Source organism: Nicotiana tabacum, chromosome 14 (genome assembly GCF_000715075.1).
Source record: "Nicotiana tabacum cultivar K326 chromosome 14, ASM71507v2, whole genome shotgun sequence".
In the NCBI taxonomy this organism is placed as follows: Eukaryota; Viridiplantae; Streptophyta; class Magnoliopsida; order Solanales; family Solanaceae; genus Nicotiana; species Nicotiana tabacum.
In genome coordinates, this window is record NC_134093.1 from 8,791,275 (window position 1) to 8,863,363 (window position 72,089).

The 72,089-nt window shown below is 38.6% G+C and overlaps 2 long non-coding RNA genes across 3 annotated transcripts; both read right to left on the minus strand.

Annotated features, from left to right (window-relative positions):
• Positions 1-33,385: 33,385 nt before the first annotated feature.
• LOC107809432 (uncharacterized) lies at positions 33,386-34,451 on the minus strand. Its single transcript, XR_012698868.1, has 3 exons — positions 34,245-34,451; positions 33,860-34,012; positions 33,386-33,720 (listed from the first exon to the last, which is right to left on the minus strand). It is a non-coding gene; the product is annotated as an uncharacterized LOC107809432 (long non-coding RNA).
• Positions 34,452-35,706: 1,255 nt separating this feature from the next.
• On the minus strand, positions 35,707-59,287 carry LOC142168675 (uncharacterized). Of its 2 annotated transcripts, XR_012698518.1 has the most exons (4): positions 58,238-59,222; positions 55,194-55,826; positions 37,203-37,336; positions 35,707-36,399 (listed from the first exon to the last, which is right to left on the minus strand). It is a non-coding gene; the product is annotated as an uncharacterized LOC142168675 (long non-coding RNA). The 2 variants fall into 2 exon arrangements; XR_012698517.1 differs by having other exon boundaries at positions 37,203-55,826; positions 58,238-59,287.
• Positions 59,288-72,089: the final 12,802 nt, after the last annotated feature.

Sequence of the window (72,089 nt, forward strand, 5' to 3'; positions counted from 1 at the left end):
GTATTTTCATTCAGACAGCTTTGTAATTATTTTAGACCCTTGTATGCACTATTCTAGTAGCTCGTGCACTTGTGACACCGGGTCCAGGGATTTTAGCAAATGTTTGGCGGTTTTAGCTTTGGCATTCTTACTTTGAATTATCTCAGTATCTCAGTTCTTTCTCATTATTTTATCTTAAAATGTTAAAAATGGATACTTGTTCTAACATTGGTTTGCCTAGCAAGTGAAATGTTAGGCATCATCACGGTCCCGACGGTGGGAAATCCTGGTCGTGACAAGTTGGTATCAGAGCACTAGTTTGCATAGGTCTCATGAGTCACGAGCAAACTTATTAGAATCTGGAGGATTTGTACGGAGACATCTCCACTTATCTTCTAGAGGCTATGGACTTAGGAACAATTTCATTTCTATTCTTCTCTACCGTGCGATTTCATTCTACCATTAATGATTGAACTCTTCTATTCTTGATCTCTCGCAGATGGAGAGAACAGGCACTGCATCTTCAGCTGGACAGTAGCCGGAGCCCCCAGCATCAGCTCTTACGAGGGGCAAAGGTCGAGGCCGAGGTCGCGCCAGAGGCCTAGGCAGGGGCAGAGCTTAGCCCAGATCTGGAGCAGCAGCACCAGCGGTGGAGCCTCAGGTGGAGTTTGATGAGAAGGTTCCAGCCCAGACTATGCCCATCAAACCAGCTCATGTCCCGGAGGGGTTCATCGCCACCCTAGTGCTTTAGGACGCTTTGGTCCGTTTGGTGGGACTTATGGAGAGTATGGCCCATACCGGTACATTTCCTATGGCACCAGCCATCTCTCAGGCTGGGGAAGGAGCACAGACTCCCGCTACTTACATTCCAGAGCAGATGGCTCCCCAGTATCAGACTTGAGTACCCCGCCAATTGGCGTAGTTCAGCCAGTTGTTGTGGCATAGGCCGGCGATGGATATGCTATGTCTTTTGAGGGCTTATTGAGATTGGAAAAGTTTACGAAGATCTTCCGATATCACTTCAGTGGTGCACCTTCTGAAGACCCACATGATTATATTGACCGCTACTATGGGGTGCTGCGGAACATGGGTATAGTTGAGACCAATGGGGTTGATTTTGTTGTGTTTCAAATAACTGGCTCCGCCAAGAGGTGGTGGAGAGATTATATGTTGACTAGACCAGCCGGGTCTCCTGCTCTTACTTAGGACCAGTTCTCTCAGCTATTTATTGACAAGTTCCTTCCTATCACACTTGAGGGAGAGTTACCGGAGGCAGTTTTAGCGTCTCAAGCAGGGCAGTATGTTAGTCACTCAGTATGAGACCCGTTTTGTGGATCTGGCCGGTCATGTTATTCTTCTTCTTCCTACTGAGAGAGAGAGAGATAGGGTGAGAGGGTTTATTAAGGGACTCGCTCACCCTATCAAGCTTCAGATGGCGAAGGATACTGGCAGTGAGATATCTTTTCAGATGGCTGCTAATGTCACCAGGCGGATCAAGGATGTTATTTCATAGGAGAGAGGTCATGGGTCTGATAAGAGGGCTCGTCATTCCGGTGGATTTAGTGGTGCCTCATCTGGAGGAAGGAGTACTTTTGGTAGGGGCCTTCCTCCCAGGCCATATCAGTCAGCGCTTCAGGAATCCCACAGTGCTTCAGTGCACCACTAACTCCTATCAGTACACCTCATATTCAGAGTTATCATCGTGGTTATCCGGCCCATTCGGGTCAGTCTCAATTTCAGCAGCCATAACACCATGATGGATGTTATGAGTGTGGTAGTTTTGGGAATATCAAGAAGACCTCTCCGGGAGTATTGGACGGCATGCCACAACAGAGTTCTCGTGCTATGATTCTGGTACCAGTTGCACCACCGCCCGCTCAGCCATCTAGAGGCATGTGTCAGGCAACCAGAGGTGGAGGTCAGGCCATTAGAGATGGAGGTCAGGCCACTAGAAATGGAGGTCAGGCTGCTAGAGATGGAGGCCAGCCAGCTAGAGGCCATCCTAGGGATGTAGTTCAGAGTGGTGGGGCCTAGCCCCGATGTTATGCTTTCCCAGCCAAGCCTGAGGCTGAGTCATAGAGATGCTTCAGTTCTATTTGATCCGGGCTCTACTTATTCCTACATGTTATCCTATTTTGCTTCATATCTGGTTGTGCCTCGTGATTCTTTGAGTGCTACTGTATATGTGTCCACACCTATGGGAGATACTATTATTGTAGATCATGCCTATCATTTGTGTGTGGTTACTATTGGGAGTCTGGAGAATAGCATAGATCTTCTACTTCTGGATATAGTTGATTTTGATGTCATTTTGGGTATGGAGTGGCTTTCACCTTATCATGCTATATTGAATTGTCATGCCAAGACGGTGACCTTAGCCTTGCCGGGGTTGCCTCGATTAGAGTGGAGAGGGACTCCTATTCATTCTACCAGCAGGGTTATCTATTATGTGAAGGCTCGGGATATGGTTGAGAAGGGGTGTCTAGCTTATTTGGCTTATGTCCGCGATTCTAGTGCGGAGGTTCCTTCTTTGGATTCAGTACCAGTTGTTCGTGAGTTTCTAGAGGTGTTTCCTGCAGATCTGTCGGGGATGCCTCCTGACAGAGATATTGACTTCTGTATTGATTTGGTTCTGGGCACTCAGCCTATTTCTATTCTTCCATACTATATGGCCCCAACAGAGTTGAAATAATTAAAGGTGCAACTGCAAGATTTGCTTGATAAGGGCTTCATTAGACCTAGTGTCTCGCCCTAGGGTGCGCATGTGTTGTTCGTGAAGAAGAAGGATGGATCGATGAGGATGTGCATAGATTATCAGCAGTTGAACAAAGTCACCATCAAGAACAAGTATCTATTGCCGAAGATTGATGACATATTTGATCCGCTACAGGGTGACAAGGTGTTTTCGAAGATTGATTTGAGATCTGGCTACCATCAGTTGAAGATTATGGCATCCGCTGTCCCTAAGACATATTTTTGTACTCGATATGAGCATTATGAGTTTCGAGTGATGTCATTTGGGCTGACAAATGCTCCAACAACATTTATGGATTTGATGAACCAGGTGTTCAAGCCCTATTTAGATTCTTTTGTGATTTTGTTTATTGATGATATCTTCATTTACTCCCGCAGTCGAGAGGAGCACGATCAACATCTTCGGATTATACTTCAGACTCTGAGAGACAGCCAATATATGCCATGTTTTCAAAGTGAGAGTTTTGGTTGGACTAAGTCACTTTCTTGGGGCACGTAGTATCGGCAAGGGGCATTAAGGTGGATCCTAAGATGATTGAGGCAGTTCAGAACTGGCCTAGACCCACTTCACCCATGGAGATCTGGAGTTTCTTGGATTTCGCGGGTTATTACCGTTGGTTTGTGAAGGGGTTCTCCTCTATAGCATCCCCGTTGACCAGGTTAACCCAGAAGGGTGACCCATTCAGATGGTCAGACGAGTGTGAGGCGAGCTGTCAGAAGCTCAAGACTACTTTGACTACGGCCCCGGTATTGGTGTTGCCCACAGGTTCAGGATATTATACGGTATATTGTGATACATTTCGTAGTGGACTTGGTGCGGTATTGATGTAGTATAGAAAGGTAATTACATATGTTTCACGGCAGTTGAAGGTTCACGAGAAGAATTACCTTGTTCATGACTTAGAGCGGGTAACCATCGTTCATGCACTAAAGATTTGGAGGCACTATCTTTACAGCGTGTCTTGTGAGGTATTCACGAATCACCGGAGCTTGCAGTATTTGTTCAAACAAAAGGAGCTCAATTTGAGGTAGAGGAGGCGGTTGAAGCTATTGAAAGTCTATGATATCACCATTTTGTATCATCCCGAGAAGGCCAATGTGGTGGATGATGCCTTGAGTAGGAAGTTAGTGAGTATGGGCAGCCTTGCGTACTTTCTAGTCGGTGATAGACCACTTGCATTAGATGTTCAGGCTTTGGCCAATCAGTTCGTGAGGTTTTATGTTTCTAAGCCCTATCATGTTCTAGCTTGTGCAATCGCTCGGTCTTCCTTGTTTGAGTGCATCAGTGAGCGACAGTATGATGACCCTTATTTGTTTGTCCTTAGGGACACAGTATGGCATGGTGATGCCAAGCAGGTTACTGTTGGAGATGATGGAGTTTTGAGGATGCAGGGTCATGTTTGTGTGCCTAATGTAGATAGACTTTGTGAGTTGGTTCTTGAGGACGTCCATTGTTCCCGGCATTCTATTCACCCAGGTGCCACCAAGATGTATCAGGACTTGCGTCAATATTATTGGTGGAAGAGGATGAAGAAGGATATAGTGGCATATGTAGCTCGATGTCTAAATTGTCAGCAAGTAAAGTATGAGCATCAAAGACCTGGTGGTTTGCTTTAGAAGATGGATATTCCTAAGTGGAAGTGGGAGCGTATCACTATGGATTTTGTTATTGGACTCCCACAGACTCAGAGGAAGTTCGACGCGGTATGGTTCATTGTGGATAGGTTGACCAAGTCAGCGCATTTCATTCCTGTAGTAGTTACTTATATTTCAGAGATAGGTTGACACAGCTCAGTCTAGGCAAAAGAGTTGTGCCGACCGTAAGGTTTGTGACTCTACATTCATGGTCGGAGAGATGGTATTGCTCCGGGTTTCACCCATGAAGGGTGTGATGAGGTTCAGAAATAAGGGCAAGTTAAGCCCTTGGTATATAGGACTTTTGAGATTCTTGGGAGAGTGGGAGATGTGGCTTACAGGTTTGCATTGCCACCTAGTTTATCAGCAGTCCATCCAGTGTTCTATGTGTCCAAGTTCCGGAAGTATCACGGCGATCCGTCCCACGTGTTAGATTTTACCTCAGTCCAGTTGGACAAGGATTTGACTTATGAGAAGGAGTCGGTGGCTATTCTAGCCCCATAGGTTCGTCAGTTGAGGTCAAAGAGTTATCATTCAGTTCGAGTGCAATGCAGAGGCCAGCCGGTCAAGGCAACTACTTGGGAGTCCGAGTCAGACATGCAGAGTAGATATCCACACCTTTTCACCAACCTAGGTACTTATCTATGTTCGTTCGAGGATGAACGATTATTTTAGAGGTGGAGAATGTGATGACCCGATAGGTCATCTTATATTTTAGAACCTAATTTTGTGTTACGAGCCTCATTACCTCATTTTAGCCTTCCTCGATTTGCGTGTACAGTCCGAGTGTTTTCCGAAAAGCTTTTATTTTAAAACTAATAAAAATAAGAATTTTACCTTAAAAATTTATTTGAGTTGACTTCGGTCAATATTTTGAGGAAACGGATCCGGATCTATATTCTGACGGTGTCGATGGGTCCGTATCGTAATTTGGGACCTGGGCGTATGTCCGGAATCGAATTCGGAGGTTCCTAGCTCGAGTTATTAATTTTTGTCGGAAATTGAAAGTGTAAAGGTTTAATGATTTTTAAGAATTGACCGATGTTTGATTTTGTTGATACCTGGTCCATATTTTGGTTCCATAGCCCGGTATATGTCCATTATTATATTTATGACTTGTCTGTCAAATTTGGTGAGAAACAGAGCTGGTTTGACGTGATTCGGATGTCCGATTGTTTAAATAGCAATTCTAAAGTTAAAATTCATCTGATTATGGTGTCCGATTCATAGTTCTAGGTGTTATTTTGGCGATTTGATCGCGCGAGCAAGTCCGTATGATATTTTTAGACTTGTGTGCATGTTTGGTTTGAAGCCCCGAGGGCTCGGGTGAGTTTTAGATAGGCTACAAAGTGAGTTTGGACTTAGAAACATAGCTAATGAATTTGGTTTTTGGTGTCTGCTGCAGATCACGCATTTGCGAGATCTGGCTCGCATTTGCAAGGCTCGCATTTGCGAAGAAACTATCGCATTTGCGAGCATGGGCATGGCTTGGGGGTACTCACATTTGCGAGGTAAAAGTTCGCATTTACGAACTTGCAATTTCCGCTTTAGAGAAGGCAGAGTCGCATTTTCGACTCAGCATTGTTTGATGATCTTCGCATTTGCGAATAAAAGTCCGTATTTGCGAGGGCATCAGGGTTCACATTTACGACCTTTTTATCACAAATGCGATTACTGGGATTCTGAGAGGAGTTAGAAATTGCGACCTCTTTCTCGCAATTACGAACAAGTTATCGCTATTGCAACACCTGCAACTGTGTAAAAGTTGAGTTAGACGAGATTTTTGTTCATTCTTCAAACTTTCAAAACAAGAAACCCTAGAAGCGTTTTTTTCAAGAACTCTCTTTCCACAATTCATTGGTAAGTGATTCTAACTTTTTTTTTTTAATCTTTCATTACATTTCATAAGATTTCAAACTAAAATCTAGTGTTTTCATGGTGAAAATTGGCAGTTTGTGTAGAATTAGGGATTTTTGTAAAATTGGGATTTAGACCTCAAATTGAGGTTGGATTTCAAAAAACAATTATATAATCGGGCTCCGGGGTGAATGGGTAATCGGGTTTTAGTCCGAATTTTGGATTTGGACCAAGCGGGACCGGGTCGATTTTTGACTTTTTGGGAGAAAGTTTGGGAATTATAAATTTATGTATTGTAATTGATTCCTTTAGCAATATTTGATATTATTGAGTCAATTGTGGTTACATGCGAGTGGTTTGAAGGTGGATTCTAGGGAGAAGGCCCCGATATAGCTCTGAATTGACTGCAGAGTGAGGTAAGTATCGTGGTTAACCTTGACTTGAGGGAATTAGGAACCCTCAGACTATGTGCTATGTGAATTTCATGTGAGCGGTGTATATGCGAGGTGACGAGTGCTTATATGCCGTCGACTTACTTGTTTTCCCTGATTTCCCATTGTTCTTTAATTATCTCATTTCCTGTCTTAAATGTTATATGCCCTAAATGCTTTCCATGATTATTTGTTACCTGTTAATCGATGTATTCTCCTGTTAATGATGTTAGGTCTTTTCATAGTTTCATGATTCCCTGCTATTTTCTTAAACTGACTAACTTGCACATTCAAATTGTCAATTACTGGACTGGTCTCGCTGTGTAGTATTACTTATGTAGATTCCTATATTGTACAAGGTTTCCTTTTGGGTTCAGTTTGGTATTTATTGATCGTAAAGGTCTTCGTGGTTTTAAGTGTTAATTTGACTGTGCACATTGAGTATTTGGTAGTGATATGGTAGGATCGGGTTTCACTTCTACTTCTTCCTATTGTAGATTTTGATGTCATCTTGGGTATCGATTGGTTGTCACTCTATCATGCTATATTGGATTATCATGCCAAGACAGTGACCCTATCCATGCCGGGGTTACCTCGGTTAGAGTAGAAAGGAACTCCTGGTCATTCTACCAACAGGGTTATTTATTATATGAAAGCTCGGCGTATGGTCAAGAAAGGGTGTCTAGCTTATTTGGCTTATATTCGCTATCCCAGTGCGGATATTCCTTCTATGGACTCAGTACCAATTGTGCGTGAATTTTCAGATGTATTTCTTGCAGATCTGTCGGGAATGCCACCTGATAGAGATATTGACTTCTGTATTGATTTGGCTCCGGGCACTCAGCCCATTTCTATTCGACCATACTGTATTGCCCCGCCGGAGTTGAAAGAATTGAAGGAGCAGTTACAAGACTTACTTGATCAAGGATTCATTAGACCCAGTGTTTTGTCCTAGGATGCACCAGTACTATTTGTAAAGAAGAAAGATGGCTTTATGCGGATGTGTATAGATTACCGGCAGTTGAACAAGGCCACTATCAAGAACAATTATCAACTACCAAGAATTGATGACTTATTTGATTAGCTTCAGGGTGCCAGGGTGTTCTCAAAGATCAACTTGAGGTCTGGTTACCATCAGTTGAAGATTAGGGCATCTGATTTCCCTAAGACAACTTTTTAGACTCGGTATGGGCATTATGAATTCCTAGTGATGTCATTTGGGTTGACAAATGCCCTAGCAGCATTTATGGATTTGATGAATCGGGTGTTCAAACCGTATCTGGATTCTTTTGTGGTTTTATTCATTATTAATATCTTGATTTACTCCAGCAGTCAAGAGGAGCATGGGCAACATCTTCGGAGTATGTTTCAGACTTTGAAGAATAATCAGTTATATGCCAAATTTTCAAAATGTGAATTTTGGTTAGACTAAGTTGCCTTTTGGGGCATGTTGTAACAACAGAAGGCATAAAGGTAGATCCTAAGAAGATTGAGGCTGTTCAAAATTGGCTTAGACCTACTTCAGTTACAGAGATCTATAGTTTCCTAGGTTTGGCAGGTTATTATCGTTGGTTCGTGGAAGGGTTTTCATCTATAACAAGCCCATTGACCAGACTGACTCAGAAAGGTGCCACATTCAGATGGTAAGATGAGTGCGATTTGAGCTTTCAGAAGCTCAAGACCGCTTTGACTACAACGCCAGTGTTGTCATTACCCACTGGTTCAGGATTTTATACGGTATATTGTGACGCATCTCACATTGGGCTTGGTGTAGTATTAATGCAAGATGGCAGGGTGATTGCATAGGTGGCACTCCAATTGAAAGATTACGAGAAGAATTATCCTGTTCTTGACTTTGAATTGGCAACCATTGTTCATACGCTGAAGATTTGGAGGCATTACCTCTATGATGTCTCGTGTAAGGTATTTACTAATCATCGTAGCCTTCAATATCTGTTCAAATAAAAAGATCTTAATTTGAGGCAGAGAAAATGGTTGAAGTTGTTGAAAGACTATGATATCACTATTTTGTATCACCCAGGAAAGGCCAATGTGGTGGTCGATACTTTGAGTAGAAAGGCTGTAAGTATAGGCAGTCTTGCATATATTCCGGTTGGTGAGAGGCCGTTAGCTGCAGATGTTCAAACTTTGGCTAATCAGTTCGTGAGGTTAGATATTTCAGAACCCAGCCGAGTTCTAGCTTGTACAGTCGCTCGGTCTTCCTTATACGAGCGCATCAGAGAGCTACAATATGATGATCCTCATTTTCTTGTCCTTATAGACACGGTGCAACACAGTGATGCGAAACAGGTCGCTGTGAGGGAAGATGGAGTTCTGCAAATGCAGTGTCGTATTTGTGTGCCTAATGTTGACGGGCTTCGTGAATTAATTCTTGAAGAGGCACACAGTTCCAAGTATTCTATTCATCTAGGTGCCACCAAAATGTATCAAGATTTACGACAACATTATTGGTGGAGGAGAATGAAGAAATATAGTTGCATATGTATCTCGGTGTTTAATAGTCAGCAAGTCAAGTACGAGCATCAGAGACCTAGTGGTTTGCTTTAGATTTTAGAAATTCCTAAGTGGAAGTGGGAGCATATCACTTTGGATTTTGTTGTTGGGCTCCCACGGACTCAGAGAAAATTTGACGTCGTTTGGATCATTGTGGACAGGTTGACCAACTCAGCACATTTCATTCCAGTGGCAGTTATCTATTCTTCAGAGAGGTTAGCTAAAATTTACATTCATGAGATTATCCGTCTTTATGGTGTCCCCGTGTCCATTATTTCAGATCCAGGTACGTAGTTTACCTCACACTTATGGAGGGTTGTACATCGTGAGTTAGGCACGCGGGTTGAGTTGAGTACAACATTTCATCCACAGATAGACGGGCAGTCAGAGCGCTTGTGTTATAGACTTTGAAGGTTCTTGGGATCTGTTCTTGCCACTTGCAGAGTTTACTTATAATAATAGCTACTAATCGTTCAGATGGCTCCATATGAGGAATTATATGAAATGCGATGTCGTTTGCCAGTTGGCTGGTTTGAACCAGGAGAGGCTCGGTTGTTGGGTACCGATTTGGTTCAAGATTCCTTGGATAAGGTCAAGGTTATTCAGTATCGACTTCGCACAGCTCAGTCTAGGCAAAAGAGTTATGCCGACGGTAAAGTTCATGATATTTAATTCATGGTTGGAGAAATAATATTGCTCTGGGTTTCACGTATGAAAGGTGTAATGAGGTTCTGAAAGACGGGCAAGTTGAGCCCTAGGTATATCGGACCCTTTGGAATTCTTGAAAGGGTGGGTGAAGTAGCCTACAGACTTGCACTAGCACCTGGTTTATCAGCAGTTCATCTGGTGTTCCATATGTCTATGCTCCGAAAATAGCATGGTGATCCGTCCCATATTTTAGATTTCAGCTCAGTCCAATTGGACAAATATTTGACTTACGAGGAGGAGCAGGTGGCTATTCTAGCCCGGCAGGTCCGACAATTGAGGTCTAAGAGTTATCCTTTAGTTCGGGTACAATGGAGAGGTCAATCAATTGAGACAGCTACCTGGGAGTCTGAGTTGGACATATAGAGTAAATATCCACACCTTTTCACCAGCTCAGGTACTTTTCTAATTCTGTTCGAGAACGAACGTTTGTTTTAGAGGTGGAGAATGTGATGACCCAAAACGTCATCTTTAATTTTAATAATTAATTCTATGTTCTAAGACCTCGAAAATTACTATTCATCGTTCATTGACTTGCGGGAGCAGTCCGTATAATATTTCGGAAAGTTTTTTTTTGTTGTGAAAAATGGATTAAAATGTCAAATAGATCTTTAAACCTCAATTAACTTGACTTTGGTCAACATTGTTAGTAAACGAACCCGGATAGGTGTTTTGACAGTGCAGGTAGGTCCGTATCATAATTTGGGACTTGGGCGTATGCCCGGAATCGAATTCCGAGGTCCTTAGCCCGAGATACGGAATTTTGATAAAATATTAAAAGTTTGAAAGTTTAATGATTTTAAGAATTGACCGATGTTTGGTCTTGTTGATACCGGGTCCAAATTATGGTTCCGGAGCCCGGTACAGGTTCACTATAATATTTATGACTTGTCTGTCAAATTTTGGTGAGAAACGGAGTTGATTTGACGTGATTCGAACGTGCAGTTATGAAAATATAAGTTTTAAAGCTTTCTTGTGAATTTCATTTGATTTGGTGTTCAATTCATAGTTTTAGGTGTTATTTTGGCGATTTGATCACGCGAGCAAGTTCGTATGATGTTTTATGACTTGTGTGCATGTTTGGTTTGAAGCTCCGAGGGCTCGGGTGAGTTTCGGATAGGCTACAAGATGTTTTGGACTTAGGAAAAAATCCGGTTTCTGCAGTTTCAGTGCCTTCTAGTTTACTTCTTTGATTTCGCGAAGGCACTCTGGCGAACGCGTAGTAGAAACTGGGCTGGCTGAATTTTTCTTCTTCGTGAACGCGAAGGCTAGGTCGCAAACGCGGAGCGATGGGAACTTTACCCTTCGCGAATGCGACCAGCTCAACGCGAACGTGTAGGCTTGTGACTTGGAGAAAGAGGAATTGAATAATACTCTTATTGAACGCTGTACAGGGCTCGCGAACGTGTAGGCTGGTGGCGAAAGTCTTCGCGAACACGAAGGATATCTCGCGAACGTGAAGGCTAATCGAGCTGCTACGCATCGCGAACGCGACTGGCCTTTCACCAATGCAACAGGCCCTTCGCGAACAAGACTGGCCCTTCACGAACGCGACAGGCCCTTCGCGAATGCGAAGAAGACCCGACGCCTGTGACTTAAAACAGAACCAAAAACGAGATTTTTCTCATTTTTCACAAACCCTCAATTAGAACTCGGTTTAGGGGCGATTTCAAAGGAGCTTTTCACGATTTCGAACTGGGTAAGTGTTCTTTATCATATAGTGATTATATTTCATAAATCCATGTCTATATTCATAATTTATTTTGTATTTAGATGGAAGAAATTGGAATTCTTGTAAAACTTTCTAAAAACGAAAATTTTAGATTTGAAGGTACGTTTGACATTGGAATTTGATAATTTTGTATGGTTGGACTCATCTCGGAATAGGTGTTCGGATTTCGTAAGTTTTTCCGAGATTTGAGAATTGGGCCCCACGGTCGATTTTTAAAATAAATTTTGAATTTTAATCCGGAAAATTAGTAAATTTATATGGAATTAATTCCTACGATTCGTATTGAATATATTGAATTATTTATGATGAGATTTGAGGATTTCGAACACTAATTCGCGAGGCAAGGGTGTATTGGAAACTTGAAATTTGGTTGCGAAGCGAGGTAAGTGTCGTGGTTAACCTTGACAAGAGGGAATAAAACCCCTGAATAATTTGCTATGTGAATTTCATGTGCAACAATGTATAGGCAAGGTGACGAGTGCCTATACTTTGTCAATTTAATTGGTTGCTTAATTATTTAAACATATTAAATTATTTTAAGACACGAATTAATTGTTATAATAATTGTTTCTTTCCTATATTTTGTCAAATATAAATTCTTGAATTTCTGCAATAATTATTACATGCTTATTTTATTTATGTGTCTTAATTGCTACTTGACATTTAACAAATTAAATATTAAACTGCCTATTTTCTCCTTGATTTCCACAATAAATTGCTACTTGTCATTGTTTATTTCATAAATAAATCATAATTATTATATGCTTCTTGTACTATAATTTTATATTAATTGTTGTATTTATTGTGAAAATTTCTTTTATAAAAATTGGTAAATGAATATATTTGAGGAGCGGGTTGCACGCCGCAACGGAAATAAAAATGAATATATTAGAGGAGCGGGTTGCACGCCGCAACAAAATTTATTGAAATGAATATATTGGAGGAGCGGGTTGCACTCCGCAACAGAATTGAATATGAATATATTGTGGGATCGGGTTGCATGCCGCAATAGACTTGTTGAATGTCTATATTGGGGGATCAGATTGCACGCCGCAACATAATTGATTGAAATGAATATATTTGAGCAGCGGGTTTTACGCCGCAACGGAAATTGATGGAAATAATAATTGGTTATGACTGCTGAATTGACTTCAACTGTTAAAATGAGTTACCTGATTTATTTCTATTATTGTTGTTATTACTATTATTGCGTACAGGTTAATGTAAGTTACTTGCCTTAGCCTTGTCACTACTTCGTCGAGGTTAGGCTCGCCACTTACCAGTACATGGGGTCGGTTGTACTGGTACTACAGTTTGCACTTCTTGTGCAGATTTCAAAGATGGTCCCATCGGCGTATCATAGACTTGCTCGGATTTCAGCTACTCAAAGGAGACTTGAGGTATAACTGCACAGCGTCCGCAGTTCTAAAGTCCACGTCTACCTTATTTTAGCTGTATGTTTGCTCTAAGACAACTTTATTTTATTCAGACATTTATTTGTATCATTCTAGAAGCTTGTGCACTTGTGACACCAATTCTGGGATGGTATTTAGACATCGCTATTTTTATGGATTATTCATTACAATTTAGAATTTACTTCCGCATTTGTTTCTTTGTTATTAATCAATTTGAAATTGTTTTAAAATGGATAATATTATTCTAACGTTGGCTTGCCTAGCCAGTGAAATGTTAGGCGCCATCACGGTCACAAAGGTGAGAATTTCGGGTCGTGACAGGTTCAAAAGCTGAGATCAAAGAACATAGCTTCAGTGAAAGTGCATTGGAGAGGCTAGCCAGTCAGAGAAGCGACTTGGGATATTGAGCGGGAGATGCGGAGAAAATATCCACACCTATTTGATACTCCAGAAATGATTCTAAACCCATTCGAGGACGAACATTTGTTTAAAAGGGGAGAATGTAATGACCCGTGCGGTCGTTTTAAGTATTACATCCTTTTTCCCCCATTTACTACTCAATTTATGCTTTACAGTTGTTATATTACTTGTCGAGGGTAATTGGTTTGGGCCCGATGAGGTTTTGAAATGAATTTAGACACGTAATCTCATAATTGAAAACTTAAGTCGGAAAAGTTGACCAGATATTGACTTATGTGTAAACGGCACCGAATTTGATTTTTGACGGTTCCATTAGCTCCGTCCAGTGATTTTGGACTTAGGAGCATGTCCAGATTGTGATTTGGAGGTCCGTAGTGGAATTAGGCTTGAAATGGAGAAAGTAGAAATTTTGGGAAGTTTGACCAGGGAGTTGACTTTTTGATATCGAGGTCGGAATACGATTCTAGAAATTGGAATAGGTCCGTTATGTCATTTATGACTTGTGTGCAAATTTTGAGGTTAATGAGACGTGATTTGATAGGTTCCGGCATCGTTTGTAAAAATTGGAAGTTTTAAAGTTCATTAGGCTTGAATATATGTTCGATTTGTGTTTATGATGTTGTTTGAGGTGATTTGAGGAATCAACTAAGTTTGTATAATATTTTGGGACTCTATGGTATTTTTGGTTGAAGTCCCGGGGCCCTCGGGTGAGTTTCGGGTGGTTAAAAGATCAAGAATTGAAGTTGAGAGACTGTTGATTTTTGGCTGGTCTGGTTTCCTCCATTGCGTTCGCTAGAGGTGTCTCGCATTCGCGAATATAAAGAACTAAGAGGCTGGTAATATTTTTTCTTCGCATTCGCGAAGAGGAAGGGGCTTTCTCGAAGGGTTACACAGGTTGTGCATCGCGAACGTGAGAAGTGTTATGCGTTCGCGAAGAAAGGTCAGTAAAGGTACGTGTTCGCGAGTGGTTGAATGCGTTCGCGTAGAAAGCAATTGAGGCAGTAGAACTTTGTGCTTCGCGAACGTGAGGGAAGTGTCGCATTCATGAAGAAGGAATCTATGTGGATCGAAATTTTTGCTTCGCGAACGCGAGGCAGTGGCCGTATTCGCGAAGGAGAAATCACTCGGCTGAATGTTTAAGATCTGAAAATGGGACTTCGTTCCATTTTCCTTTTTGTCGAATTGGAGCTCGGGAAGAGAGGAATTTTGGGAGATTTTCAAGAAAAATAACGGGGTAAGTGTTCTTAACTCAATATTGGTCAAATTAATAGGTGAATTAAGTTGGAAAATTTAGAAAACCCTCTTGGTTTAATTTGAAGATTTAAGGGTCAAATTGATGTCGGAATTTGGTAACATTTGTATGGTTAGACTCGTGGTTGAATGGGCTTTCGGGTTTTGAAACTTTTTTTGGGTTCCAAGACATGGGTCCACGGGCAATATTTGGGTGAAATTTCAGATTTTGTTGGAAAATTAGTATTGTATATGGAATTAATTCCTAAAATTTATTTTGACTGAATCGAATTATTTGTGGCTAGATTCGAGGCGTATGGAGGCCAATTCGCGAGGCAAAGGCATAGCAGAATAAAGATTTGCACGGTTTGAGGTAAGTAACAGTTCTAAATTTGGTCCTAAGGGTATAAAACCCCGGATATTTATGATATGTAATTGGTCTTGAGGTGACGCACATGCTAGGTGACGGGCGTGTGGGCGTGCACCATTGGAATTATGACTTGGTCAATTACATGGAACTGTGTAGTTGAATAATTTATTGATTTCCGTACATTTTCCACGTACTAGAGAAATTAATCTATAAATCATGGTTAAACTATGTGTTGACAATGTTGGGACTCACAGAGGTCATGTACATGTTGAATTATCTGCTAAATTGCTGTTTCATACTCACTCACAATTATTATTGTATATTACATCTTAGTCTCTCTTATTCATTATTGATGCATCATATTATTGTTGTTGGGCTGCTTATCGTGATTTCTGAGAGCCCAAGAGACTGGATAGGTTGATGATTGAGTGAGGCCGAGGGCCTAATTGTGAGGATATTTATGGGATCGAGCTGCATGCCGCAACATGTTTCATTGATTATGTCATGATTGGCTTGTTATAGCGCTTAGGCTGAAAGAACCCCTCAGAAGTCCGTACACACACCCCCGGTGAGCGCAGGTATCTATTGAGTGCGAGTGTAACGATCCGACCGGTCTTTTTGAGCCCTAGCATGTCGTTCAGCAGTTTGAGGCCATGAGTAGCTTCACTTTAGGTATTATGACTTGTACGCGTGGTCTGAATTGACATTTTGGAAGTTCAGAGTTGATTTGGAAAGAAAATTCTCATTTTGGAAGCTTTAAGTTGAAAGAATTGACTAAGGTTGGATTTTTGAGTAAACGACCTCGGAATCGGGATTTGAAGTTTCCATTAGATTCATATGATGATTTCGGACTTGGGCGTATGTACGGATCGGGTTTTGGATGACCCGGGAGCATTTCGGCGCCTATTGTGGAAGTTGGAATTTTGGAAGAATTCCATAAATTTGGGTTGAAGTGCATTTCAATGTTATATATGTCCGTTTAGAATTCCGAGTCTGAGAATAGCTCTGTATGGTGATTCCGGTATTAGGAGCCCGTCCGGAAGTAGATTTAGAGGTTCGTAGGTCATGTTGGAGTCATTTGGCGAAGGTTGGAAATTTGGATAATTTTGAGAAGTTTGATCGGGATTTTGATATCGGGGTCGGATTCCGATTACGAAAGTTGGAGTAGGTCCGTAATGTCAATTATGCCTTGTGTGCAAAATTTTAGGTCAATCGGACGTGATTTGATAGGTTTCGGCATCGAATGTAGAAGTTTGAAATTCTAAAGTTCATTAAGCTTGGAATGGGGTGCGATTCATGAATTCGACGTTGTTTGATGTGATTTGAAGGCTCGTTCGTAATGTGTTTTGGGACATCTTGGTATGTTTGGTTGAGATCCCGAGGACCTCGGGTGGAGTCCGGTAGGTTAACAGATCGATTTTTGGGACTTAAGAATTTCTGAAGCTTAATGCTTCTGGTGTAATCGCACCTGCGTGACTTTGGCCGCAAGTGCGAGATCGCGGGTGCGACACATTGCTCGCAGAAGAAAGAAGGGACTGGTGTTGGGGGAGCCGCAGAAGCGGACTGGAGAAGTGCACCTGCGACTGCGCAGGCGCGAGGAAGCTACCGCTGGTGCGTAAATTGTGCAGATGCGCAGAGCAGGTCGCACCTGTGATGCTGGCAGAAGCGAAGAAGCTTCCGCAGGTGCGAGGTCTTGGCTGGACAGTAAGGGCTGCAAGAGCATAATTCGGACTGCGGGTACGAAGGACAGGGCTGGGCAGTGTGTTCTTTAAAAACGAGGGCTTGTCTCATTTTCACTTCATTTCCTCCATGGGAGCTGGTCTTGGGGCGATTTCGGAGCTCCATCTTCATCATCTATGTCAAGGTAAGTTATTACCACCTGTTGCAAGTTAAATACATTATTTATATATGGATTTGGACATTGCAATTAGTAGAAATTGTGGGGTTTTGGTAGAACACCTAAAATTTGGTATTTTTGGAATTTAACCACGAATTTGGGTAAGGAATTGAGAAAAATATATATATTTGAGTTCGTGGTGCTATGGGTAGTGTTTGTCTTCGAGAATTTTTGGAATATGGGCACGTGGACCCGAGGGTTGCTATATCGATTTTTCGAGCGGAGTTAGAAATTGTTGTGAGTATTAGAGTATATATTTATGGGTTTGCACAATTATTGACTAGTTTGGAGCGTTGGACATCAATTTGAATTATTGGAAAGGCTTGGGAGCCAGCTATGGAACTTCAGAGCAAGGTAAATCTCCTTTCTAAGCTTGTAAGATGGAATTAACCCCATAGGTGAATTAAATCAATACGTGCTTCTAATTGTGGGGGCTACGTACGCACGAGGTGATGAGAGTTTGTGCGTAGCTACTATTATGCTTAAGTTCGGGTAGTCTAGGACCCAAAATCATGCTTTACTTGCAATATTTGAAATCTTGTTATCAATTTAAAATGCTTAAATTATACCGAACTTTGTAATAAAATTCTAAAATGCTAGACATTGTTTTCTTGACTTTTAAAAGAGAAATTGCCTTTTTCCTTGGATAATTACCCCTTGATGAGTTCTTGATTGTTTATTCGAATGTGTTATCTTATATGGAACGGTACGAATGCTTCTGTTGATTAAATAGATGCATCTATGGTTCGCGCCATTCGACCCTCTGGCAGTGTACAATTTAAATATTATGTTGGACCGGACCGTACGATCTCGGCATTATTTGCGCATGCTTGTATTGCTTGCCTTGGAATTTATAAATAATGATATTGCCTTCCTGGTCTGAGATAAATTGATAAATGATGAAAAAGGAATTTGGAAATCTCCTATTAACAAAAAGAATTATTTGCCTGCTTTAGGTTACCGAGTTTACAGTTGCCTTATAAAAATTCATAAATTATCATATTATCGGTACATTATTGTTGGCCATAGTAAGTGTCCGAGTCGACCCCTCATCACTATTTCTTTGAGGTTAGGCGGGATACATACTGGGTACACGTTGAATTTCGTACTCATACTATACTTGTTGCACATATTTGTGCATGTGCATATATGTCTAGCAACCTTGCGGGCACAGAGGTGTGGTAAATGCGGAGACTTAGGTGAGCTGCATTTCCATCTACGATCCGCAGCCAGCAGAGTCCCCTTCGGAGTTATTTATATATTTTCCTGTCAAATTTGGACTTAGCTGTGAAGCTCATCGCTATTGTAACGATTCAGCTGGTCGTTTTGAGTATTTTAGCCCTCTTCCCCCATTTACTTCTCAATTTATGCTTTACAGTTGTTATGTAACTTGTCGGGGTATTTGGTTCCGGTTCGGTAAGGTTTAGGAATGAATTAGAACACTTAGTTCCAAGATTTAAAGTTTAAGTTGAAAAGGTTGACCGGATGTTGACTTATGTGTAAATGACCCCGGAATAGAGTTTTGATGATTCCAATAGCTCCGTATGGTGATTTTGGACTTAGGAACGTGTCCGAAAAATTATTTGAAAGTCCGTAGTTAAATTAGGCTTGAACTGGCTAAAAAATAGAAATTTAAGTTGGAAGTTTGACCGGGGAGTTAACTTTTTGATATCGGGGTCGGAATACGATTTTGCAAATTTGAATAGTTTCGTTATGTCATTTATGACTTGTGTGCAAATTTTGAGGTCAATCAGACTTGATTTGCTAGGTTTCGGCATCGAATGTAGAATATCTGAAGGTGTTTATTCAAGAATAAGTGATATCACATTAAGCAAATGATCTCCAAATTCAGTTTTTATTGAAGTATTAGATCCGTATCGAAATTTTGGAGCCATAGGAAAAGGAATCGGCGAATTTGGATACCGTATGAGAGAGTTATGCCCATTTTCGTGTCGGAAAATATATTCCGTCGTCGTCAGCGTCCAGAGTAGCATGGGGCGCTATCCCTCGCGTTGGGACTACTGGAGTTACTGGAAAGGGCGTCATAGGCAGCACTCCACGCTACATGTGGCGCCACAGACGTAAAAAACCCCATAAATCAGGGAGTTTTCTATTTTTACTCATTTTTGAGTTTCGGGAGCTCGGTTTAGGCGATATTTGGTCGATTTTCACGGAAAAATATTGGGATAAGTGTTACTTATCCTATATTGATTATATTTCATGATTCCATACTCATTTACATCATGAATTCATGAATTTATGGAAGAAAAATTAAATTTTTATAAAATCTTCCAAAAATATAAAATGAAGATTTGAAGGTCAATCCGATGTCAGAATTCGATACTTTTTGTATGGTTGAACTCGTATTGGAATGGTCACTCATATTTTGTAACTTTTGTCAGGTTCCGAGATGTGGGCCCTACTGCTGATTTTTGAGTTAATTTCAGATTTTATTGTAAAATTTAGTATTTTCATATGTAATTGATTCATATACCTCGAGTTGATTGTATCGAATTATTTTGACTAAGATTGGAGGCGTTCGGAGGCCGAATCACAAGGAAAAGGCTTATTTGAATAAAGAATTGCTCGGATTCAGGTAAGTAACAGTTCTAAATTTGGTCCTCAGGGTATGAAACCCCGGATTATGTGTTATATAATATGTTTTGAGGTGACGCACATGCTAGGTGACGGGCGTGTGGGCGTGCACCGTAGAAATTGTGACTTGGTCAAATTCCATGGAACTGTGTAAACGAATAATTTGTTGTTATCTGTACAGTATCCATGTAGTAGAGAAATTGAACTATAAATCATGTTTAGATTATGTGTTGACATTGTAGGGACCCACAGAGGTCATGTACATATTGAATTATTTATTAAATTGTTGTTTTGTACTCAGTTACAGTTTACTTGTTATTTTATCTCGATTTCTATTGTTCATTATTGATGCATCATATCATTATTGTTTGGACTGATTTTTGATGATTATTGAAAGCCCGAGAGACCGGAGAGATTTATGACTGAGTGAGGTCGAGGGCCTGATTGTGAGATATAATACTATAGAATGTGAGTTGTCCGTGCGGATCCAGATATTATTTTATAGCACGTGAGTTGTTTGTGCAGCACGTGAGTTGTCTGTACAGATCCAGATATTATATTATAACATGTGAGTTATCCGTGCGGATCTTGATATTATATTATAGTACGCGAGTTATCCGGGCACCATATTATGCTCTCTTTTTTGCTAGTACTATATGCCCCGTAAGGCCCTAACCTTTTTTTTTACAACATATTTGAACCATAATTATGTGAGTCACAACTTTCATAACTTTAATTTCATGAAAAGAGAATAAAGGTGATTTGGGATTCAGGGTGTTTGAATTGACTTTTAAGTTGTTCAAATTAGCGTTTAAACTCTTTTTAACTTATTTGAATGTTTGGCAAAAATAAAAAATAATTAAAATAAGCTTAAAATAAGTCAAAAGTCATAAGTTGAGCAACCTCAACTTATTATTTTTGGGCTTAACAACTATTTTAATTTGACAAATAATTTTATCATTTTGTCCATTATATTTGTTTTCTAATTCATTTGGTTTGGGAAATCATATACTTGAGGCTGCATGATTGCTTAATTCGAGTAAAATGCTTGAGGTGTGCATGAGTGAGACTTGCACCAACGATAGGTGTCTATCTCGTTGTAAGGATAATTAAGATGTATATTTAATAATCACAATTATTTTTAGTGCGTATCTATGTATTTAGATTAAAATTATCTCTTCTAATCAATATAAAATAGAAAGTGAATTGAAGTATAAATTATTTTGTATTAGAATCAATTAGAATTAAAATTTTTGGTAGTATTAGCTTCTTTATAGCGTTAACAACATTAAGAATATTTCAGTCATTTTAACAAAAAAATATTTATCACAACTATTTGAAATTCTTCTTTAATTAAGAGAAGTACTAAAGTCATTAGGTCATCCACGGTGAAAATATATTTTGATTAATTATATATGGTTGATAAATAAATAATTTAAACATTTGATATAAACATTATGCAAACGGTAAAGTTTTTTCCAACCTTAAGCTTTCTTCCAACAATACCAATTTTTAGTTTTGAATTAAAAAAAAGTCTTGAAATTCCAATTAATTTCATTCTCCTATCCCTTTGCAATTATTTTTCCTTTTCTACGTAAAATTACTGAGATGAAATAAACAAACTGCGAAAACAAATTGCTGGACAACGAATACAACTCCTCCTTTTTGGAACGAATACAACGAATACAAATTGCCACGTTTTGGAAAGATAATGTCAATTTTACCCTTGTGATTATGTCAACAGAAGTTTGTTTTTTGACGGAGGTAGTTGTTTGCCAATAAAATGATATAATTAAATTTATTACGTGATTTATAAACAAGCGAACTGATTTGATCCAGAAGTATGTCAGGGTATTAAGCTCTTCCATGTACAAAAATATGGTATTAAATAAAAATAATAAAGGAGAGAGCCGATTATTCATCGAGTTTTGAACCTTACGGCACATGTCCCGGGAATTTCTTAGTTTAAAAAAATCAGACATAAAAAAATTTATTTTATGATATATGGATCAATCAAATATGATAAAAAAGATTAACTAATTTAGAGAATATGAGTTGAAATTAGAAAGTAAAATCGAGAGAAAAATAAAAAAGACTATACATAAGGAAGAAAAATAAAACTGATAAGAATGTATCTGTCCAATACATACCGAGCACCATGTCACAATCACTCACCTTCGACAACTTCATATCGAATGTGAATTCCAAATTTTGCACCTCCCAAGTAAATTGTTTGCTGAATTCGTCATACCATACATGCTGACCATTGCTGAAATCGTCATACCATATAAAATCAGCTGCGGCTGTCACGATCCAAAAATCTACTATAGATCGTGATGGCGTCTAACGTCGCCGTCGAGAAAATTAATGATAATTTTCTAATTTAATTACTCATTTCTATTACTTTTGAAATCATAATTTTCCATTAATTAAATGGTATGAAATAAAATTTATAGGGTGAAACAATGATAGTTGCGTGAACTACCATACTAACATCCAGTAGGAACCCCCAAAATCCGGTGTCACAAGTACATGAGTATCAACTAGGAAATATGATAAAAATACAACCACTGTCTGGAATACAAACTAGACAGGAGAATGTAAATAACCTTGATGGAGACTCTGTATGCTGTGGATTCGTAACATGAAATGTAGCTCACCGTAAGTTCCCGCAATAGCCGCGCCTCTACGCCCAAAAGACCACTAGACACATATGTACTTGCACAAAATATGCAGCAAGTGTAGTATGAGTGCGTAAATCAACGAATACCTAGTAAGTATCAAGTCTAACCTCGAAGAAGTAGTGACGAGAGGTCGACATCGACACTTACTAAAGGTCCAATAAAATAACATAATAAAAGTGAGAGCGGATATGAAGCATACGGAATAATGGGATAACTCTGTAAGTTACAAAATTTTCCAAATATTTCTTTTAAAGCACAAATTTCTAAATCTTGTATTCTACCATATCAACTCAGAAGAATGTCAAGTGTCATTATCAAATAAATAAGGAATACCAAATAAAATGTTGGGCATCAGTGGGAGGATTTGCTCGTGAATATTCGGGCTACTAACGATGTAACACACGATTCTGCCGAGGTCGTTCGGCCCGATCCAAAATAATGTGTACATTGCCGAGGGACGAGCGGCACGATCTATAGATGCATCTATATTGTCGAGGTGTTTAGCCCGCTCCACAAAAAAGGTGGACACTTTATGAACCTCTGGAATTAGAAGCTATCACAAGGCTAACACATAAGGATGTACAATTTCTATTAACGGTCTAGTAATTCGCACAAAAATTTAAGTATGTGAAATTTCGGTCTTTTACTATTTCCTCTAATAATTTTCAATATGATTCAAGTACTTCAATTAACAAAGGATGTAAACATTACAAGTAATTCATGATTTGGGTCCTAAACTACCCGGACATAGCATAATTAGTAGCTACGCACGGACTCTCGCCACCTCGTACGTAGCCCCCACAATTAGCAGAAAATATTAATTTAAATCACCTATGAGGTAAATTCCCTCTTAGAAGGTTAGACAAGAGACTTATCTCACTCCGAAGTTCCATAGCCGGCTCCAATGCCACTCTAACACTTCAAACCGATGCTTTTCGATCCAAAACTATGCAAACAATGTGCAAATCAATCAATATGTGTTCTAATACCCATAACTAATTGTGATGACCCAAAAATGTCATCTTTAATTTAAACGTTCATTTATGTGTTATATGAAGATGTTGAGAGCTTACCTGCTATGAGTTATGTTTCACCTGAATAGTTGATGTTAATGGCGTTCCTTTTCTAGTAATATATTGCTTATGATGCCACTGTCAGTATTGTTTTCATGTTGTGTTACGTTGATTGGACTATGTATGTATTGTTAGGATTGGTTTCTGGGATTCTCTGGCAGGTGGATAGGCCCAGTTACAAAGAAAACTCTCGCGAAATTTTTGAAAATTTTGGGAGTTAGTAAAAGTTCGGTAGAGGCCTAAATCTAAGTCAAGTTGGAAAATTTTATAATAGACTAAAGTTTTATATGGGTATGCACAAGATCAAACTTTGATAAAGCATATATACCTATATATAAGGAATTATGTGATGTTCTACCTATCAAATGAACGTCCTTCGAGTATAGTTTCTAACGCTTTAAGCCGTTCGTCATTTGGACACTCCTACAAGAGGTTATGACCAAATTACCAAAGGCTGCAAATATGCGATTTTGCGACCAATTCTGCGATCGCAAAATAGTTATGCGATCGCAAAACTGCTTTTGTGACCGCAAACTGGTCGCAGAATGGACCAGAACAGCCCAGTTCTGGGCACCGATTTTTGCAACCATTGTGTGACCCGCATACCCATTCTGCGGTTCATTATGCGACCGCAGACCCGATTTCGGAGGGTTAATTTTTCTATTTTCATAACGCAATCCCATTTTGATAAATATGGCTTTGGGGCTTATTTTGGGGGAATTATCTGATGATTTTAGAGAGAAGTTAGAGTGTTTTAGAGAGAAGAAGAAGCTCAAGTGCTTTGTTCATCAAAAATCTTGTTCAAGCTTTGAAATCCAACAAGGAATTATCACAAGATCTTCACCCAAGAGGTAAGGTTCTAACCCCTATTCTTCAATTTCGAGTTTCGGTAAAGATGGGTGATTGTGAGTGTGATTCTTGCATGTGAGAGTATTAGTTATGCATGCTTGTACCAATAAGGTTATGGGAAGATTGTTGAGATCAAATGGGTAAAGATTGGATTGAAAATGGTAGAAATGTTCAAACAAAACTTTAATTGAGGATTTGAAAGCCAATCTGATGTCGAAATTCGATAATTTTTGTATAGTTGAACTCGTATCGGAATGGGTGTTCGAGACGTGGGTCCCACTATTGATTTTTAAAATGAATTTCAGATTTCTATCCGGAAAATTTATAAATTCATATGGAATTAATTCCTACGATTTGTATTGAGTATATTCATGTCCAATTTCATGGTCAAAATCCAAAAATACCATTTTCTAGATTGTTTCTTCAAAATTCTAAATTTCTACTAATTTCCATGTTTAAATCCATATATAAACCAAGTATTTAGCTTGCAATAGGTGGGAATCACTTACCTTGCATTAGAAGGTGAAATTACTTCCTTGAAGAGCTCCAAATATTGCCTAAGCCGTGTGGAAAATGGGTGGAATGAACCCAAACCCCGTTTAAAACCAGTCTGACTGGCACAGTCGCCCCTTCTTTGTGAACGCGACACTGTCCTCGCGTTCGCGAAGCTCAACAAACTCAGGATCCAAAATCTTCTTTGCGAACGCGAGCCTGGCCTCGTGAACGTGATGCTTTACCAGGCTGCCAATCGCGAACGCATCCTCCCTACCGCGAACACGAAGACCAAACTCTCCTAGTCCGTCTTTTCCTTCCGCGAACACGATACCCCAATCGCGAAGGCATAGCTTTGTCCCTCGAACCTTCGCAAACACGTTCTGTTAGTCGCGAACGCGAAGCACAAATGGCCCAGTCCAATTTCCTTCATTGCGAACACGTTAGCCCCTTCGCGTTCGCGAAGAACAACATCAGCACTAGTAACAACAACTTGGCCAAACTTGGTCCTAAACTACCCCGAAACACATCCGTGGCCCATGGGACCCCGTCCAATCACACTAACAAGTCCTAATACATAACATGAACCTGCTTGAGGCCTCAAATAACATCAAACAACATCAAAACTATGAATCGCACCCCAATTCAAGCTTTATGAACTTTAGAACTTCAAACTTCTACATTCGATGCCGAAACCTATCAAATCAAATCCGATTGACCTCAAATTTTGCACACAAGTCATAATTGACATTACAGACCTACTCCCACTACCGAAAATGGAATCCGACCCCAATATCAAAAGTCCACTCCCCGTCAAACTTTCCAAAACCTTCAAATTTCTAACTTTCGCCAAATGGCCCCGGAACAACCTACAGACCTCTAAATCCACATCCGGACGCACCCCTAAGACTAGAATCACTATACGGAACTATTCCCAGGCTCAGAATCCCAAACGGACGTCGATAACATAAATATTCACTCCAACCCAAACTTAAGAAATTATTAAACCTTCAAAATGCCAACCTGCCATAATAGGCGCCGAAATACTCCCGGGCTACCCGATACTTGACTCAAACATACGCCCAAGTCCGAAATCATCATACGAACCTATTGAAATCTTAAATTCCTGATTCTAAGGTCGCTTACTAAAAATCAAACCTTAGTAAATTCTTCCAACTTAAAGCTTCTGAATTTAGAATTTTCTCCCCAAATTAACTCCAAACCTCCCGAAATTCGATTCCGACCACACGTACAAGTCATAATACCTGAAGTGAAGCTACTCCAGGCCTCAAACAACCAAATGACGAGCTAGAGCTCAAAACGACCGTTTGGGTCATTACAACGGAGTGCAACCCTATCCCATCATATCAATATCAATCATCCCTTATTTCATCCGTTGCGGCATGCAACCCGATCCATAAATAAAATCAATAAGTGCAATCAATTTAACAACTCAAATCACAAGAATCTCTACAATTAAAGAAATATGAAAGTAAATCCGTAAAGGAACCTCATATCAAATCACGGAATGCTACAATTAATACAAGCAACGAGGCAAGCCAAATACATGACAATTAAAATGTACAAGTACGACAATTAAGGCAAGTAGCAATTAATTATGGAAGCATGGAAGAAACGAACATTTTAATATGAGAGAAATAATTGATAGGTAGCAAGTTAAGGGATAGGAAGCAATTAAAGCATGTAACAGTTAAGACATGAAACAAAATAATCAACGAAATACGGAAAAGCATGAAATTATGTAATTTGACTGCATATATACACTCGTCACCTAGCATATACGCTGCTACACAACATATAGCTTAAGGGTTCCTAATTTCCCCAAATCAAAGTTAGACCCAACACTTACCTCGCTACGCAAGCAATCAAAGCTCAACCGGGGCCTTTTATCTAAAATCCGCCTCCAAATGATTCGAATCTAACAAACATCGACTCAATAACATCAAACAATGCTAGGGAAAGTAATTACAATACATAAAGTTAAGATCTTTACAGTTCTCCAAAAATGTCAACCTCTGGCTCGCTTGGTCAAAATCCGAGATTCGGACCAAAACCAAATTACCCATTCACCCCCGAGCCCGATTATGTAATTAGTTTCGAAATCATTCGTAGCCTATCTGAAACTCTCCCGAGCTCCTCGGGCTCCAAACCAAACATGCACACAAGTATAATAACATCATACGAACTCGCTCGCGTGATCAAAATATCAAAATAACACGTAAAACCACGAATCAGACACCAAAATAAAGGAAGTTTTCAAACAAACTTAAGAACTTTCAATTTTTCAACTCGACGTCCGAATCACGTCAAATAAATTCTGTTTTGCACCAAATTTTGCAGACAAGTTATAAATACTGAAACGAACTTATACCAAGTTCCGGAACTGATATCTGAACTGGTAGAAACAAAGTCAACTCATGGTTAAACTTAAGAATTCTTTAAACCTTTAAACTTCTAGTTTTCAACAAATTACGTTAGATCAAGTTAGGGACTTTCTAATTCAATTTCGGGCATATGCCCAAGTCCCAAATCACGATACGGACCCACCGGGACCATCAAAATACTGATCTGGGTCCGTTTACGCTTATATAAGTTTTAAGACATAATTTCACATTTTCATAAATTTTCTCATAAAAACTTTCCGGGAATAGGACACTAGCTGCGCACACAAACCGAGAAAGGCTAAACGGAGTTATTCGAGGTCTCGAATAACAGAAATGAAGGGTAAAACAATAAATGACCTATCGGGTCATCACATCAGAGTAGCATGACTGTTATTTAGTATGGGATCAGGTTTGTGGATTGTCACACCACATAGGTATCGTGATCCCTAGTAGACCCGAGAATAGTACTAAAGAATAATAATTTTAAATGGATTATGACAGTATATTCTTTGGATCCAAACAAGTGTGGCTCAATGGAATTAGTGGCCTAAGACCAATTGCATAAGAGATTTTATACTTTTTTTAAATTAGAATTCACATATGTATACACACATGCAAAAAATTAGTGTTATCATTTTTTTCATACTTATTGTTTAGAGTATAACATTTCTAAATGCCATAAAACCTTAATTTTATATAGTAATATTATTAATTATGTTAGTAAGGGATAATTAAAAAAATAAGATATTAGGTATGTATTACAATATATTACCTTGATATTGTTCTAAAAAATATATTTACTAATATAAAGATTTAAGTAGTTTAATTTAAAGTTCTAATATGTTTTTATGTTAAAGAGAGACAATCTTTATTTATTTCTTACATAAACATTGTACTTATTTATTTTTTCGTAAACTTTAATATTGTCTAAAGTAAAATAAAATCATAAACCCACTATGTAATTTTTTTGGGGCCTAAAGATTTTGAGGGGCCTAAATCAAGGCTTTACTAGCGTACCCCTTGAGTCACCCATCCACCTCTGATATTGTCACGACTCAATTTTACCTATAAGTCGTAATGGCGCCCAACATCACCGCTAGACAAGCCAACTAGTGAATTAGATATATTATTCCTCTATTAATAAATTTCCAAGCAATTAAGCTTTTCTTATTTGCAAGATTTAAGAAAATAAAAGGATTAAATAAATAAAACCAAAGTGATAATTCAAGACCACAACTTTACTAATGTATGTGCCAAGACCTGGTGTCACAAGTGTATGAGAATCTATTAGATTATTCAAAATTTTAAATACTGACTGAACATAAAATAGACAGAATACAAATACAAAGAGAGATACTAGGTGCTACGGAACGGCTCAGGGAAAATAGCTCACCACTAGGCCTCGGGATATCGGGGATGCACAACGGTAGGACCGCCTGATGCACCTGTCTCAGATCCAGCACAACAAGTGCAGCAAGTGTAGCATGAGTACGTAGACAACGTGTACCCAGTAAGTATCAAATCTAATCTCGAAGAAGTAGTGACGAGAGGTCGACTTCGACCCTTACTATGGGTCAATAATATTCAGATAAAATCTTAAATAAATACTAGATGTGTAAATAAGTTCAATTTTCTCAACAAGCAGGAGCAATTAATTCTTTCGGAATTATATAATATCCAAATAAGTCATTCCTTTTAAAGGCTGTAATCTTACAAGCCACAACAAAATATCAAGACAACAAGTATTATTGTTCGACACGATTTATGCCAAGGTCGTACGGCCCGATCCGGAGTAACGTGTATACTGCTGAGGGATGTGCGACACGATCCATAGATGCATTTATCTACTATCGAGGCATTCGACCCGCTCCACAAGAAGAGAAGGATACTTTATAAGCATTTGACTTAACGTGATTAAGGATTTATATACAAAGTAATACGAATTTCATTAACTACCTCTCACAATTTCTCTAACATGTTCTAATATTATTTAAGCATTTTAATTTAACAGGTATAGTGCAAAAATTCCAAATAGTTCATGCATTGGGTTCTAAAACTACCCAGACATAAGCATAACTAGTAGTTACGCACTGTCACGACCCAAAATCTCACCTGTCGTGATGGCGCTATCTCAATACTAGGAAAGCCGACAATCTCAATAAACCACCATATCTTTTAAGTTTGAAAACATAATATTTAAATTCAACAGAAGAAATCTTACAAATACAGATATAAACACTCCCAAAACCCGGTGTCACTAAGTACATGAGCATCTAATATGAATACAAAGTGTAACTGATAAAACACTGTCTGAAAGTATATAATAGTACAATAACTAAAAGAAATAAAGTCAAGGTCAGCGGACTCCAAGCACCTTGATAGTCTCCAACTGACAACATTCTGAGATCTAACAGTCGTCGTGTCCGAAAGAACCTGGATCTGCACACGAGGTGCAGAGTGTAGTATGAGTACAACCAACTCAATAAGTAGCAAGACTAACCTCTATAATGAAAGTGGTGACGAGCTCCACAGGTACAGTCCAGTATAAATAATGGTACAGAAGTGTAGACATTCTTTCAAGTTCAACAGTTAAACTCAGTACAAGTGAAATAGATCAATACTACATAATATGAGGAATATGACATCTGAGTAGAAAGACCTCATGTAATACTAGTCACAAATTATTCGGTCACTCGGTACTGTTTATGGCCAATCCAGCCCATGGATATTCCATCCCGTATATATATACACATCGACTGACAGTCAGTCACTCAGTACCGCATAAGGCTAATCGAGCCTTGGGGTAATTTATCCCCAAATGTAAATGATACGGACAAGTTTCATGTCGAAGGAAAATTCATCACACTATAAATAAGTAAGGCAAGTCCATGCCCTGAAAAGTCCATCCTGAATATATAATCATCTACGCTCACTGGGGGTGTGTACAGACTCCGGAGGGGCTCCTTCAGCCCAAGCACTATATAAAGCCGATAAGGCATGCTGCAGGCGGACAACTCTGATCCATATAATAGTAAAGCCTATAAGGCCTGCTGCAGGCGGGCAACCCCGATCAATATAATAATAATTTATATAAAGCTAATATGGCATGCTGCGACGCACAATATGGTCTGCAGCGGCGTGCAGCTCGAACCCATAAATATCCTCACAATGGATGAATATGACTGAATGTGAAATGTACATTTTTTTAAAATAATTAATTTAACAGCAACACGACCCCATGGGTCCCAAAATATCGGCACATAGCCTAAACATGATCTTTAATAAGTGACTTAGCCCAATTTCCCTAACATGTGGGAAATGTTCGGATAATAACCTGATTCTTACAACTTCACAGAATTTATTCAAGTCACAATTTCAATGGTGCACGTCCACATGCTAGTCAACTATCGTATGCGTCACCTTCAAACAATTTATATAACACCAAATTCGGGGATTCATACCCTCAGAACCAAGTTTAGAAGTGTTACTTACCTCAATCAAAGCAATTCTTTATCAAATAGTAGAACTGTTTTTCTCAGTTATCCAGCTCTGAATGGCTCGAATCTAACCACAATTAGTTCGATACAATCAACAAAAGCTATGAGAATCAATTCCAATTGATAAAGGGCGAATCTTTAATTAAAAACCCCGAAGCCAACCATACTTGATACTTACGGGGACATTATGGAATTCGATTCTAAGATAGAAAATTTAGCCAACACACTCGAAATGCGCCACCTTAATGATACTACAATAATCAACTACACTAAACAACTTCAAACTATAATATCAACCGCCCATGGGACCAACATTTGTAACAATTCCATAGTTTAGGCCATTTAGACAATTTATCAAACATGGTAGGCATAAATTTCTACATCTCTTAACCATATAATTAGTTTATCTAATTACCACCATTTTTCGACTATTTATCCCACCATCATTCTTTAATAATTTATACTCCCAATATCACATGTGTGACCAACCATTCACACCCAACCAACAAAATTCCATCGAATAATTACTTTTCAATCTCTACAATGGTTATGGATTTAAATTGGGAATGTAGTTAGATCACCTTCCCATGGACAATATAATTCCTTTTCTATTGATACTGGCAGTCTTATAATCACATATCTTAGCTATGCAGATGATACTATCCTTTTCTCCTCCGGTGATATCCTCTCTATTTCCATGATGATGAGGAAACTTGAACTTTACAAATTGTATAGGCGTACTTACAAATTTGAAGGAATTAGAAACTCTATTAGGAGCACAATGGATCAAATAGCTTATCTGATGCACCCGATCCTTTGATCTCAGTTTCCTTCTATTCATTTTCCTTCTACTTTAATTGGCATATGCCACTTAGTGGATAATATTACCCAAGCTTGAATTTAAGCTTGTGAAATAGAACAAACCTTTCGTTAATGAATTCAAATTGATGGATGGTTGTAGCAAAGGAACCGGAAATGCTTGAGGTGGAGGTATTCTCAGGGACCATTCTAGCCATATGAGGTTGCAAGGCCAATTCCAATTTTACCATATATTATTTTCAATTTTATTTAATTCAGAGTCGCCACTTGGGATAACTATTATGGTGTCCTAAGTCAACGGTTTATTTTAGAATCCCAAATCGAGGATATTGACTCTATTTATGGTCCGCGAACACAGAAGACCGGGTAAGAAATTCTGTTAATACGGGAGAAGGTGTGAGGCACTCCCGAGTTCCGTGGTTTTAGCACGGTCGCTTAACAATTAATACTTGACCAAATTATCTGACTTATTACATGTCTACAACATATCTTCAGAGAAGGAAACTCTATAGTAGATCTCCTTGCCAACCGAGCTGAACATACCAAAAGAGACATGTTCTTCACTGAGGCTATAAACCGACCACCTCACATTATATCCACATTGAAGCATGAGGAAGTTGGGATGCCCAGCATTAGATTCAGAGTTAAGAAGGGCAATTTCATATTTGACCTCGGCTGAATTTTCCTTATATATTTACCAAGTTCTCTAAGACTTAGTCTCCTTTATTTTTGTGAGCTCAAGTGTAAGGAGCAATCCTCCTCTTCTTTTATCTTTTATGATCTAGTCAAATTTTATCTGTGTTGAAGAGGTTTGGCCTAGTTCCCCTCTTTGCACTTGTTTGACATATCTATTTATCCCCTTAGAGGGAACCTTTGACCCAAAAAATAAATGTAACAACAATCCATACAAGCTGTTAAATTTGAGCAATTCACATGCTCAAGTTAGGAAGGGAAAATTGGGATATGATTTATCTGCATTTATGCTGTGAAAAATCAATTGAAAGACAATACTCTATAGTAAACATTCATTAAAAGCACCGACAAATATTTTGGCGGAGTGATAAGTACTCTTTCATCATTAACCAGAAGTCTCGGGTTTGGAAGGGAAACTAAGGGAAACAAATTCATTAAAAGGTTTTTCTCTTTTACAATCTAATTCATTTTTTTGTTTTTCTTCCTGTGTTCCTTACCCGTATTGCGACCTACTAAATCCGGATCAGTGATGGACACATTTTGTGGGGGGAGGAAGGGTGGTAAAATGCTCCCTAACAAAGACGATTTCATACTCAGAATTTAAACTCAAAACCTCTGATTAAGAAAGAAGGACAACTTAACACACCACCACAACCTTATTGTTTACCCTCCAATTCATTATTCTTTTTCTTTGTCAAATTTCTAAAATGGTGTTAAATTAAAGCTTTTTGTCTATCAGTTCAAATCTTGCAGCATTGGCGTTTTCTCTCTTTATGTGTTACTTCATGTCATCTTGCATTTTCCTTGGAACAAGAGTATAACCATTTATAGTATGAAAATTTTCCTCTCTCATGGAGTTTGAAATCTTTGGACATTTTCATATAGTTTTTTTTTTTTGTTTTAAGTTTTTGTGAGAACAATTGTGAATTTGGTTTAAATTTATTAGTGTTATGGTGCTACCAATTAAAAAACATTTCACAAATCATAAGATTTAGTGTATTAATCCTCACTAAAAGCTTTTATTTCGAAGCAAATAAATCTGCATTCCATACTTTTCACATTTTTAGTAGTAAAAAACAAATTATATTTAAAATTTTCAAGTATGGAAAATAAGTAACTGAAACCACATTATATGAGGCCAAGTTATGTGCTTCTGTCAATCTCATCCTATGATATTTCTTTCTATTTCTTTTCAATATTCTTTTCTACTTCTGATTGACACCATATAATGTACTACTAATAGTGACAAAAAATATAGTAAGATAATCCTTTAAAAGTTAAAGGGAAATGTGCAATAAAAATCATTGGAGAAATCCACAACAATTGTTTTTTAAAAAAGAAAATAATAGTAACCCTCTAATAAATAGTGACTTACAACCTGCTCAAAAAGCAGCATAGTAACTAAGATAGTTATATTAAATAGAAAATATTACAAAAAATTGACATTCCTTGGGCACATGAACTATTCAATACCACTATAGTACTTTTGTTTCTTCAGAAACTCTAATAAAAAGTAGAAAATAGCCAAGTTGCAATGTATTCATTGTCTCAGAAACACAGCTCGTGAAAATACACTGAATTTGTTGTTGTTATCGTCTCAAATACACAACATACATGCCCTCCTCCGTGTTGATACATCATAGCATCAATTTCATCACCATTCTTCAATCCCGACTTCATTATATTGTCCAAAAAACATACAAAAAAGAAGAAGAAGAAGAAGAAAATTAGACATGCGGGATATGAACATGTAGAGTGTTAAAATATCGTGTTAACAATAAATAATTTTATGCAAATTAAAAGGCTAACTTACTTCATTTACAGTCTTCTTATTGTAAAGGCGTTTGCCATTGAACAAAAACCTAAATGTTTTATACTCCAAAATTTGTTTACTCTTAGCGTATGCCATGAATATCTCTTTCATAACTGTATTAGACTTGACTTTAAAGTGAGCAACTCCACCATCCTACACAAAAAGTTAAAAAGAAAACCAAAAATTAAGAAATAAAAATAAATAAATATCAAATAAAAAACATGACTTTATTTTTGGTTTATTCTTTTGTTCATCTTCAAAAAAAGATTCAAAGAGAAAAAAAGGCTTGCTGATTAAAAAAATAAAATAGAACAAATATATATATATATATATATATATATATATATATATATATATATATATATATATATATGAAATGATGAACCTGGGATTTAATTCTGAGGTTTAAACATTGATTTTGATGACTTGGTTCCTCCAATGGCTTTTTTTTGCTTCCTTCTCCTACCATTTTAATTTCTTTCTTCTCTTAAAAAACCAACAAAAACAATTATTGTGAAGAGGAAGGTAGAAAATTTACTAATGAATAAATATGGAGAAGCAAAGAAGAAATTTGTAAATAATTTGGGTAGCTAGGGGGAAATCCTCTCTTATAGAAAGACATTGTAAAAAAGGGCAATAAACCATTTTAATGATCAAAATTGTCAGTCACTGTAATTTACTAAAATAGTGATAACATAGGGAAAGGGAAATAAGGTTAGGTCATTCAAATTTCATAGCCATGAAAAGTTAAAAGAAAAGAATCCTAGGGATATTTTAATTTTATTTAGAAAATAAGGCAAATTTCTTAACTATTTGATTTATAGTTTAAACCTTGATCGTTGGATGGATTATGATCTTACGGTCAAGATAGGGAAAGATTTGTCAAATGGTCTAAATTTCTTCCTTCCCAAAATAGTACTACATACATAGGAGTTTCCATTTTGATTAAACTCCAATTCTATGGCTTCTTTCGTACTTTTCAAATCCTTTCAAATTGACATTTGACTGACATTTTCCAGCACTTATTTTCCTTTTCACACGTAAACCCCTGACTTTTTCCTTTTTATATTTTGCTTTTGAAATTGCTTTGGTTAAACACTACTGCAAATCTCGTACTGTAGTAGGATTAATCATTCTAAATGCCTCACAGGAGACATTGAATCCACTACACATAGAGCTTGTTTAGATTAGCTGATCGTAAACAACTGATAAGTTTGAAACTGAATTTTTAAATAAGTATTTACGTATTTTGATAAAATTATTGAAACTGATAATAAACAGTTGATGTACTTGGTAAGAAAATTGCTGATAAGTTGTTTTTTACTAAAATGACAAAAATATCGTTTAAAAGTTTACAATAGATTATAAGTTAAAAAGTTTCTTTGTAAAGAAAAGAGTGAACAACGAATATAGAATGAAGAGAAAGTTAGAAAACTTATTTTGGGAAAAGTATATTGTGAATTACAAAATATTATTAAGGATAAACTATGGGTGTTTAATGGGCGGGCTGGGATGGGCTGTACAAAAAAAAAATCAGCCCGTCCGTTTAACGTTGCGAGCTGTTAGCGGGCTGAGTTAGCAGGTTGTACTTTTTCGGATTTTTTTTCGTCCGTCCGGATTCGGGCTTAGCGGGCTGGACCGGGCCGTGCAATTGTTTTTAAAGTAAATTTTATTTTTCTTATTCAATGTTATTGATACTTAAGTGTTTGCAAACTTTTAAGGCTTAGAATTAAACTTTGAAGTTTAAAATTTTAAATTTGAAATTTGAATTTTACAATTTTAAAAAGGAAATTTGAAAGTAAGTGGCTACAAAAAATTATTTACTAAGACCAATAGGCAATATGTAAGGATCAAGCTCCGAAAACTTTTATTTGATATTTTTATTGAATAATATATAATACTTCAAATTAAGTTGCAAGTTCTTTTTTGGTTTTGTTATTTTTGAACTTGCAAATTAAAAGTTTACAACAATTATGAAAAAAAAAATAGTACATCACATGCTTTGCATCATTTTTGTAAGTTCATCCATGTCAACATGAGGTTCTTGGTTTCCGGCATTGGTTGAATCAGAACCATAAACCATTATATCTCCAATTTCTTGGTCCTCCGCTTCATCTACCTCGTCACGCCCTTGATTTCGCCGTTCTGATCTTATCCAATCTGTGAAGCACACTAGAATTTCCAAAGCGTTGCTGCCCAATGAATGACGGGTATCTCCTAGTTGCTGTCTTGCTTGGCTAAATGCGCTCTCTGATGCGACTGTTGAAATCGGCACATTTAGCACGTCTCGAGCCATGGCCGAAAGAACATGAAATTGATTTGAGTTGCTCCTCCACCAACCCAGTGGAAGAAATCCCTTTGTGCAGGGCTCTGCTGACTTTTGCAAGTAGAATTAAAGTTCATCAATATTCCTACTACTGGTTTGTTGATGCTCCCCTAGTGTAGACCAAATCAAATAATTTTCAACACCATCATTATCATCCAAAGCACTAGTCCCATATGTTGAAATTGAACTTGAAGTCTTGAAGTAATATTTGCATCTACAGCAGAAGAAGCATCAACAATATTAGCATAATAATTGTATAATGTTTCTAAATATTTGTGTAGATCAGAAATACAAGTGTCAATATCAGGAGTCTCAGTTGGTCCAATATCCATATAAGAATATAAATCAGTGATTAATTGGCGATAAGTGGTCATTTTGATTGAAGGGTTTAAAATAGCACCAATTAGGTAAATAGGGGGAATTGGGTAGAAATATTTTTTAAACTTATCTAGCATAGATTCAACAACAGAAGTATATCCTTCTTTCTTCTTCAAATTATGTAATAAAAGAGAAATTTCAGCAATATGAACTAAACTATTTGCAATAGTAGGATAATAAGCTCCAGAAAACTCAAGTGTAGCCACATAAAATTTTTGTAAAAACTTTACAATATCTTCAATGACATCCCAAGTTCTAGATATTAACAAACAGCTAGGATCGGTACAATGAGAATTAGCAACTTCAGTTATAGGCATTCTATATTTATAACAACATTTTAAGAATAAATAAGTATAATTCCACAAAAAAAACCCGTTAAAAACCAGGCTGTAGCCCGTTAAAAACTCGTTAACGGGCTTAACGGGTTCCGGTGCACCGGTATCAAAAAATTATTCGTTTGAAACCCGTTCCCCGCCCAACCCGTCCCAGTCCACCCCCACGCTGCAGTACCGGGGTGAACCGGGTTGTAAACGGGTCAGCCCGGCCCGATTAACAGATATAGGATAAACTAATAAAAGTCTTGATCAAATTAAAAGTACTTATAAATTGAAAAATTATAATTTGAGGGTGACTTATTACTTATGACTGATTTTAGCTCATAAGCCAAACGCTGAAGTGCTGGTGCAGTAGACTCCAGAAGTGACAGAAAAGACCCAAGCCCATAACGAAGGAGAAGTCTCCGTGAATGCGATTCTAGGCTCTGACAAAGCACCCTAAATGATTAAAATATGAAGAATTAATCCAAATAACCTTCCACCTAATTGCTTAAAATAAAAATAGCCGGTGAAGGTATAATAGATGCATATGTTATGTATTATATATGTATAATCAAAATATAAACTATGTATATGTCTAGAAAAAGTAAACAATTAATAAAGACAGCTATTTGTGTAAAGCTCCCTTAAAATATTAGGATGGATCAAGAAACATAAACAATTATGAAGAATTAACCCAAATAGCCGCGCATCCAACCGCTTAAACTAAAAATAGACATTGAAAGTATAATATATGTAAAATTTAAATATTATATGTGTATAATCGTATATAATCAATGTATAATCTATGTATATGAAAAAAAAAGTAAATAATAAATATGACCAACTATTTGTATAAAGATTTTACTTTTTAATTTAAACTCATATTCTCTAAATTAGTTATTCTTTTTTGTCATATTTGATTGATCCATATATTAGAAAATAGGTTCTTTTGTGTCTGATTTTTTTAAACTAGGAAATTCGCGGGGCAGGTGTCGTAGGTTCACAACTCGATGAATAATGGGCTAACTCATTTACTCTTTTTATTTAATACCATATTTTTGTAAATGAAAGAGCTTAATACCATGACATTGGTCAAACTTACAAAATCATGCATTTCGCTCACCTCTAGATTAAACCTATGTAATTTTTTTTTGTATCTTATTACTATATGAATTTTATGGAGAAGTTTAATGGTCTTATAGTATATTTTGGCTTTAGACCACTAACCCGTTTAGACCATTGTCCCACGAATGTGTTGTTCAACCAGTTGTATTCACATTTGGTGGTTGAATGACACAATCATTGTTTTTAATATTTTTGTCATTGTTGTCTTATCTTTATTGAGACTCAATAGAATTTGATTGAGAATATCTGTAACGACTCAACCACTTGTTTTATCTTCTAGAACCTCATTCCCATAAATATGACTCCCCGTATGTGCTTTTACTGTTTTATGACTTGTGGGGATGATTAATTCAGGAATTGAAATGGTTCAGGTTGAAATCGTAACACTTGGTTATTGTAACGACCCGACTTGTCATTTTAAGAATTTAGGCTCTGTTCAGCGACTTAAGGTACCGAGAAATTTCATAATATGTATTATGACTTACGTGCATGGTCGAGTTTGATTTTCGGATGATTCAAAATTTAATTGAAAGAACAACTCTCATTTTTGAAGCTTAAATGAAAAGAGTTGACCGAAGTTTGACTTTTGAGCAGACAACTCCGGAATGGAATTTTGATGATTCCAATAGCTTCATATGCTGATTTCGGACTTGAGAGTATGCTTGGATTTAGATTTGGAAGTTCGTAGGACAATTCGACCCATTTTGGCGAAAGTTGAAAAATAGAAGATTTTTGAAAAGTTTGACCGGGAGTTGACTTTATTGATATCGGGGTCGAAATTCGATTCTAGAAATTAGAATAACTCCATTATATTATTTAAGACTCGCGTGCAAATTTTGAAGTCATTCGGGATTGATTTGATACGTTTCGGCGCAAATTTTAGAATTACGAAAATTCATAAACTGATAATTCGATTCGAGGTGCGATTTGTAGTTTTGATGTTGTTTGATATTATTTGAGGCCTCGAGAAGGTACGTGTTATGTTATGGGACTTATTGGTATATTTGGATCGTTTGGCGCATTGTTGAAGCTGCTGGAATTTCTGTTGGCAGAAGCTGTTTTTGGCAGCAACTGGTGCAATCGCGTAGGGATTTTGGAAGCTTATATCTCGAAATCTATAAGGAATTTGGACAGTTTCAAAACATTAACGTTGTAGTCCTTGAATTCTAGTTTTCAGAAAGACAAATCATTCATAATTTGGATATTTGTACAGAAAGTTATGTTCGATTGACTAAATGATGGTACTGCAGAATTTGGCTACAATAATGTGCATCGCCAGATTTCTGATGCGCAGAGCTGACTTTGGAAGCTTATATCTCGAAATATATAAGGAATATAGAAATGTGCAAAACATGAAAGTTGTAGCCCTTGGTGTCTAGTTTGTAGAATGTTAAACCATTCATCATTTGGACATTTGTACAGAAGGTTATGATTGATTTACTGAAGGCTTTTGAATGTTGATTTTCTGGCCGAGGCAAATCGCAAATATCAAATGCGACTTGCCTAGACAGATTCTTAAAACGAGGGTTTCGGCCATTTTAACATATTTGGAGCTATGGAGCTCGAATTGAAGTGATTTTTGCGGTGATTTTTATCATATGGATTGGAATAAGTGTTCTATATCCAAAACGTTATTATACTTCATGATTTCATGGTTGTTTTCATCAATTATTAGTGAATCATTGAAAGAAATTGGAGAAGTTTGTAAAACTTTTCAAAAATGAAAATTTAAGATTTGGAGGTTGATTCGTTATCGGAATTTGATAAAACTGGTGTGTTTGAACTCCTATCGAAATGGATTTTCGGATTTCGTAAAAATTATGCTAGGGTCTGAGAGGCGGGTCCCGCGTTGACTTTTGGTTGACTTTTTAATGTCAAATTTTAAGTCGACGTTTGATTATCTAGAATTATTTTCGATGAATTTTAATGAAGTTATACAATTAATTTGAATAGATTTGAGTTGTTCGGAGGTAAATTTAATCAAGAAGGCAATTTTGGAATATCGGCATAACTTTAAAAAGGTAAGTATCTTGCCTAACCTTGTGTGGGGGAATTTTCCCTAAGCATTGAGTCTTATGTGAAAATTGTGTGATTGGAAAACCATGTACGCGAGGTGACGAGTACGTACTTAGTTTATATGTGCAAACTATATCGGTTAAAAATTCGTAGACACCCTTATGTATTAAATTGGAAAATTGTGGAAACTTAGTAAATCCTTGATTTGCCATGCCTCATTTTTTGTTTGTTGAGTTTGTATTTATATGATAATTTGGTGTGATTGCGACTTTAAATTTTATGTGAATTTCGTGTGATTTGTTGATTTGATATTTCCTGGAAATAATTATATAATGGATTTTTCCGTATGCAAATAATTAAATAAATAAGTTTAAATTGAGGTATTAATTTATTTATCAAAAACTTGGACTAAAGAAGGTGTTGTCTTATGTTGAGTTAATTTTCCTTCCTTGTTGTTGTTTTCGAGATTTTATATACATTGTGTGGAGCCTTGAGCTATTTGTTGTGAAATTAATTGATTTTGTTGTATCTTTGGAATTGGTTGTGGCCTATGGGCAATTTACAATATGAACTGTTATTTTGTGTTGTCGTGGTAATATCCATGTAAATTATTGTGTAATTTGGGTTACTGTTATGCAGCGGATGAGGGTGGCATTCCACTGTTGATATTATGTGGGTATAAGGGTGGCATTTCACTGTGGTTTTGTATGTTGGGATATTGTCTGCGCGGAACGATAAGGGAGGCTATTATATGAGCGATAAAGGAGACTGTTATAGGAGCGATAAGGGTGGTTATTATAGGAGTGATAATGATGGCTATTGATATGGTTAGGATGGAGGGATAATGGTGGCTATTATCATGGGTGATATGTTATGATGTGGGATTAATGTGTTGGTAATTTTTATGTGCTGTTATGATTTCCTTGTGACTTATTTTACATATTGTGAAATTTATTTTATAAATTTAGTAAATTTGATAATAGTCATATATATGTTAAAATTATTAGCCGGTGGATATTGTCGGGCAGATTATGATATGGGCACGAGGTGCCGGGCAAATATGATGAATTTATTATTGGCACGTGAATTGTCCGTGCAGTTGTGATATGAAATGTGGGCACGAGGTGCCGTGAGTAAATAATGATATTAGCACGTGAGTTGTCCGTATGGTTGTGATGGAAATATGGACACGAGATGTCTTGTAAATATGATAGTGCGCTGAGACCTGTGTTAAGAAAGAAATAAAAGTGGGTTGAGACCTGTATTTTGTGATTATAAAATGAGGTGTCATAGGGTGACTTTTATTTGAAAGAATTATATTTAAAATATTTATTTGGAAGGGATTTTATTCAAGATATTATTTGAAAGATATTTATTTGAAGGGAGTATATTCGAAATATATTTATTGAAAAGTATTATATCCTAAAGATGATTATTTGAAAAACTTATAGGAGAAAGATTTATATTTGAAGAACTTGATTAATTGGTTGTACTTGTATTCATTATTTGTTGAGCATTATTTATGGTGTTCTTGTTGCCCTGCTGTGTATGTCACAGGTTGATTATTGTTGCCATCACTACTATATGTTTTCTATTATTTTTGTATGCTATATTGCATATGTCATTTGATTAGTGAGTATCTTGACTGTACCTCGTCACTACTCCATCGAGGTTAGTCTTGATACTTACTGGGTACCGACTGTAGTGTAATCATACTATACTTCTGCACATTTTTGTGCAGAGCCAGGTATTGGAGATATCAGACTCGGACAGAGTTAGAGTGTGATCGCAAGAATTCAAGGTAGAGCTGCTTGGTCGTCGCAGTTCCTTGTGGTCAATCCATTTTATTGTACTGTCAATTATTATTTGAACAATATTGTATATTCATTTTCGTTGAGATCATTTCATGTATTCAGTTAGAGTTCGTGACTCAGTATTACCAGTGTTGGGAGGTTGTATCATTATTTCTGTTGTTGGTTTCGATTATAAAAAAATGGCTTGAATTGTTATTATGATCGTCTTACTTAGTCTTAAAGATTAAGTGCCATCACAACGCTTGTGGTGGGATTTTGGGTCGTGACAAGTTGGTATCAAAGCTCTAGGTTCATAGGTTCTACGAGTCATGAACGAGTTTAGTAGAGTCTTGCAGATTGGTACGGAGACGTCTGTACTTATCTTCGACAGGCTACAGAGCTAGTAGGAAAATTTCCAGTTCTTTTATTCCTTATCGTGCGACATTTATTCAGCTTGAAGCATATATCTTATGTTCTTTTGCATCCACTCGTGTATGAAATTGCACACTCGGTATCAGCTATGCGCCAACGATTCATGATACTACAGAAGGATATAAGGGAGCTAGGGTTGCTCAACCATTGTTACGACGTGTCGTCCAGATCGGGGTGCAACAGTGTCTGACAACTGGTTGATAAGTACGATCTTAAGAAAGTTTAATTAGATCTGAAGATAGTTGGTGGTATTAGAGACTATGTGGTTTGTATGGGATTTCCATTTAGTGAAGGGTACACACTAGCAGTCAAGGCACTTGAGGAAGCAATTTTGACTGTCACGAGGATGACATGAGCCTAATAAATGGCTTGATGTGTCTTATGACATGTGTCGCACGAGCGGTGAAGGTTACTATTGTGGATCATCGGACTGTGTCCTATGGCTTCACGTCAAGTGAGGGGAGTCCATTATCAACGATCAGATTGCGGGGTCATGTGTTATATCAGTTTTGGGCCTAAGATGTATATATATGGTATTGAAAGGTTCTCCAAAACATGTATATGATTAAGAGCTGAGATTTATATGGGTTGATGTTGGGACTTGCGGTATTCCCTCGTCCTTAATAATTCTACATTTCAGTATCAACGGAGTCAAGGAAATAATTTCTGAATACTCGGGGTGCTCCAGTAAGTTCTTTTAATGCACCACCCTGCACGAGGTTCCTATAATGGTTATTCCAGTTATCCGGCACAGACTCAGTATGAGTATCTGAATCCGTAGAAGGGTTGTTATCAGTGTGGTGATACTAGACACATCATGAGAGATTATCCTAGACTTGGGAGAGGCTGATTTCATCAGAATACTCATGTTACAGGCTCTATTCTAGTTACTACCCTACATGCACAGTTAGTTAGGGGTAGAGGACAGGCAGGTAGAGGGCGCCCCTAGAGGGATTGATATAATTGATATGGTATGATTGAGGCCGCTATACCAAATGGTGTCGTTATCGGTACGATTTAATTCGTAATAGAGGAACACTGTTCTTATTTTGATTCAATTCCAATTATCGAGGTGAGACCTACTATCATGCCTCCATGTATGGTGAGTTAGTGAATTTGTACACCACTCACGTGTTTATCCCTGTTGGGAGATTTTATGGTGTTAGCATGTCTAGGATTTTGTTTTGTACACTATTGAGGGCTAAGAGTCCAAAAGTGACTTTCTGTTACTCACTACAGTAAGGTTTGATATAAATTCGGGATAGTTTTATTAAAGTATGTGAATTATATGCCCTACCGGTATGGGGGTTCATTTTGTGTTGTGAAATTGTTTCACGGAATTTATTAAAAAGAAGAAAGAAAGGGATGAAAAATTTCAGTTGGCACAATATGCACAATACTTGTGATTTAGAGATAAAGAGGAGATCCTCACATTTTTATATGATGTGAAATATTTAAACTGGGCTACAAGTAGCAGTGGAAGTTATATAAGGACGAGGTCCTTGTGGTGAAAATTTTATGTGTTTAAATTCTCCCTTTGTGAAACTTAAATTTGTACTGTAGTATTTAAGTTGTTTTCAAAATTTTATATATGTTGTGTGGGGCCTTGTGCTATTTGATGTAAAATTAATTGATTTTGTTGTACCTTTGGAATTGGTTATGGCCTATGGGCAATTTATAATATGAACTTTTGTTTTGTGTTGTCATGGTAATATCCGTGTAAATTGTTATGTGATTTGGGTTACTGTTATGCAGCCGATAAGGGTGGCATTCCACTGTTGATATTATGTGGGTATAAGGGTGGCATTTCACTATAGTTATGTGTGTTGGGATATTGTCGAGGCGGAGCAATAAGGGGGGCTATTATATGAGCGATAAGGGAGGCTGTTATAGGAGCGATAAAGGTGGCTATTATAGGAGTGATAATGATGGCTATTGATATTGTCAGGGTGGAGGGATAAGGGTGGCTATTGTCATGGGTGATATGTGATGATGTGAGATTAATATGTTGGTGATTTTTATGTGTTGTTATGATTTCTTTGTTACTTCTTTTACATATTGTGCAATTTAGTTTTTAAATTCAGTAAATTTGATAATAGTCAGATATATGTTTAAATTATTAGCTGGTGGATATTGCTGGGCGAATTATGATATGGGCACGAGGTATCGAGAAAATATGATGAATTTATTATTGGCACGTGAATTGTCCGTGAAGTTGTGAGATGAAATGTGGGCACGAGGTGCCGTGAGTAAATAATGATGATATTAGCACGTGAGCTGTCCGTGTGGTTGTGATAGAAATATGGACACGATGTGTTGTGTAAATATAAAAGTGGGCTGAGACTCGTATTTTGTGATTATTAAATGAGGTGTCACAAGGTGACTTTTATTTGAAAGAACTATATTCAAAATATTTATTTGGAAGGTATTTTATTCAAGATATTATTTGAAAGATATTTATTTGAAGGGAGTTTATTCGAAATATATTTATTGGAAAGTATTATATCCTAAAGATTATTATTTGAAAAACATATAGGCGAATGATTTATATTTGAAGAACTTAATTAATTGGTTGTACTTGTATTCATTATTTGTTGAGCAATATTTATGGTGTTCTTGTTGCCCTGTTGTTTATGTCACAAGTTGATTATTGTTGCCATCACTACTATTTGTTTTCTATTATTTTTGTATGCTATATTGCAAAGGTTATTTGACTAGTGAGTGTCTTGACTATACCTCATCACTACTCCACCGAGGTTAGTATTGATACTTACTGGGTACCGACTGTGGTGTACTCACACTACACTTCTGCACTTTTTGTGCAGAGCCAGGTATTGAAGATATCGGACTCGGACAGAGTTAGAGTGTGATCGCAAGGATTCAAGGTAGAGCTGCTTGGTCATCGTAGTTCCTTTGAATCTTTCCATTTTATCATACTGTCAATTATTATTCAAACAATATTGTATATTCGAATTCCTTGAGATCATTTCATGTATTCAGTCAGAGTTCGTCAGTATTACCAGTCTTGGGAGGTTGTATCATTATTTCCACTATTGGTTTCGATTTTTAAAAAAATGGCTTGAAATGTTATTATGACGCCTGTGCTGGATTTTGGGTCGTGATAGTTCCTTAGTTGGCTTTAAAAGGGCTAAGTTTGAGTTCAGCAACGTTTTAAGTAAACGACCTCAAAATCAGAATTTGACGGTTCCAATAGGTTCGTATGATGATTTTGGACTTGGGCATATGTTTGAATCGGGTTTTGGACCACCCGGGAGCGTTTCGGCGCTTAACATTGAAAGTTGACTATTTGAAGGTTTAAAGTTCTCCAAATCTGGTTTGGACTAGGTTTTGGAGTAATTGAGGTCCGTTCGGAATTTTGGGCCTGGAATAGTTCTATATGGTGATTTAAGACTTGCACGCAAAATTTGGTGTCATTCCGAGTAATTTAAGTATGTTTCGGCGCGTTCAGAGTAAGTTTGAAGAACTTGAAGTTTCCTAGTTGAATCAATTTGGTTTGGGGTATGATTCATAATTTTGATGTTATTTTACATATCCCAAGGGTTCGAGCGAGTCCATTTTATGATTTCAAACTTGTTGGTATGTTCGGGTGGGGCCCCGAAAGCCTCAAGTTTTAATCGGACGAGGCTCGGACCAAGTTTGGACTTAGGAGCAATGGCTGAAGCTTCCAGCTTCTGGTGTAACCGCACATGTGCATGGACAGCCGCAAGTGCGAGCAAGAAGCCACAGAAGCGGTCCAGCGGGGGCAGCTCAGAAGCTGCAGGAGCGGAGCCATTGGGCGCACCTGCTGGCGCGCAGTTGCGAGGGAGGGAGCCGCAGAAGCGATGCGAGACCCGCAGAAGCAGGCAAATGGTTTGCAAGTACGGATTTTGGACCAAATGGAGGGGACCGCATCTGTAAGGATTTTTTCGCAGATGCGGGACCACATAAGCAGTCGTACCTCTACAGGTGCAAAAATCACAGAATGCAGAACCTTCATTTAAGTCGGGGTTTGAGTACTTTTGACCCATTTGCTTCATCCTTGGGGCGATTTTGGAGCTTCTTGAGAGGGGTATTCACCTAGCAACTTGGAGGTAAGTTAATTCTACCTATTGTGAGTTACATACATAGATTTTGGGTAGATTATAACTTGTAAATTATGAAAATCAAGGGTTTAGATTAAAAATCTAGGTTTTGATAAAAAAAAAATAAGATTTTAACTACGAAAATGGTTATGAAATGGGATAAATATTGTGTACATGAGTTCTTAAGGTTGTGGGTGACGATTTCCTCCGAAACATTTCAAAATTCGGGCATGTGGGCCCGAGGTGAGTTTTAGAAATTTTACCAATTTGGTGTGGGTAATTAATCTAATAGATAAATTATTAAATTTTGTGTATTTATTGATTACATTATATAATGTTTGGCTAGTTTAGGATTTTTCGGCACCAAATTGAGGCTTTAACGCGAAATTGTGATCGGGAGGTGAGCTTTGAGACGAGGTAAGACTCTTGTGAACTTTGTAAGAGGGAATTTTACCCATAGGTGATTGTAAATAAATATTGTTTTCTAATTGTGTGTGTGCTGGGGGGGGGGGGATACGTACGAGGTGTCAAGAGTCCGTGCGTGTAATGACCCGGCCATTCGTTTTGAGTATTACAACCCCGTTCCCCCATTTACTGCTCAATTTATACTTTATAGTTGTTATGTGACTTGCCAGCGTAATTGGTTCGGGTCCGGTGAGGTTTCGGAATGAATTGAGACACTTGGTCTCAAAGATGAAAACTTAAGTTGAAAAGGTTGACCAGATGTTGACTTATATGTAAACGACCCCAGAATAAAATTTTGATGATTTCAATAGCCCCGTATGGTAATTTTGGACTTAGGAGCGTGTCCAAAAAATTATTTGGAAGTCCGTAGTTAAATTAGATTTGAAATGGCTAAAATAGAAATTTAAGTTTGGAAGTTTGACTGGGAAGTCGACTTTTTGATATCGGGGTCGGATTTAGATTCTAGAAGTTGGAGTAGGTCCGTAATGTCAAATGTGACTTGTGTGCAAAATTTGAAGTCAATTCGGATCTATATCATAGCAAGGTATCAAGTGAGGGTAAGTAGAGAAGCAAGAAATGGAAAAGAAAACCACTGGGAGCGTGCTAGAGTCAGTGCAACGTGCGGATTGTGGCACGCCAACCATCTCAACAACTTTGAGAACCAGTGCAATATAGAGGTTTGGCGCTGGACCTAGCATGCTACCACCTGAAGCACTTCATTTAAGTACTCATTTCGTGGGTTTATTTCCCCCATTCATCTTGGACGAATTGTGGGGTTTTTCTCCACTCTCTCAAGACCGCAAACTCCTCTCTTCTTCAAGGTAAGCAATCCCCATTATTTTGGTGTGAAATTCTATCATTTTTACACTAATATTGATGAAATCTACACATAAAATACTTAGATCTTCAAGAACTCAAAGGAGGGTTTTGCAAGGCCTCTTCCAAAAAGGTAATCCTACACCCTTAGACTTGCATGAACGGATTTATTATAGAAATATGAGTATGAATCAAGTATTAGAATACATGGTATGGCGATTGGAAGCCATAAATTCCCAATTTAAATGCATAACCATTGTAGAGATTGAAAAGTGATTATTTGATGAAATTTTGTTGGTTGGGTGTGAATGGTTGGTCACACATGTGATGTTGAGAGTATAAATTGTTAAAGAATGATGGTGGGATAAATAGTTGGAAAATGGTGGTAATTGGATGAACTAATTCTATGGTTAAGAGATATGGAAATTTATGCCTACCAGGTGTTCGATAAATTGTCTAAATGGCCTAAACTAGGGAATTGTTACAAATGTTGGTCCCATGGGAGGTTGATATTATAGATTAAAGTTACTTAGTGTAGTTGATTATTGTAGTATCATTAAGGTGGCACATTTCGGGTCTGTTGGCTAAATTTTCTATCTTAGAATCAAATTCCATAACGTCCCCGTAAGTTTCTAGTATGGTTGGTTTCGGGTGTTTTAATTAAAGATCCGCCTTTTATCATTTGGAATTGATTCTGATAGCTTGTGTTGATTGTATCAAACTAATTGTGGTTAGATTCGAGCCATTCCGAGCTTGATAATCGAGGAGAGAGATTTACTATTAGATAAAGAATTGCTCGGATTAAGGTAAGTAACACTTCTAAACTTGGTTCTGAGGGTATGAATTCCCAAATTTGGTGTAATATAAATTGTTTGGAGTTGACGCACACGATAGTTGACGAGCGTGTGGATGTGCACCATTGAAATTGTGACTTGAATTATTCTATGAAGTTGTAAAAATTAAAGAATCATTTTATTATCTGAACATTTCCCATTTGTTAGGGAAATTGAGCTGAGGCTCTTATTAAAGATCATGTTTAGGCTACGTGCCGATATTTTGGGACCCATGGGGTCGTGTAGCTGTTAAATAAATTGTTTTTAAAAAAATGTACATTTCACATTCAGTCATATTCATCTATTGCGATGATATTTACGGGATCGAGCTGTGCGCCGCAGCAAGCCATATTGGCTTTATATATTATTATTATTATTATTTGGATCGGGGTTTCCCGCCTGCAGCAAGCCTTATAGGCTTTATTATTATTATGGGATCGGACTGCATACCGCAGTAGGCCATATCAGCTTTATATAGAGCTTGGGCTAAAGGAGGCCCTCCGGAGTCTGTACACACCCCCAGTGAGCGTAGATGATTATTTATTCGGGATGGACTTCCCATGGCATGGACTTGCCTTACTTATTTATATTGTGAAGAAATTTTCCTGGACATGGATCTTGTTCGTATCATTTACATTTGGGGATAAAGTACCCAAGGATGGATTTTCCTTATGAGGTACTGAGTGACTGACTGTTAGTTGATGTGTATATATATACGGGATAAAATATCCCTGGGCTGGACTGGCCATAAATAGTATCGAGTGACCGAATGATTTGTGACTAGTATTACATGAGGTCTTTCTACTTAGATGTCATATTCCTTATATCATGCAGTATTGATCTATTTCACTTGTACTCAGTTTAACTGTTGAACTTAAAAGCATGTCTACATTTCTGTACCATTGTTTATACTGGAATGTAGGTGCGAAGCTCGTCACTACTTTCAGCCCAGATGTTAGTCTTGATACTTATTGAGTTAGTTGTACTCATACTACACTCTGCACCTCGTGTGCAGATCCAGGTGCTTTCGGACATGATGACTGTTAGATCTCGGAGTGATGTCAGTTGGAGACTATCAAGGTAGCTTCCTGTAGTCCGCTGAAAGATAGAAGCTGACAATTTGTAAAATCAAGATCAGCGGGAACATCCGCCTGAGCGAGCTTAAAATGGGCATTTCCGGCCAGTTTTGAGTTTAGGAGTCAGAGTTTAAGACTTAAGTAGCTAGGAACTTAAGTAGAAGAGTAAACCCCAAAAAAGATTTTTCGTAATTTTGAACTCTAATGACAAAGCGTCCGTTCACTTCAAGAATGACCTTGACTTTCTTTTTTTCAGTTATTGTTCTGTTTTATACTTTAAGACAATGTTTTATCAGTCAGACTTTGTATTCATATTAGATACTCATGTACTCAATGACCCCGGGTTTTGGGAGTGTTTATATCTGTATTTGTGAGATTTCTTTCGCTGAATTTAAATATTATGTTTTCAAACTTAAAAGATATGGTGGTTTATTGAGATTGTCGACTTGCCTAGTATTTAGATAGGTGTCATCATGACAGGGGTTGGTTTTGAGTCGTGACAAGTTGGTATCAGAGCCTAAGTTACATAGGTCTCACGAGTTATGAGCGGGTTTAGTAGAGTCTTGCGGATCAGTACAGAGACGTTTGTACTTATCTTCGAGAGGGTGCCGAACCCTTAGGAAAATTTCACTTTCTTGTATTCTGTCTTGCGAATTTGCTGATTCTGGAGACTAAATTTATGCTATTCTATTCTCTCACAGATGGTGAGGACACATACTACCGGATCGGACGGTCAGCCACCAATGCCACCAATTAGGGCCGCGAGAGGCTAGGGCTGTGGTAGAGGACGAGGCCGAGGTAGAGGTCAAGGTGTAGCTCGTATCAGTTGCGGTGACTTATGACTAGGGAGAGGGTATCCAATGCTACGTTTGATGAGGTAGTTGACATTGTTAGGCAGATAGAGATGGTCTGTAGCCAGGAACGCGGAGATGGGGAGGCCAAGAGGCCTCGTGGACCGGGTGGTTTCAGCGGTGTTCCTTCAGGGGGTTAGTTTTACTGCGGTAGGGGTCGTTCTTACAAACACGCTCAGACGAGTTGTCTAGTTCACCGTGGTGCGTCATCCAGCCATGGTTCATACAGTTCTCATCAGGGTCAGCCATCTCTCGGTGCCTTTCCAGCCCAGAGTATACCCCGTGCTCCTTCAGTTCAGGGATCATCTGTACCAGGTTCTTCTGATAGTTATTCTGGTTCTCGAGGTCTGCCCCAGAACTCGCCTCCATTCTTCTTCGAGAGAGTGCTATGAGTGTGGAGAGCGGGATCATGTGAGAAAATATTGTCCCCGCTTTACGCGAGGTCCAGTTCAGCAGAGGATTCAGGCTACTACTTCTGCCCCAGTTGCTCCACCACCCGCCTAGCCAGCTTGGGGTGGGGCTCAGTCAGCTAGGGGTCTCCCAAGAGGGGGAGGTCGATCAGGTGACAGTTAGGCTCGATTCTATGCTTTTCCTGCCAGGCCAGATGCTGTTTCTTCAGATGTAGTGATCACATGTATTATCTCAGAATGCCATAAGAAAGCTTCTATATTATTTGACCCCGGTTCCACTTATTTGTATGTATCATCGTACTTTAGTCATTATCTGGATATGTCCCGTGAGTCCCTAGTTTCACCTGTTTGCATATCTACACCGGTGTGTGATACTATTATTCTGGACCGTGTGTATCTGTCGTGTATGGTAACTATTGGGGGTTTGGAAGACTAGAGTTGATCTCTTATTGCTTAGCATGGTTGATATCGATGGAATCTTAGGTATGGATTGGTTGTCTCCATGTCATGCTATTCTGGACTGTCATGCTAAGACCGTGACATTGGCTATGCCAGGGTTGCCAAGGATTGAATGGAGAGGTGCTCCAGATTTTGTTCCCAGCAGGGTAATTTCTCACTTAAGGGCGCAACTGATGATTGGTAAAGGATGTTTGTCTTATTTGGACTTTGTGAGGGATGTCGATGCTGACACTCCTACTATTGATTATGTTCCAGTAGTTTGAGACTTTTTGGATGTGTTTCCTGCAGATCTGTCGGGTATGCCACTCGACAGGGATATTGATTTCGATATTGACTTGGTGCCGGGCACACAGCCCATTTCTATTCCTCCGTATCATATGGCACCAGCTGAGTTGAAAGAATTAAAAGAGCAACTTCAGGAACTTCTTGATAAGGGGTTTATTAGGCCTAGTGTGTCGCATTGGAGTGCACTAGTTCTGTTTGTGAAAAATAAAGATGGTACTATGCCTATGTGCATCGACTATAGGCAGTTGAACAAAGTTACAATCAAGAACAAGTATCATTTTCCGCGTATTGATGATTTATTTGACCAGCTTCAGGGAACGAGGGTGTTCTCCAAAATTGATTTAAGATCCGGGTATCACCAGTTGAAAATTTGGGATTCGGATATTCTAAAGACGGCATTCAGGACCCTTTATGGTCATTATGAGTTCCTCGTGATAACTTTTTGGATGACCAATGCCCCAACGGTATTTATGCACTTGATGAATAGTGTATTCCAGTCGTATCTTGATTTGTTTGTCGTAGTATTTATTGATGACATTCTGATGTATTCATGTAGCCATGAGGAACATGTACAACATTTGAGTATTGTACTACAAAGGCTGAGGGATGAGATACTATATGCCAAATTCTATAAGTGTGAGTTTTGGCTTAATTCAGTGGCATTCTTGGGACACATAGTGTCGAGTGAAGGAATTAAGGTAGATCTGAAGAAAATAGAGGCAGTTCAGAGTTGGCCTAGGCCATCTTCGGCTATTAAGATTCGAAGTTTTCTCGACTTGGCCGGTTATTATCGTCGCTTTATAGAGGGTTTCTCATCTATTACATCGCCTTTGACTAAATTGACCCAGAAAAGTGCTTCGTTCAGGTGGTCAGATGAATGTGAAGAGATCTTTCAGAAGCTCAAGACAGCTTTGACTACATCCCCAGTATTGGTATTGCCTACAAGTTCACAGTCTTATATTGTATATTGTGATGCATCACGTATTTGTCTCGGCGTAGTGTTGATGCAAGATGGTAGGGTGATTGCCTATGCGTCCAGACAGTTAAATGTACATGAGAAGAATTATCTGGTCTACCACCTTGAGTTAGCAGCTATTGTTCATGCCTTGAAGTTTTGGCGGCATTATTTGTACGGTGTCCATTGTGAAGTTTATACCGATCACCAGAGTCTACAACATCTGTTTAAACAGAAGGATCTTAATTTTCAGCAGCGGATGTGGTTAGAGTTGCTTAAGAATTATAATATCACCATTCTCTATCATCCCTGAAAGGCCAATGTGGTGGTCGATACCTTCAGCCGTAAGGCGGAGAATTTGGGAAGCTTAGCATACTTACCGGTAGCAGAGAGGCCTTTAGCCTTGGATGTTCAGGCCTTGCCTAACCAGTTTGTTAGATTGGATGTTTCAGAGCTGAATCGAGTTTTGGCTTGTGTGGTTTCTCAGTCTTCTCTCTATGATCGTATCAGAGAACGTCAGTATGATGACCCCCATCTGCTTGTCCTTAAGGACACAGTTTAGCACAGTGATGCCAAGGAAGTCACTATTGGGGATGACGGCGTATTACGGATGCAGGGTAGGCTATGTGTGCCTAATGTAGATGGTTTGCGTGATTTGATTCTCTAGGAGGCTCACAGTTTGCGGCACTTCATTCATCCAGGTGCCGCGAAGATGTATCAGGATTTGAAGCAGCACTATTGGTGAAGGTGAATGAAGAAAGATATAGTTGGGTTTGTAGCTCGGTGTTTAAATTGTCATCATGTAAAGTACGAGTATCAGAGGCCGGGTGTATTACTTCAGAGACTTGAAATTCCAAAGTAGAAATGGGAGCGTCCGAAAGTATGTCGGAGATCCATCTCATGTTTTGGATTTCAGCACGGTTCAGTTGGATGGTAAATTGGTTTATCATGTGGAGCCAGTGGCCATCTTGGACCGACAGGGTTGAAAGTTGAGACCAAAGAACATAGCGTTAGTGAAAGTGCAGTGGAGAGGTCAACCAGTCGGAGAAGCTACTTGGAAGACTGAGCGGGAGATACAGAGCAAATATCTACACCTATTTGAGACTTCAAGTATAATTCTAAACTCGTTTGAGGACGAATGTTTATTTAAGAGGGGGAGAATATAATGAACTGACCGATCGTTTTGAGTATTACAATTTCGTTCCCCTATTTACTGCTCAATTTATTATTTACAGTTGTTATGTGACTTGCCGGGGTAATTGGTTCTGGTCTGGTGAGGTTTCAGAATGAATTGAGACACTTAGTCTCAAAGATAAAAATTTAAGTTGAAAAGGTTGACTGAATGTTGTCTTAAATGTGAACAATCCTGGAATAGCATTTTGATGATTCCAATAGCTCCGTATGGTGATTTTGGACTTAGGAGCGTGTTTGAAAAATTATTTGGAAGTCCGTAGTTAAATTAGGTTTGAAATGGCTAAAATAGAAATTTAAGTTTGGAAGTTTGACCGGGGAGTTGACTTTTTGATATCGGGGTCGGATTTCGATTCCGGAAGTTGGAGTAGGTCAGTAATATCAAATGTGACTTGTGTGCAAAATTTGAAGTCAATTCAGATCTATATCATAGCAAGGTATCAAGTGAGGATAAGTAGAGAAGCAAGAAATGGAAAAGAAAACCACTGGGAGCGTGCTAGCGTCCGTGCAACACACGGATTGTGGCACGCCATCCCTCTTAGCAACTTTGAGATCTAGTGTAGTATAGAGGTTTGGCGTTGGACCTGGCACGCTACCACCCGAAGCATTTTTTTTAAGTACTCATTTTGGGGGTTCATTTCCCCCATTCATCTTGGACGGATTTTGGGGTTTTCCTCCACTCTCTCAAGACCACCAACTCATCTCTTCTTCAAGGTAAGCAATCCCCATTGTTTTGGTGTGAAATTCTTTCATTTCTACACCACTATTGATGATATCTACAAATAAAATACTTAGATCTTCAAGAAGTTTCTTTAAGAACTCAAAGGAAGGTTTTGTAAAATCTCTTCCAAAATGGTAATCCTACACCCTTAGAATTACATGCATGGATTTATTATGGAAATGTGAGTATGAATCAAGTATTAGAACACATGGTATGGTGATTGGAAGCCATTCTAGAAAGATGGTTATAATAGATCAACCTTGTTTTAAACCCCTAGAAGATTTAAACAAACAATGTCTAATACCATTAATATTGATAGAGTACCAGTTATTAGATATAAGAATGAACACCATGTCAATTCAAAACTCAAAAAAACCTAAATGCCTCATAACATGACAAAGATAATTCCAAGATACCCTGTCAAATGCTTTAGCCATATCTAATTTTAAAATGACATTACCATTAGTATTAGGCCTCTTAATATTGTGTACTATTTCCTGAGTAAGGATTACATTATGAGCAATGGATCTATTCTTCATGAAGCCAGTTTGATTAGGAGAAATGATCTTGCTCATAAGAGGGCTAAGCCTATTATTAAACAATTTAGAGATGACATTGGAAATAAAATTACTTAACTGATAGGCCTAAAATCAGTAAAATGCTGAGGACTATCAATTTTAGGAATTAAGACAACACATGTGTGTGTAAAACACCTGAGAAGCTCGTTCCTAGAAAAATAAAAACCATAATCACATTATAGAGATCTTGAGAAATAATTTGCCAGCAGTGATGAAGAAACTTACCTGGGAGTCCATCAGGACCAGGGGCACTACTAGAGTTCATGGAGAAAACGATTTATTTAACCTCATCCAAAGTTGGAAAAGCCTCAAGTGCAGTATTATCAACATCATTTACCACCAAGGGGAGGTATCTGAGAGCAGTGAGGTCCCTGGTAGTTGGATCTTCAGTGAACTGATTCTTAAAAAAATGGATGGCTTTATCAGCAATGTCTCTTGCATTCTCCACCCATGTCCCATCATCTCTTTTAATCCTAGTAAAAGCTAATTTTCTCTTCCTTGAATTGATAACAAAGTGAAAAAAATCCGTATTGTTGTCACCATCAGTAAATCATCTCAATCTTGATTTTTGTCTCCACTATGATTCTTCATTCTTAATGTGCCTAATAAGTTGAGTATTCACTTTATTGAGCTCCATCCTATTATATTCAGAATTATCATAAAGATAATTCTCTTCCAGTTCTTCAAGCTTAGATTAAAGTTCTTTAGTTTTATCAAAGATATTCCCAATAGTATGCTTGGACCAGTAAGAAAATATTTTGCAGGTATTCTTCAACTTTAAATGAAACCTCCACATTGGACCTCCTTCAACTTGAATATCCCAGGTTTGTTGTACTACTTGCATAAAACCATCTTGATCTGTCCAGAAATACGGGAATTTAAAATATCTCTTTGGATCAGTATGCAGATTGGCTATGAAAATTAGGAGTGGAGCATGATCTGAACCGGTTCTAACCAAATGAGAGACATTGGTAGAAGTGAACTTCTGCAGCAAATCATTATTAACAAGAGCCCTATTCAATCTAGCCCATATTCTTTTTCTAGGTTCTTAAACATTGCACCTTGTGTAAGGAGAACCATTATAACCAAGATCAATCATGTCACAGTCTCTCCAATACAATTTATGAAAGGTAAGCTCCTTGCAATATCATGGATCTTCCCTCCGCTCTTCTCATCTGGATCAGTTATAGAATAAAAGTCCCCAGTAATCATCCATGGTGAATTAATGACATCAGAGAGATTATAAAGGCTTTCACATAACGGCTCTCTTAAGTGTTCCTTGCATTTAGCATAAACCATACTTAAGTGGATTAGCTCTCTATAGTATTCCACTGAGCATGTCATTTATTGATTCATGTCCTTATTGATTGTACAATTCGTAGAATTATCACAGAAAAACCAGATCTTGTTAGTTGAGTTAGCATAGGCAAAATCAAACCCCCAAGCCTCTTCTAAATTTGTCCAGCTTAGTTCTACTATTAAAAGGTTCCATAACAACAATAAATTGAAGCTTGTAAAGTCTTTTAAGTTGTTTGAGTATGTTAAAGGCACCTTGGGAAGTGATGCCTCTAATATTTTAAATTAGAGACTCAATCATTAAAAGATATAATTTTATTGCCTTTGTTCTGTGAGGATTTCACAAAATGATTACCTCTGCCCCCTCTGCCTCTTTTGCTTGCTCTGGTTGTAATTCCTACAGAAGTAGTACCTATAGGAGATAAGTTATGCTTCTCAGTGATCTCTCCAAAAGCTTGGGTAATTTCAACAGGTGGAAGGGGTTGTTGTACTAATGTTTCCACCATAACATATGTTGTTTCATCACCGGTGGCTGATATTTCTTCAACACTTTTAAAATCATTATCTGTGTCACTTTATTCTGCATCGAAATTAACCTCACACTCATAATCAGCACTTGAGCCACCTAGCAGATTCATGTAGTTCATCATCCTCATATTCTGAACCACCCTCTGAATCAGTGTTATTTGGTTGAATATTAAGATTGTTAGTTGGTGAGGGTGATCTAGAAAGAATCTGACCGGGTGGAGGGTCGGGTGGTTTGTGTATAGAATGATCTCTATATTGGCTTGGTGTATTTTGCACTGCAACCTTACTTCCAGAGATTGAGGGAGTATTAGATGAAGGAACTGTACATTGAGTAGTAGTGGAAGGTTGTTGAGCAATTCTATTATGCCCAACTCAGATTTGATTGGGTTGTGATTTATCTGGTACAAGAACATATGAATTTTGCTGGGTACTCTGATGTGCGAGGTTGGATTTGGTTTTGACATTTATCTTGGGGCTGTGATGTAGATCATTGTTGGGAGATGGAGTAGACTTATGATTTATGATTTGAGTTTGTGTGGGTATATCCTGAGTAGTATTATTGCTGGATACATGAGCTAGATGGCTAGGTTCTGGGAGGATTAATACATGTGTGGCTATATTGAAGCTACTTGAAAGTCTGTTGGAGAGGATTATTATGCACTTGCCATTGAACTTTTTTCTTGTTTCTATTTTCTCTTCGGTGAAATGAGGCTTGAAACCACCGTTTGGCTAATCTGGGTAAGCATTGTTTCCTTGTGTCACATGTTCTCTTTGAGGTTGATGAAGAAGGTTATTTTGATCATATTGGATGTTGTTCACAGTATTAGAAGTATGCTGGACTGAGTCATTTTTTTCAAGAACTGCTTGAGGTTTTCTTTTGGAACCTCTTTGAGACCTCCATTGATTGTCTTCCCCGGTTTTCTCATTATTAATCATGTTATTATGTTCAACATCTCTTTTATGCTTCCTGCATTCACTTTAGGAGTGGCCTTTCATGAGACAATATTGATAGTATGAGGGAACACCCTCATATTCCACATCTAACTAATAACCATCTTCCACATTATAATCTAATCTTTAAAAACCTACCCAAATTTGATCTTGTTTTGGTTTTAAAAGATCACTTTCCAATGTTAACTTCACAACATTTCCTCTTGATTTGGAATAAGTAGCCATGTTGGGAGCCATAGACGTGCCAATTGATCTAACCATCCTAGAAATAATGTCCCATCTAAATAAGTCCCACAGAAATTGATGGATTAAAATCCAATCAGGGACCAAAGAGGTTTCACTTTCAGGGACAAAGTCAGGGGTCCATTTAATTATTTTCATTATATAGGGACCCAAAGTAATGAATGGTTTGAAATAAATATGGTAGAAACCTGCTTCATTTGTGAAATTAACATATACATGATTATGATCAAAATAGGCAATCTTCACGGTACCTTTTAGAGGAACATGGCTATTGAAAAGTTTTCTCAACTCATCCATGGTGGTTTTCCTTTCAAGAATTTCCCAACAACAGTAAGACGGCAATCCTCAACAAGGTTGACGAAATAGTCTAGAGCAGAAAAATACATAGCTAGTTTACCCATATGAGTTTCATGAGTCATATTCATGAGTTGTTTTCCTTTTAGGCCGAGGGCGAGATTTGCTGAAACTATGGAGGCAAATAAAGGTTTGAAAATTATGTTAGGAGGTCTATTGGGAGATTTAGAACTATTAATTGGATTGGTACCTGAGAAATTGGGAGGTTGGGGCTGGGATGGAGAGATATCTTATCCCATTTGCAGTTGGTTCTAGGTTGAGTTGGGTGTGGCAACAGGAGCTCAATTATTTTCCTTGGTTTCTCAATTTGGTCGATTGTATCTATCGAAGTTAGAGGAGACTTTCAGTAATTGGGATTAGGGCTGGGAGTATTGTAATGCATAAGAGATGGTTGCATGGGATGTATGAGTAGTGTTGTATTTTGTTGATTTAGAGGTATTAGTGGTGTAGATGATGGTTGATTTTGTGTGGAGGCATCAATTTCAGCGGTGGCCTTAGTAGAAGGTGGCGATTGAGCGGTGGAGTGTTGTGTAATGGTAATATTTTGGCTGCTTGAGAGATTTTGATTGGTTAGATTGTTTGGTGGGTCAGGTGGGGATGGTGGGAGAAGAGGTGGGGGCTAATGGTCCAAAATGTTCAACAGTTAACATTTGTGAGAAGACAGAGAAAAATGAGTGAGTGTAGAGAGAAAGTTTGATGGATTGTTGTTACTTGTCGTTTCATAATGTATCGTATTTTATTGTAATGTATTGTTTAATGAATACAACGTTTGGACCGATTGTATCATTTACCGTCATTTCATGATGTAATGTACCAACAATATGAAAAATAGCTTGCAACAATACTAAGAAAAGTTAGGATACATTGTAGAATTATTGTATAAAAAAAGATAAATGATAAAATATAATTATTTAATAATAAGGAAGGGCAAGATAAGAGAAAAAAGCAAGGTAACTTTAATGACCCGACCGGTCATTTTTCCTTCTAGGTTCCCATTCCCCTAAATAAGACTCTCTGTATGTGCTTTTACTGTATTATTACTTGCGGGGCTTGGAAGGGTTCAAGTTGAAATTAGAACACTTGATTCCTTAATTTGGCTTTAAAATGCTAAATTTGACTTTGGTCAACATTTTAAGTAAACGACCTTGGAACTGGGATTTGACAGTTCCAATAAGTTTGTATGGTGATTTGGTACTTGCACGCAAAATTTGGTGTCATTCTGAGTAGTTTAAGTATGTTTCAGTGTTCAATTTAGTTTGGGGTGTTATTCTTAGTTTTGATGTTTTTTTATGCGTTCCGAAGGTTCGGGCGAGTTCGTTTTATGATTTCAAACTTGTTGGTATGTTTGGGCAGGGCCCCGGGCGCCTCGGGTGTTAATCGGACGACGCGTGGAACTCATTTGGAATTGGAAGAGCAGCTGAAGCACCAGGTTTATGGTGTAATCGCACCTGCGGAGGGCTAACTGCATGTGCGAGCTCGTAGAAGCGAGCCATGGACCGCAGAAACGGCGCAACACAGGTTGCCCAGTGATCGTAGTAGCGTCGAAGGGACCGCACCTGCGGAGGCGCAGGTGCAAAGAAGATGATAGCAGATGCAGAATAGGGTTGCAGGTGCAACGCGCTTGCCACAAAAGCGGACTCCCGTCCGCAGAAGCAAAACCAGCCAGCCTAGGCACTTCCGCAGAAGCAATGCCGCATATGCGGAATCGCTGGAGCTAGTGTGGTTCTTTTAAAACGGGACTTAGGCTATTTTGAGTTCATTTATTGCACACTTGGGTAATTTTTGGAGCTTCAAAGAGGGGGTTTCCACCTAGCTAATTGAGGTAAGTAATTTCTATGCAATATGAGTTTAATACATAGATTATGGATAGATTTAACATGTAAAATTTGTGAAATCATGTGTTTAGATGAAAAAACTTAGATTTTGATAAAAATGGGATTTAACTACGAAAATGGTTAGGGAATTGAGTGAAAATTACATATTTGAGTTCGTGAGGTTCTGTGTAACAACTTTCTTTGAAAATTTCCGAAATCTGGGCACGTGTGCCCGGGGGTGAATTTTAGGAATTCTTCAAATTGGGGTTGGGTAATCACTCTAATAGTATGAATATGAACTTTTAAACATGTATTGATTAATTTATATAACATTTTTGCTAGTTTTTGATTGTTCGTCACAGAGTTGGGACTTTAGAGCAGAATTGTGATCGGAAAGTGAGCCTTGAGACGAGGTAAGTCTCTTGTCTAACCTTGTAAGAGGAAATTTTTCCCATAGGTGATTTATATTATTATTTGCTTCTAATTGTGGGGGCTACGTACGTACGAGGTGATGAGAGTCCGTGCGTAGATACTAATTATGCTTATTTTCGGGTAGTCTTAGGACCCAAATCATGAATTATTTGAGATGCTTGCATCCTACTTGTTAATTAAAGTGCCTAAATTATAATGGAACTTGTTAGAGGAATTGTGAAGGACCATTAATAGAATTTGTAGTACATGGTGTATTAGCCTTTAATAACATTTAATTCAAAAGCTTATAAAGTATCCTCTCTTATTGTGGAGCGGGCCGAACACCTCGGCAGTAGATAGATATATCTATGGTTCATGTCGCTCAACCCTCGGCAGTTTACACATTATTCTGGATAGGGTCGTACGATCTCGACATAATCGTGCGTGTTAACACTCAGAGTTTAATTACATATTTGATGTCATTTCATGGCTTGAAAGATTAAAATTATACATGATGGAATTAATTTGGGACTTACCATGTGTGAAAGAAATTCTTTACTCCTTGCTTGCTATTTAGTTATTATCTTAATTACATAACCCATGTTATTTAGAACTTATGTAATTTTTTTGGTAGCCCATAGTAAGTGTCGATGTTGACCCCTCGTCACTACTCATGCTATACTTCTGCACTAACCATGCAGTATTTGAGGCAGGTGCATCTGGCGGTCCTACCCGCGCGCGTCCTAGATATCCTGAGGCCTAGTGATGAGCTACTTCCCGAGGCGTTCCGTAGCCCCTAGAGTCTCTCTTTTTATTTATATTCTATCTACTTTATTTCGGATAGTAGTTGGAGTTTTGTATATTCTACTAGTTGCTCATATACTTGTGACACCAGATCTCAGCACCCACTCTAGTAGACTTTATGATTTTGGGGTATTTACATATTATGCTTGCATTCAGATATTTTCATTTTAATCATTTGACTCTCTCTATTTCTCAAATTTCTAAACAAATGGGATTTAATTACTCTGAAATTGTTTAAAAGAAGAACTCACGTAGTAAGTTCATCGTAGGCTTGCCTAGTGGTGACGTTAGACGCCATCACGGCCTATAGGAGAAATTTGGGTTGTGACAATATGGTATCAAAGCACTAGGTTCACGTAGGTCTCACAAGTTATAAGCAGTCCTAATAGAGTCTTGTGGATCGGTGAGGAGACGTCCGTACTTATCTTTGAGAGGCTATAGGGTGTTAGGAAACTACTCTTTCTTCATCTACTATAGTGCAGTTGATATAGTACTAAGTATTTTTCTCTCATTCTCTCATAGATGTTGAGAACACGCACATCGGATGTACCAGACCATGGAGGAGCTGCTCCCCCTGTTCCTAGAGGCCAAGGCAGAAGCCAAGGGAAGACTCCAGTTCATGGTAGAGGTCGAGGGCTTCATAGAGTTGCTCCAGTTACACCACCAGTGGATTCAGTAGAGGATCCCATTATTGAGGAGCATGGTGAGGTTCCTGTAGCAGGACCTGTCCCGGTGGATTTCATTTCTGCAAGGGGATTCCAGGAGGTCATGGGCCATATGCTACGGTTCATGGATTCTATGACTCATGCTGGTTTATTTCTAGCAGACCCTGCCATATCTCAGGCGGGAGGGGGAGCACAAACCCCTACCGCTCATACTCCAGAGCACACAGCTGATGTATTTCATACCTCGGGCGCACTACCCGTGGGCGGAGCTCAGCCAGCTGCAGCAGCTATATCTGATCCTATACCAGCTGCGGTCGGCGATCCGCATAGACTATTGGACAGATGGACCAGGCTACAACCTCCTGTCTTTGGAGGTGAGCGACACGAGGACCCCCAGGACTTTATTGACTGGCGCAGGGACAGACTGCACAACATAAGGATATTGGAGTCTCATGGGGTGGATTTTACTACTTTCCAGTTGGAGGGCAGGGCCCGTAGGTGGTGCCAGTCATATATTCTCGTTAGACCAGTAGGTTCTCATCCCATGACTTGGGACCAGTTCACACGCCTCTTCTTGGACATATATATTCCACCCTCTCAAAAGGAAAAGTTGCAATTTCTGTTCGAGCAGCTCCAGCAGGGCCAACTGTCAGTGACTGACTATGAGGCAAAATTCTCTGAGTTGTTTCGCCATGCACTTATGATACTTCCGACCGATACAGAGAGGGTGCGGAGGTTTGTTGCCGGTTTGCACTCTACTACTCAGGCCACTATGGCCCGAGAGGTGGAGATTGGGACTTCTTACGACCTAGTTGTAGAGATAGCTCAGAGGATCGAGGGTGCACGTCAGCATGGTCAGGAGCAAGCTGCGAGGGATAAGCAGTTCCGGTATTCTGGAGAGTTCAGTGGTGCCCCGGCTAGGGGCATGGGTCAGTTCGTGAGGGGCCAGTCTAGCATGCCCACATATTCAACACCGCTGCCTTCTCTGGGAGCTTTAGTGTGACCTTCTTTCAGTGCCATGCCATAGAGTTCTTACCGCCCGGCATCTATTCAAGGATCCTCTAGTAGGTATTCAGGCCATCATGGTCAGACTTCAAGTCAGCAGTCCACCATGTCGAGTGCTTGTTTTGAGTGCGAAGATCTCAGTCATGTGCGGAAGTTTTGCCCCAGGCTTCGAGGCAAGGCAGTACAGTAGGGTCAACACCCTATTATTCCAGCACCAGTTGCCCCACCAGTCGTCCAGCCACCCAGAGGCAGAGGGCAAGTCGGTAAGGGTCGTCCTAGAGGTGGAGGTCAGGCAGGAGAAGGCTAGTCAGGTGGCGCTCCAGCTAGATTCTATGTTTTCCGGCCATACCAGATACAGTGACCTCAGATTCTGTGATCACATGTATTATTTCTGTCTGCGGTAGGGATGCTTCGGTACTATTTGATCCAGGGTCTACCTATTCATATGTTTCATCTCTGTTTGCTCATTTCTTGGGTGTTCCTTGTGAGTCCTTGGGTACTCCTGTTTATGTGTCCATACCAGTGGGCGATTCTGTTGTTGTGAATTAGAACTATCAGTCATACATCATTACATTCTCTGGTTATAAGACTAGAGCAGATCTTCTGTTACTTGACATGACTGACTTTGAGGTTATACTGGGCATGATTGGTTATCTCCATATCACGCCATCCTTGATTGTCATGCCAATGTTGTTACCTTGGCGATGCCAGAGTTTCCTATATTGGAGTGGAAGGGTTCGTCTGGTAGTACACCTAGTCGGGTTATTTCTTTTCTGAAGGCTCGACACATGGTCGAGAAGGGGTGCTTGGCTTTTCTAGCCTATGTCTGAGATACTACCACAGAGACTCTGGTGATTGATTCAGTGCCTGTGGTCCGGGAGTTCTCCGTTGTGTTTCCTTCTAATCTTCCAAGCACACCACCAGATCATGATATCGATTTCTGTATTGAGTTGTCTCCAGGTACCCAGCCTATATCTATTCCACCGTACCGCATGGCTCCGAGAGAGTTGAAGGAGTTGAAGGAGAAACTTAAGGAGTTGTTATCAAAAGGGTTCGTCAGACTGAGTGTATCGCCTTGGGGTGCACCGGTGTTATTTGTGAAGAAGAAAGATGGGATTATGCGGATGTGCGTTGATTACCTCTAGTTGAACAAGGTTACCATTAAAAACAAGTACCTGTTGCCACGTATTGCTGACATGTTTGACCAGTTGTAGGGTGCTAAGGTGTTCTCTAAGATCGACTTGAGATCGGGGTACCATCAACTGAAGATTTGGGATTTCGATGTCCCGAAGACGGCTTTTCAAACTCAATATGGCCATTATGAGTTTTTAGTGATGTCTTTTGGCTTGATTAACGCCCCAGCGACATTTATGGATTTTATGAACAGGGTGTTCAAGTTGTATATTGATTTATTTATCATTGTATTCATTGATGACATTTTGATCTACTCGCATAGCATGGAGGAGCACGAGCAGCATCTGAGAGTGGTACTTCAGACCTTGCGGGAACAAAAGCTATATGCTAAATTCTCCAAGTGTGAGTCTTGGGACATGTTGTATCAGACGGGGGTATTAAGGTTCATACCAAGAAGATCGAGGTAGTTCAGAGTTGGCCTCGCCCTACCACAGCGACTGAGATCAGGAGCTTCCTAAGGTTGGCAGGCTATTATCGTCGGTTTGTGGAGGGCTTCTCATCTATTTCAGCACCTTTGACTATATTGACCCAGAAGGGTGACCTGTTCTGATGGTCCGATGATTGCGAGGTGAGCTTTTAGAAGCTCAAGATCGTATTGACTTCAGCACTGGTGTTAGTGATGCCTTCCGATTCAGATATGTATATTGTGTATTGCGACGCTTCACGCGTTGGTTTGGGTTGTGTATTGTTGCAGTAGGGGTAAGTTATTGCATATGCTTTACGTTAGTTGAAGCCCTATGAGAAGAATTATCATATACACGATTTAGAGTTGGCCGCGATCGTTCATGCTCTTAAGATATGGAGGCATTATATTTATGGGGTGTCCTGTGAGGTTTACACTGATCATTGCAACCTGCAGAATTTGTTCAAGCAAAGGGATCTCAATGTGAGGCAACGTAGGTGGCTTGAGTCAGTGAAGGATTATGATATTACCACCCTTTTTCATCCGAGCAAGGCGAATGTAGTTGCAGATGCCTTGAGCAGAAAGGCGGAGAGTATGGGTAGTTTGGCATTCATTTCAGCGGAGGAGAGGCCACTAGCTTTGGACATTCAGTCCTTCGCTAATAGACTTGTGAGGTTGGATTAAAATCCCAGCCGAGTTCTTTCATGCATTGTCGCTCAGTCTTCACTATTCGAGCAGATCAAGGCTCGCCAGTTTGATGATCTGCACTTGTTGGTTCTCAGAGAGACAGTACTGCAGGGTAGTGCCAAGGAGGTAACTATCGGTTAGGATGGTGTTCTGCGACTTCAGGGTCGCCTATGTGTTCCTAATGTTGATGGATTGAGGGAGAAGATCCTAGAGGAAGCACACAGTTCTCAGTATTATATTCATCCAGGTGCTAAGGATATGTATCGTGACCTGAGGCAGCATTATTAGTGGCGTCGGATGAAGAAGGACATAGTTGAATATGTTGCGAGGTGTCTAAATTTCCAGCAGGTCAATTATAAACATCAGAGGCCAGGTGGCCTACTTCAGCAGATGACTATAGCGGAGTGGAAATGGGACCACATTACTATGGACTTTGTAGTTGGGTTGCCGCGAACCTTGCAAAAGTTTGATGTTGTTTGGGTCATTATCAACAGGTTGACCAAGTTGGCAGACTTCATTTCGGTTGTGACCACGTATTCTTCAGAGAGGTTGGGCTAGATTTATATTCAGGAGATTGTTCGGTTGCATGGTATTCTTGTCTCCATCATATCATATAGAGGCCCTTAGTTTACTTCACATTTCTGGAGAGCAGTACAGAGCGAGTTGGGGACCTGTGTAGAGCTCAGTACAGCCTTTCATCCGCAGACCGACGGGCAGTCAGAGCGGATAGTTCAGATCTTGGAGGATAAAGCTCAGAGGATGTGTGATTGACTTCGCAGGGCAGTGGGATCAATTTTTGCCTTTGGCCAAGTTTGCTTACAACAATAGTTATCAATCCAGCATCGAGATGGCTCCATTTGAGGTTTTATATGGTCGGCGATGTCGTTCTCCCATCGGATGGTTTGAGCAGCGCGAAGCTAAGTTATATGGTACGGATTTGGTGAAAGATGTCGTGGAAAAGGTAAAGTTGATTCAGAAGCAACTTCGCACGACACAGTCTAGACAGAAGAGTTACGCGGATCAGAAGGCGCGTGATTTATTATTTATGGTGGGCAAGAAAGTTCTTTTGAAGGTCTCGCCGATGAAAGGGATCATGAGGTTTGGGAAGAAGGGCAAGCTGAGCCCAATGTTTATAGGTCCATTTGAGGTGTTGAGGCGAGTTGGGAAGGTTGCTTATGAGCTTGCCTTGCCTCCAAGTCTATCGGGAGTCCATCCGTTTTCCACGTGTCTATGCTCCGGAGGTATCATGCCGACATGTCGCACGTGTTAGACTTCAGCATGGTTCAGTTAGATGAGAGCATGGGTTTTGAGGAGGAGCCAGTTGCCATTATTGATAGGCAGGTTCACCAGTTGAGGTCCAAGAAGATTCCTACGGTAAAGGTTCAGTGGAGGGGGCCAACCAGTCGAAGAGGCGACTTGGGAGGACGAGGAAGGCATGTGGAGCATATATTCACACCTATTCGGCACTTCAGGTAAGATTCTAGACCCGTTTGAGGACGAACGTTTGTTTAAGAGTTGGAGAATGTAACGACCCGATCTGTATTTTTGCCTTCAAGGTTCCCGTTTCCCTAAAAATGACTCCCCGTATGTGCTTTTACTGTTTTATGATTTGCGGGGATGGTTAGTTCGGGGCTTGGAAGGGTTCGGGTTGAAATCGAAACACTTGGTTCCTTAATTTGGCTTTAAAATGCTAAGTTTGACTTTGGTCAACATTTTAAGTAAACGACATCGGAACTGGAATTAGAAAATTCTAATAGGTTCGTATGGTGATTTGGGACTTGCACGAAAAATTTGGTGTCATTCCGAGTAGTTTAAGTATGTTTTGGCGCGTTCGGAGTAAGTTGGAAGAACTTGAAGTTCATAAGTTGATTCAATTTAGTTTGGGGTGTGATTCTTAGTATTGATGTTGTTTTATGCATTTCGAGGGTTCGAGTGAGTTAGTTTTATGATTTCAAACTTGTTGGTATGTTTGGGAAGGGCCTCGGGGGCCTCGGGTGTTAATCAGACAAGGCGCGGAATTCATTTGGAATTGGAAGAGCAGCTAAAGCACCAGGTTTTTGGTGTAATCGCACCTGCGGAGGGCTAGCCGCAGATGCGAGCTCGTAGAAGCGAGCCATGGATCATAGAAGTTGCGCAGCACAGACTGCCCAGTGATCTCAGAAGCAGCGAAGGGACCGCACCTACGGAGGTGCAGATGCGAAGAAGACGATCGCAAATGCGGAATGGGGTTGCAGGTGCGACGCGCTCATCACAGAAGCAGGACCGCAGAAGCGGACTCCCGTCTGCAGAAGTGAAACCAGCCAGCCTAGGCACTTTCGCTGAAGCGGACCTTGGTTAGCAAAAGCGATGCCGCAGATGCGGCCCAGCGACCGCAGGTGCGGAATCGCTGGAGGCAATGTGGTCCTTTTAAAACGGGACTTAGGCTATTTTGAGTTCATTCATTGCACACTTAGGCGATTTTTGGAGCTTCAAAGATGGGGTTTCTACCTAGCTAATTGAGGTAAGTAATTTCTATGCAATATGAGTTTAATACATAGATTATGAGTAGATTTAACATGTAAAATTTGTGAAATCATGGGTTTAGATGAAAAAATCTAGGTTTTGATAAATAAAAAAAAGGGATTTAACCACGAAAATAGTTAGGGAATTGAGTGAAAAATATATATTTGAGTTCGTGAGGTTATGGGTAACAACTTTCTTGAAAATTTTTCGAAATCCGGGCACGTGGGCCCGGGGGTGAGTTTTAGGAGTGCTTCATATTGGGGTTGGGAAATCACTCTAATAGTTTGAATATGAACTTTTGAACATGTATTAAATAATTTATATAACGTTTGGCTAGTTTTTGATTGTTCGGCACTGAGTTGGGACTTTAGAGCAGAATTGTGACCGGAAAGTGAGCCTTGAGACGAGGTAAGTCTCTTGTCTAACCTTGTAAGAGGGAATTTTCCCCATAGGTGATTTATATTATTGTTTGCTTCTAATTGTGGGGGCTACGTACGTACGAGGTGACGAGAGTCCGTGCGTAGATACTAATTATGCTTATGTTCGGGTAGTCTTAGGATCCAAATCATGAATTATTTGAGATGCTTGCATTCTACTTGTTAATTAAAGTGCCTAAATTATAATGGAACTTGATAGAGGAGTTTTGAAGGACCATTAATAGAATTTGTATTACATGGTGTATTAGCCTTTAATAATGTTTAAGTCAAAAGCTTATAAAGTGTCCTCTCTTCTTGTAGAGTGGGCCGAACGCCTTGGCAATAGATAGATGCATCTATGGTTGATACCGCTTGACCTCGGCAGTGTACACATTATTCTGGATCGGGTCATACGACCTCGGCATAATCGTGCGTGTTAACACTCAGAATTTAATTACATATTTGATATCATTTCATGGCTTGAAAGGTTAAAAGTATACATGATTGAATTAATTTGGGATTTACCATGTATAAAAGAAATTCTTTACTCCCTGCTTGCTATTTAGTTATTATCTTGATTACATAACCCATGCTATTTAGAATATCTCTACTTTTATTGGTAGCCCATAGTAAGTGTCGATGTCGACCCCTCGTCACTACTTTTTCGAGGTTATACTTGATACTTACTGGGTACATGTTATTTATGTACTCACGCTACACTTCTGCACTAACCGTGCAGGATCTGAGGCAGGTGCATCTGGCGGTCCTACCGGCGCGCGTCCCAGATATCTCGAGGCCTAGTGGTGAGCTGCTTCTCGAGTCGTTCTGCAGCCCCTAAAGTCTCTCTTTGTATTTATATTCTGTCTACTTTATTTCGGACAGTAGTTGGAGTTTTGTATATTCTACTAGTTGCTTATGTACTTGTGACACCAGATCTTAGAACTCACTATAGTAGACTTTATGGTTTTGGAGTATTTACATATTATACTTGCATTCAAATGTTTTCATTTTAATCACTTGACTCTCTACTTCTCAAATTTCTAAACAAATGGGATTTAATTACTCGAAAATTGTTTAAATTAGAAGAAGAAATCATGTAGTAAATTCATCGTAGACTTTCCTAGCGGCGACGTTAGGCGCCATCACGGCTTATAGGAGAATTTTGGGTCATGACAGTAACGACGCTACCACACCAAATCCATCGTTCCATAAAGTGGCACGTTTCATCATTACGTAACGAAGGATTTAACGAAACGATACAATAAAATTTAAGTAACAATCAAAGCAAAATTGTATTTAAAGTAACAATATGATATAATACAATAGATAACAATCATTCAAACAAGCTACAAATACTCAATGTTGAATATTATGGATATTTTTAATGTAAATAAGAACAAAAATCAACTTATATATATAACCATATGAATCATTAGAGAAGGAATAGTAAGAAATATAAAACTAAAAAAACTCAAGATTACTCACTAAGATCACCTTCTTTTGATTTAAGCCCACATAATTCTCTTCGGTTTTGGAAAATGTAAACTCTCTAAACATAATAAAGGAACTTTGTAATGTTTCGAATCAATGGATATTTGAACTGTCCTAAAGAATTGATGTCCTTTAGGATCATAAATAGCAAAATATTGAACCCCTTTTCTTACTTGAAAGAGAATTTCACCATCTCTTGTGCAGCCCAAAAGAACACTATCCTCTACAAATTCATAGCAAAAACGCAAACCATAGCATCTAATTTCCATTAAAAACACCCATTGATCTTCTTTCATGATCCAAATATCCAAATATGTACTATGGGTAAGACCACCATATAAACCAACACAACCTGTCAAAGAAGTCAAACGAAATAATTGATTTTCACTTATAAAATATGGTTTCAGAAGCTCCTTCAGTTCATCTGACTTTACGTCAAAGTATATAATAGTAGAATTTGTATGTACTAATTGGTTAATTTCTGAATCCAGAGACCAGAATACACAACCGTAAACAGTAACCTCCGGACAACACTCCCTTGACATTGCTTCAAGTCCTTGTCCTTTACTAGGGACACTTGTTTCCTTCCTCCAGTAATTCCTCTTTACATAACCGATAGCATACAAAAATTTACAGATCAATATAATCTTGTACTCGTCCACACTAGAATCATAGCAAAATCCACAAGCAAGTGGAGTTATGCAATTGTAATCATCCAAATATGGACATTCAAAAGCTCCATATTCATTGGTATAAGGATTCCACAAAGCATATATCTTATTCTTATAAACATAATCTAATAGAACCAAACCATCACATGAGCACAATTAGGCTTTAGCACGCCCAAATCCCTTTGGAGGAAACTGTTGTTTTCCTATTGTAATTTGTGGATTTTTCAAGTCTCTAAACTCGAAAACATCACCATTAATCATATGAAGCAAGAGATTTTCACGTCCCAAAGCTTTGGATTGATCGCAACGAGTTTTCTTAAATTCATTGTCGGAGATTGTAACATTCCATGGCTTAGAAACATATCGAAAACGCAACAAAGATTTAACAGGTAGCCTAATAAGTATGCAATATAGGATATCAAAGGGAACAATATTATTGGACTTATCATCTTCAAAGGCTGGTCTCGTATGTAATTTCTTCTTTAACGACATTATGTTTGTTGCTGTTGGACAAGAGTGACGTAGGTAAGAGCTATTTATTAGGGTTTATTTCATATAACTTAATTATGTAGAAAAGGAAAATAATTCCATCAAAGAATAGGAGAAGGAAAAATAATATTTCAAAAGGTTATTGTTGTGAGGAAAAAGGATTCTTATCCATTAATTAAGGTTTTTATATACTAGACTAGAAAGAGAAAGCCGTGCCGAATAAAGTTTTCTAGATTTACCCAAATCAGAAACTGAAAGTCTTGACTCAAATAAAACCAGGAAACAATCTTTAAAAAAAAATAATCAAATTACATGTAAAAATAATAAGAAATTATTGGATAATTTTTTGTTGATTTCTTATAGCTGTTCCATATCAATATTGGAGTCCCAACAAATCCGGATTCTTGTGGTATAAGACCTATTAAAGAAGAAGTACTTTCTACACGTTATAATTATCTCCAAATTCAAAACACTAGTCTTGAGACAAGAGCGTACTGTTTTTATTGACATTATCAAATTAAATAAATGCATAACATATACCTTTCAAGCTACTGCTATAAGAGTTACATGAAAATGGATAAAAATGCAGAAAAGAAAAAGCAAGAGAATAAAGCACAAGCTGTTTAGGATTGATTTCTTGGCTGAATATATACAAGCAGAGACTGAATAAACTTTATCCATCTAGCTACGTAGTGTTTTTTGGGAAAAAAAGACAAAAGGGGACTAAAACTAAACATAGTAAACTTAAGGGGGGTAAATTGAAAATAAATAAAACCTATAACAGTACTATTCCCAACTCCAATTACTCTTATGTATTATCCTTTTTCATAATTGATTGAATTACTTTTCTTGGGAGTATTCGCTTCTAAAAAAAAACTTTTACTTTGTATTTGTATGCTAAATCTTAAATATTTTATGAGATTCACCGTTGCAACTACTGATAAATCATACTTCAAATATCAAAAACTCCAAAAGCTATTCTGTAGCTATTTTATTGACAAAATCCAATGGAATATGGAAAATAAATGAAGAACAACATTATGGACGATTCACGGTGGGGTCCGGACTAATTTGTACGCACCTCGACAACTTAATCACGTGAGTTGTTTTCTCTTGCGCGTGACATTGGGTTTCGGAAAATATAAACTCTCGGAACATATTGGAATCATATAATGTTTCGAATCTTGAGATATTTGA